Raw genomic sequence first — 72,089 nt, forward strand, 5'->3', positions numbered from 1 at the left:
TGTGCTGAATTGTAATTCCTTGTGTCGAAACAGGTTTCTCGAGAGAATCAAGGAAGTGTCGAATCATCTAGTGTCTTGAGTCGTACTAGTGTGTCGAAGTTTCAAAGCATGTTGTTTCACACATGATTTCGACTTAGGTATATTTTCAGTAGTGTTAACTATTTTGGGCTTGTATAGTTTTGGGCTTTTGGTTTGAGGTGCAAGCTAACCTAAATCTATAAATAGATGAAGTAACCCTTATTCTTGTAATAGAGTATTCATAACATAGTATTCACAGAATTTTGCAGTTGCAAAATGAATAAGAAGTTTTTTCACATGTTATGGGCAGAGAGAAATTCTATAGAATATTCTTCTTTTCCTTCATAGTTTTTTTTTTATTTCTTTCTTCACTGTTCTTCTCCTTTTGTTGTTATTGTGTGAGTGATAACAATCTTATTCATCAAGATTGATTGAAATTCTCTATAGATTGTGGTGAATTTCCAACAAAAAGAATCCTGAAATTAAGATTCATGACTAAAATAAATATTACACCTAAATATAAATAAAAGATAAGTAATCTTAAAGTCGTATGAATTTATGTTAAAAAACTTATAAATAAAAAGTTTGTGTTGAAAAAATAATAAAAATAATAATTATAATTCATAATAAAAGAGTTGTATAGTTTTAATTTTTTTTATATTTAGTTATTAACCAATATTTTAATCCAAAAATAAATATTAGAAAAAAAAAACAGAAAAAATAAAATAAAATGTAATAACATCCCGATCGTGTTCCACAGAGATAACCGCAATAGCGTTCAATTCCATTTTTCTCATTATGTCTTAAAAAAGACAAAGACCAAAGTGAAAGAAAAAGTGGGAAAAAGAGGCGCAACTATTCTGCTACTACATTAGGCGTTACCATCGATCCGCGTTTCTTCTCAAGAGAACCTTACTCCTTAAGTCTTATACAAACCAAAAACCTCGCCAATCTAAACCTTTCTTCTCACCGTGTTCGTGAAAACCACGCGCGTCCAGGGCTTCGATTTGCTGCGAAGCCATGGTCAGGCCTCGCGATAACTGGGAGAAGCTTGTTCGAGCGACGCTGAAAAGGGAGCAGCTGAGAAATGCCGGCCAAGGCCATGCCAGACACCCGAGTGGAATCGCCGGCGCTGTTCCACCTTCTCTCGCTCAAACAACCAACGTTGATTTGATTTTACAAGCTGCCGATGACATTCAACCGGAGGACCCTAACGTCGCCAGGATCTGTAAGCTTTAAGATTAGAATTCGTTTCTGAAATTTAACTTCATGTGATAATTGTAGTACTAGACGCTGTTTATGAACATTAGATCTAGATAGGAGCATGCTTTTCTTTCAGTGTTCTGGTGGAGGCATAGTTGAGAGTAGATAGTGTCACAGTCATACGAGTTTGGAATTTTTATTTGATTTTTAGTTTTTTTCTTTCAAATTGCTATATGCGGTACTGCTATAATGGAAATTTGAATTTAGTGGGGACTACAATGGAGTATATATAGAAGGCAGTGTCATGTTGAGATGTGTGACTTATTCTGGGAGTATATGAAGCTCAGATAGGCAGACCACACATGCTAGGGATGTATTTTAATACCAACCTTTAAATTCTAAACCATGTGCTATGACTTCATTCTGTTAACATTGTTAGACTGAGATGGATGGAAGGGACCGAGTCATTGGTTCTGTTATAAAATGTGACATGGTTCCATGGGCTATGGTATCATCATCATACAGCGTTGTAGGTTTTGCATGGCAGGCCTTGGGGGCTGCCATTCTTGTGATGGCTTTGATAGTAAGGGGGCGGCTGTAACTTTAAGTCAAAAGGTGAGCGTACTAGAATTTACTCTCACGGGCTACCAGGTGATTGCTCCCATTGTAACCAACAAGAGTAAATTCTTATACACTCACCTTTTGGCTCTTCTGTCCTCATTATCGATCACAACATCAAACTAAATCTCCATCTAATCTTTTCAGCCTCAACCTCTCATCTCCAGCAAACTGATCCGGTGGGCTTCTCCAGTGACCACCCTCCAATGTTCCTTTTCCATGAATACATATTTGCTTTCTGTTTTTCATGTTTGCCGTTCTCTTTTCTGCCAACATCTTCTTGCTTTTGCCATGACATGCAATGGTTTCTGTCATTTTTTAAGTGGAGTTTTGGTTTTCCGCAAGGAACCACAATCAACCATCAATTACTCTGTCTTTCCTCAAGTTTTGTAAAATTTAAGCTGATCTGATGTACACATCCTTGTCTTGTAAAATCTTAAGATATCACAATTCATTGTATGCTTATAATATAGTAGATGGAACATGTGTCAACTGTGAATGGGTTCATAGTGTTTTTTTTTGGTATGAATATGACCTTTTACTTTCAACCTTCAGTGTGTGAGCAGGCATATAGTATGGCTCAAAATCTCGATCCGAACAGTAATGGAAGAGGAGTTCTTCAGTTCAAGACTGGTTTAATGTCCGTTATTAAGGTAATTGTAGTGAGTTTTTGTGAATACATTGGGAAAGTAGCCTTTTTTGTCATTTATTTCTTTTCATTTTCATGTGACTTTTAATGGCTTAACAGCTCACCTGCTAATGATTTTCATTTGATTATATTGTATAGCAAAAACTTGCCAAAGAGGGAGGGGTTCAAACTGACCGCAATCATGACATTGAAAACCTGTGGGAGTTTTATCAACGCTACAAGCAACAACATAGAGTGGATGATATCCAACGAGAAGAACAAAGATTGCAAGAGTCTGGAACTTTTAGCTCTACACTAGGAGAGTATGTCCAAGTCATGAATTTTTACCTAATTAAATTTTCTATAATGTAGTTTATTTCTTCAGTGAATTAGAAGGTTGTTGTGATCCTACAAAAGAAATGGCCTAAAAAAGAGCTTATAAAACGTAGATAATCCTCACAATTCAAGCCAGTTTGTTGGGGATGAGTTAGACTCAACCTAGAATGACACTAGAATTTAGAACCTATAGTAAATGTGTATTTTGCCCACCGGTAATTATACACACTAAATATGTTGCTTCCTAGGCATGCCGAGGTGTTGTTACTGGTCGACTAACATCACATTTGTCCATAGTCCTGAATTCTTGAATTCTTGTTTGGGATGTGAGGGGTGTGTCGAGATCCTTATAGACTAGTGATATGACTGAAGTAGTATTTATTAGTCTCTAGCAGACCTCACCTTTTAAGCTAGCTATTGTATTTTTGTTAGGCCTAAACCCAAATTTTAAGAAAGGTTATTTATTCTTTTGTCCTTGACTAAAATGTTAATGCATATTTTCAAGTGCGGCTCTGAATTATTTTTCTCCATGGTTAAAATTATCTACTTTTTTCATAGGATATACTTTTTTATGTCCTTGAAAATTCAATGTTTGGTCGTTTTATTTTAATCCAAATTTACCACAAATTGAAAATATATATGAAAGCCTTTTCTTGATAGTGCCCTTTTTAGCAAGTTCTTGAAATAGTACTCTTTTGCCTCCTCGGCTGCCAAAGTTGATTTGAGGTCAGCTTTTAGCCTTTCATTTTTTTGCATGGGTAATAACAACGTAGTGTAAGTTTCTCATGACTAAGAAATCATTCTGTTGAAGGTGCAAAACATAAAAATATATTAATATGCAAAATAATAAGCTAATAGAGCACTGAAACTGGAAGATGAATTATCCATTTAATTTTCGTACGATACATATGTTAATATGCTGTCATAATGTGCAAGGTAGTGAAATCATTGTTTGTTGTCTTAAAAATGAATAAAGACTGTCCCATTTACATTTTCCATTTTATTTTGATTAAAGCCACTAGAATATTTTATCTAGATTATGCTTTACTCTGGTATAATTTTTTTGTTTATTGATTTGTTCTTCTAGGTTGGAACTTAGATCGTCAGAAATGAAAAAGATAATTTCCACTCTCCGTGCCTTAGTGGAGGTCTTGGAGGCACTTAGCAAGGATGCAGACCCCAATGGAGTTGGTGGCCTCATAATGGAGGAGGTACTCCTTAAAATAGTTTGAAGATGTTTATTATGAAGCAAATTAATTTTGCTGATTATGCATAGTCTGCAGTCTGATTTCAATTGTTCAAGACAGTGTTTAAAGTTTTAACAATTAATTTTATTATTATGAATTGGGCTGTGTTTTGAAATTGTTATCCACTTTCAGTTTTTTTGGGTTAGTAGTTGACATTGGCAAATTTTTTTCTTCTGACTATCTGCTGTTGTCATTTGGACTCTTAAATGTTTTATTATATGAAATTGTTAAACTTCTAATAATACTTTAACTAATTGACTGTATAAATAACTTGCCATCTTTGTCTCGCATGTTTTCTTAGTTGAAAAAACTAAAAAAGTCAAGCGCGACTTTATCCGGAGAGTTGACGCCTTACAATATTGTTCCTCTAGAAGCGCCATCATTAATCAATCCTATCAGAATTTTCCCAGAAGTAAGTTGAATCCTTCAAAATACCTGTGGTATCTCCTCGACCCACTCTCTCTTTTAGTGACCTGTCTTTGACATGTTTCTGTTTTTGATAATCACTTTAAAGATGAAGTTACAAACATTGAAACACCCATATATGTTTGTCTGTACAAATTCTGTGATGTCATCGTGAATTTATGGGCTCTGCATGATAGTTTCGATGACTTATGAGGTTGGATTCTTAATCTCAGGTTAGAGGGGCAATTTCTTCAATCAGATATACTGAACAATTCCCTAGACTTCCTGCTGGTTTTAAAGTATCTGGAAAACGGGATGCAGACATGTTTGATCTTTTGGAATTCGTGTTTGGTTTCCAGGTTTGTGATGACTGTACAACTTTTTTGTTGCTGTATATCAAGGCTAATCCTGCAGTAACTAAACCTATATTCATAGTTCCTGCCGGGTTCATCTCTAATTTTTAGTACCAATATTGAATAGTGGTTCCAAATATTAACAGTACCATTTACTACTAACAAAAAACAATGCAAGGGTATTTTTTATCATGTTACAACAACTTCCACCTATTGCAATAATGTGAAACTCTTCTCCACTAATAAAGAGCATCTATTTTAAGAATCATATTTCTAGTTTTCACAATTTTCTGATTTTTAGGAATGGACATAATCTCCTGTTTATGTTTATTTGTACAGCTGGGAGTATATTTTAGGTCCACCTGTTTTTAAGTATCCTCTGTAGTTCTTATTGTAATTTCCTTGTACCATTATGCTGGAGATTGTCTCCCCTTTTTTCTAGGCCTAATATGTGCACGGCTGTTGCCCTAGTTCCCCTAATTCTACTTCAATCTTTTGTCCTGTAATCACAATCAAATCAAGGAAGGTTCTTGGTTTGTTGTTTCGTACGAAAAACTTATCTTATTGCCTAGGGTTCTGTTATATTTAAAGCTTGAGAGAGCTTCGGTATGACTACAGTTACCTCTGTCGAAACTAAAACCGTGAAGACAATTTCTCATTCAGATCCAAAATCTCCTCTATCTCTCTCTTCTATGTGGTATTAAGAACTTCTGATTGATCCATGCTCATGGCCTGGCCTAATCCTAAATTTTTCCCAAGTCAAACACTGTTTTGTTGCTATCGAAGTATCAAACTAAGTTCTGGTCACTCTGAACCAGCCGCATTCCTTTCTGAAGGCCACTATCACAGTTTCAATACCGACAGACCCAGAGTTTGGATCAAGTCTAGATCCTACAAGTCTCTAGGTGAAGACAGTTTTTTTTTCCTGCTGATTCCGTGGTTTACCTGCTGTCATTGATTTTATTTTTATTTTTATGGTACACTATATTTTATTGTGGAAGTTGTAGTTATGATGAAATGAATAAATAAGATTACCCTTAGTCTAGATCATACAAGTCTCCAGGTGAAGTAAGACAGTTATTTTGTCTCTGTTGATTAAGTGGTTTACCTGCCGTCATTTATTTGTTTTATGGAACACTAGATTTTATCGTGGACATTTCATAGTTATGATTAAATGAATAAATAAGAGTATCCTTGAAGTATGGGTCTCTTATAGAAGTAGATAATTTGGCTCTAACCATGTTTAATATTTGCATTGTTAATCTTAATTTTGCAGAAAGATAATGTAAGGAACCAGCGTGAAAATGTTGTTTTGATGATAGCAAATGCGCAGTCACGACTTGACATACCTGCTGAATCTGATCCGGTGAGTCTTTTTTTATGTTTCTAATTTAGTGAAGTTTCATGATCTACAATTTATTTTTGAAGTTTGTAAGCATACAATTTTGCTTGATTTCCGTCTTAACAGACTATACAATTATTTTGAATGTATGTTAATATTATACTTTCAGGTTTTCTGTGAGGGTTATAAAACTTATGCGTGGATTTATTTAAGAGTTCAATACCATTTTTTGTTTGAGTAGTGATCTAGAAATTGGCTTTCTAAGGATACAATTTTGTTCTTCACTGCTGTACATCTTAATAGATTTGCAGTTTTTATGCATCTTTGTATTCTTTTACTCCTTTGATTGTTTGTGTATGGATTTGATTTTCAATATATGGGCTAGACTGCAAGACTAAATTTGTTGGTAGGATCAGAGAGAGCTTCATACATTTAACTCGTTTGTTTTTTGATGCATAAAAGCGTTTTAATTTTACTCTGAATTTGGAAATGACTAAAAGGTGTTGAAATTTGTCGCCCATTTGGTAGTCTTAGAATTTATGGGTTGGGCCTAACTCTTCCCTACAAAGCCGGCTTGTAAGGTGTGGATTGCCTCCACTTATAAACACAACACATGCTGTATCTCTAAGCAATATGGGACTAAATCCACCCTTTAAAACCCAACACAACGAAGGTGTTGGAGGTTGCAATGAAGGCAAGTCAAATGCCAACATTTAGGCGACTAAGGACGGACCGCAATGAAGGCGGAAATTCCAACACACCCCTTCACGTTCGGGTTTCAATGAGGCCGAAGCGCGGAAGATGCAGGAAGCCCAACAAGTAATCTATGATAGACTTTGGTACCATCTTAGAATTTGTGGGTTAGACCTAATTCTTCCCTACAAAACCGGCTTGTAAGGTGAGGATTGTCCCCACATATAAACACAGCACAAGCCATATCTTTAAGCAATTTGAGACTAAATACACCCCTTCAAACCCAACACAATGAAGGTGTTGGAGGCTGCAATGAAAGCAAGCCAAATGCCACAATTTAGGCGACTAGAGGCGGACCACAATGATGGCATAAATTCCAACATGTAGGTTATGGTTTTTTATCTGCAAGAGGTTTGTTTACCCTTTGAGCTCTTCATTAAAGGCCCATTTTTGTATGTGATGAGAGTGAAAATGGGTTTGTAGAGTGGGTTTTTAACACTGCTAATCTAACTATATATGATCAGTACATGAATGCAGTGACTTAAATATTATTTTTCGTACGGAAGAATGATAGGAACCTCCTTTTCTCCAGCAGAAAATGGGAATTTAACCTACAAAAGATAGAAAGTGAAATGTTATAGAAAAGGAAAAATTGGACAACGACTGCCAGTAAGCTAGATCTTCAAAGAGCTAACTAACTTCCTCTCAAAATTTCCAGAACTGGATTAATATTGCATCCTTTTCTTTGTATCTTCTTTTTATCCTGATTGCCCTCTGTGCCCTACCCTGCTTGTGACCAAGTTGTTACTTTTTAGTGTTACACAATGTTGACCCACATATTTCGTATCACACTTCTGTCTCCCTCATTTCCTACACAAGGCCTAATCCAGCTGACATTCTCCATGTTAACATATTGTGCATGTCTGTTTGCAGTATGGTGCCTTGATGTATATGTATGGGAATGTTTTGGGGTCTTTCGAACTTATTTTTGAACTCTTCATCCATTATTTTATGTTTGTTGAAAGAAAATTATTTTTTTGCTTTTCTCATATTGCTTCTCTCATATGTCTGCTGGAACATACAGAAAATAGACGAGAAAACAATCAATGAAGTTTTCTTGAAGGTGCTAGATAACTATATCAAGTGGTGCCGATACTTGCGAATCCGTCTTGCATGGAATAGGTCATTACTTGAACTGTCTCTTACTTTGAACTAGTTATCTCTGAGTTTGCTTGATAGTTTTTTTGTTCCCTGCAGTTTAGAGGCAATTAACCGTGATAGGAAGCTTATTTTGGTTTCTCTGTATTTTCTTATTTGGGGTGAAGCTGCAAATGTCCGGTTTCTCCCCGAGTGCATTTGCTATATATTCCACCACGTAAGTATTTTATTGTGCTCTTTCACTTTTGGGTTATCTCTACCTATGTTAGGTTTCCTCAAATAATTGAGATTGACTTTTTTACCTAATTATTCATTGTACACGCTGTACCATTTTACAGGGATTCAATACTTTTTTTGTTGTGTTTTTAATTTTTATTTTGTGGTGTGGTAGAGGCATTGTGTATTTGGATTACCCAATTTTTCTTTCAAAAATGCTATAAATCAAAATGCTCCAGACTCCATAGGTACACATTTTTTTCCATTCATATAATGGATATTTTGCCTTCAATATACAGAGGTTACTCCCATGCCCTCTGTTTTGATAGGTTTGAAATAGTCTTGGTGATTATTTGCTGATATTTAGTCACTTGTGTCATTCAATTGGAAAAATAAAATAAAATAACTATCTGTTTGTATATTTCACGCGAGCATTGGATATGGAAAAATATTAGCTTTCAATTGCTTAGGGTACCAGTACTCACAAAAAGGAAGGTATAAATTAAAACCTGCCTGTTTTGAAGATTAACTGAATCTTAATGTTTGATCTGGTATGATATGATTGTTTTTTAATTTTAAATACATTTTGATGGCATCTTATAGCTGTCTGTATAGTTTGAATTAGAAAGGTTAGACACAGAAATTGTAATTGGATGTTTTTTATCTTTATTTTTTCAGTAAAACATTTCCTACTTTCTTTTTTAGTTGAAAGAACAAAGGAAAGTGCTGTCTGTTTTTGTGCTTGAATGTTACTTAGGTTATGCCCCTTTTTCATAATGTTAAATATTTGGCGTGTCTGCAGCCTTTAGTCTGGGATGGATCCAGTTATAGTATTATGAATAGAGTCTTGTAAACATTAAGTCACTATTTATATATTTTTTCATTGAAATATTGAGGGAGAGTGGCTCTAGCCACCGCTTGGATCCAACCGAGTTAGTTGTTTCAATCTATGAAGCATGAACACTTCTAGGAGTAGACGTGTCGACGGTGTCCGACACTTGAATGACACTTGTACAACACGTGTCGAAAAAGTCAGACAAGTATCGAAAAAGTCATATAAGTATCCTAAAAAAATGGGGTTTTTCTTTACTTCGATGTTCTTTGAATTGATGTCGGACAATTCAGACAAGTGTTTTAAAAAAATTGTTTTTTTTCCCTTCAACACACCTTATACATTTTTTGGACAAAACTCATACAAAGCTAACAAGGTTAAACATGTATTGAAGAAATGCTATCAATGAAGAATTAAAGACATTAATTTTAACTAAAATATTTGTAACTCTTTTAATTATAGATAGATAAATGATGCTCAAATACTATCATGTATGTAGAAGGATCAGTGTCCTATGTTTTCTATATTATTGGTGTCGGAGTGTCCATGTTGTGACCTGGTGTCTATGTCTGTGTTGGAGTCCTGCTTCATAGGGTTCAAGTCACTTTTAAAGAATGCTAACATTTCTCCTCATATTGGGTTATTTAGATGGCAAAAGAATTGGATGCTATTTTGGATCATGGAGAAGCTGAAGCTGCAGTCAGCTGCGTAACTGATGATGGTTCTGCGAAGTTCCTTGAGAAAATCATTTGTCCTATATATGAAACGCTAGCTGATGTAAGTTGTTTTGTTGGTTTTCAGTACAATGCAGCAACATGTACGCGCGCGTGTGTGTGTTGTTTTTGTTATGCTGAGTATTCTTTTAAATTTGTTCACATTTGTTTGTTGGAATGAGTGCGAATTGATTTGTTGCTGAAAGCAGTCATATTATCATCCACCTTTTGTGCATGCTTCTGTTGATGGATAAAATGCCACACCCTGAAGGAGGGCCTAGCTAAGTTAGGGGCTATTACAGACTTTGATTACTGGATCTAGTGTCTGTGAAAATCTTAGGTTTAAGAGTCTAATCATAGTTTTAGTAGATTGATGCGATTGTGTTTTTAGTAGTTATACTATAAATTAATAGTACTTTACCCTCCCATCCTGATTAGTAGTATAAATAGGTGCTGCTACTAGTGCACTGTATTGTAAGTCACAGCAATCCATATTCTATATACTAAATTTAACTTGAGTTTTGGTGAATGTGATAATGACTTCAATTTAATTATATTATTAATAATATTGGTAAAGTTGGTTAACTAATCCATTTAGTGGCATTGTAACAACTATGAGAAGGGAAAACCCTTAATAGAGGATACCGCCTTTTTTTTCTTTGTTTTGACACAATAGAAGATACAACCTAGACTGCATATTCTCATACAAGAAAGCTTGTATTTGACATGGGATAGACAACTTTATGATTTTTTTTTGTCTGGAAAACAGACATTCCAAAATTATAAGATACCACATGGTTATGGGATGATACAATATAGAATAACTTGACTAGCCTGTCGATCACTTGCATCTCCTGTCCAATCAACACTTGAATACCCAGTAGAAACTAACCCTTTTTCAGGCGACCCTTTGTATCAACATATGAATTCAAAACATCTGCATTCCAATGGCTATTACAAGGAGAGTCGAGGAGCTGATTTACCACACTGAATGGAAAAATGTGTTTGGTTCAGTCATCGTGAGATAATTCCATTTTCTGACAAGTATTCTGTATCTGTTCGGATTAGGCTAGAACTCCCTTGATTAGGAAGAAGCTTTACGTTAAGATCCATAGGAGTGTTGATTCCTTTGCAAATCTCTTAGGTCTTTCTCTTCCAAAATATCAAAAGCATACTTCCTTTGAGAGATAACATTACCTGCCTTTGATTGGGCTACTTCAATCCCAAGTCCTTAGTCAAAAATTCTGAAATATGTCCTGTTTTAATGCCTCAAATTGATACCCTGATAGTCATCTCAATGTTGTCAACATAAACCACCAAGTAGGTATATTTATTTAATGTGACACAGTTAGAAAAAATGAAGTGATCTTCCTCCATCGAATCATTTCGAATTGCTACAAAACTTTGCTAAATCTTCTGAAACATGCCCGAGGTGATTGTTTCACGCCATACAAACATCTATGCTCCATATAAGTATCCTCCAAGTCACCATGTTGGTGAATACATATCACTATAACCACGACCATGGGCTCAAGTATATACTTCTTTGCTACAGGATGAGCTTTCAATTGATCTACCTATCCATTAGGGTCCACCTCAGCTTTAAAAACCTATTTGTAACCAACAACAAAATTTTCTGAAGGAAGTGGAACAAGCTCCCAAGGATAGTTAGGAATTCTGTTCATGTTATCTAACGGACTAACAAGACATGCCTTTCTTTTGAAAGGAAACTTAACAAGGAAAGTCCAGCAAACAAGGGATAGGGAGAATCTTAAGTTGACATCTCATCAATTATTGCCCGCCTTCACCTTGGATGAGATAAAGCTTCATGAATAATCTCGAATGAATACAAACATGAAACTGCATAGACAAATGATGGTTTGACAAGAAATTATAAATAGGATAAATGTTAAGAGTTGAGTGCTTACCTTTGCGAAATGCAATGGCAAATCAGCAGACGAAGGGGAAGTGATATGATGGGTGGAAACACTTGGAACGGGAGCTAAAGCATGTGGTAAAAACTGTCACTCAGGGTGATGCAAAACTGGTTCAAAAACGGTGGAGACTTGAGTGATGATGAAGATGCATATAATACTTCTAAAGGAACAAGTGATAAAAGATTGGGCTCTAGCCAAATTTGGTTGGGTCTAAATCAGTCCTACGTTGGACTCTAACACCCCCCTCATTTCCAGGGTTAGACATTTGGAGCATGACCCTAGTGGTCCGATAGTGGGTGATCCAATGGATCTTGACTAAACTCTAATACCATCTTGAGACTGCAATCTTGTCTGCATTATGAATGAGAACATAGACACACACATGAGACTCCTAATCAATCTCAAGAATTAGGAAAGTAATTATCTAAGAAATGAAAGCTGAATCAATATAGGCAAGACAAAACCAGTCAATATCCTTATGGATTCTATTAACAATCTCTCAATAGCTCTTTTGTATTACTATAAATATCTTTGGTTTTCTTTTGTTGTACACAGACTCATGTGCTGCCCTCACCCCTAAAAAAATGCAGGAGGCTCATTACAAAAATGGAAAAGCTGCACATTCAGCATGGAGAAATTATGACGACTTCAATGAATACTTTTGGTTAGCAGCTTTCATGACATGAAGCATTTTTTTACTAGTAGTGAATTTTCAATTCTAATTTTCATTCATGTGTAGGTCGCCTGCTTGTTTTGAAATAGGCTGGCCAATGAGGAGTGGTTCACCGTTCTTCCTTAAGCCGAAAAAATCGAAAAGGGTTAGTTTTGTTGCTTTCTTTCTCATTCTTTGATATTTTAAGTTGTTGTTTTGACATTTTTTCTTCAGTTATTATGTTCGTATAGTAAGTTGTAATCTATAATTTTGCTGTAGCTGTTTTCCTCCCAAAAACGGGTGTTTTTTAATGGACCATTTTGAACTATTTTTATTCATGTATTCAAGATTGTAAGTTTAAAATTTATTTTAATTTCCCTTTCTGTTTGAATCATACCACATGATCATACGGAATGATTCATACCCCTTCCTGAAATTTTCACATTTATTATATCAAGTATCAACTCCCATTTTCTAAGAAAGGGTCATAGTTTTTTCTTATTCAGGCGGGATTAGTTATGTAGATCAAACAGGGAATGCATTCCTCTTCAGTTACTGGACTATTGCAGTTGGAGAGAGAACAACTAATGAAACAAAATGTTATTTTAAAATATCATTGAATTTCATTTTAATAACCAGTCTATCTCCTACTAAAAATGTGAGTTACTAGAGAGGGGATCTACACCCACAAATAGGATCACTGTGTTTTGACCCCATTTTTACTAAAATTTATTTTGTACGACGGACCTCTAATTTGTGGCATGAGATGATCTCCAACTTTCACCTCTAAGTTAAAAATTCTTCTCCTTTTTCTAAATCTACATTCTATATGCTCTGTCTTATTTTTGCTCAGGAGGAAATTATATGCTTCTAATGTTCGTCTCTAAGTCTCCAACTTCTCAATTAATTATTCTCTCGATTCTCTAAGTAGGACAATATCATTTGCAAAAAGCATACATCTTGGTGCTAGCTATTTAATGTGTTATGTAAATACATCCAAAACTATCGTTAAAAGGTAATGGTTTATGGTTGAACTTTGGTGTAATCATATTGTTATGGAAAAATTGTCTGAATCTCCACCCGTTATCCGCACACTAAATGATAGCCCCTCATACATATCCTGGGTAACTCAAGTATAGCTAATCCTAACCCCTTTCTTCTCTAGAGCTTTCCACAACCTCTTTGCAATCTATCCCTTGCCTTCTCCAAATCAATGAAACCTAAGTGTCAGTCTTGTTGATCCATCCAATGCAACTCCTTCACACGTCATAGTAAATAAATCGCTTCTATGGTCGACCTCCTAGACATAAAATCAAATTGATTTTCAATAACTTGAGTCTCTTTTCTTATTCTCCGTTCAATTACTCTTTTCCATAACTTCATGGTAACACCTGTTGCTCATTTGACTCTGTAATCGAGCTATAGACGCATTGCTTTTGGGCATTGACCTATCATTTACATTATTATTTTTATTGTTAAGAGTCTCACATCGGACAATATATGGCCTGGACATGTGCTTATAGATGGGGGCAATCCTCACCTTATAAGCCGGTTTTGTAGGGATGAGTTAGGCCCATCCACATTTGTTAACATGGTATTAGAGGCCCGTTTAAGATCCGGTGGACCACCTGCTATCAGGTTTCCACTATCAGGCCACCCTCTATTTATTTCCACGCTCCAGATGTCCAGTTCTGGGCGTGAGGTGGTGTGTTAAGAGTTACACATCGGATAATATATGGTCTGAACATGTGCTTATAAGTGGGGGCAATCCCCATCTTACAAGCCGCCGGATAATATGTTTTATTTTAATTTGATGTTTGGCTTGTTGATGGATTGATGGTAATATTGTATTTTGAGTCTGAGTAGTTTGATTGATGGTAGTATATGGGTTGAGGTTATGATTACTTTTTTTTTATTCTTAATCACAATTATTATTTGATTATTGTTTCTTGCTTGTATGTTGAACACATGATTGGCAGACTGGTAAAAGCAGTTTTGTTGAACATAGAACGTTTCTTCACTTATATCGAAGTTTCCACCGTCTCTGGATCTTTTTGGCATTAATGTTTCAGGTTCCTTTTTCCAACCATCAATTTACTCTGAAGTCTGAACTATGATTAGTAATAAATTCTAGCTTAAAGTATGTGTACTCCTTTACCTCACAGGCTTTGACAATTATTGCTTTCAATCATGGACATATCAACCTGAATACTTTTAAAACAGTACTTAGCATCGGGCCATCATTTGCAATCATGAATTTCATTAAGAGTAAGATGATTTCTCTGTTTTTGCTCTATTGAGTTGCAAGTAATTCTCAAAATACTAATTTTATGGTGAATAGGTTGCTTGGATGTGTTACTCACATTTGGGTCATACAAAACTGCAAGGGGCATGGCTGTTTCAAGGCTAGTAATAAGGTTTTTTTGGGGTGGCTTGACTTCTGCATTTGTAACATATGTTTACCTGTGAGTTTCTGATTTTCCCTTAGATATTTTGTCTGCTAATTAGTAGTGTTGTCATGAATTAAATGTGGGTTGAAGTGGCCCTCATCAAATTGATGTGTTAAAGTGACACATTCACACAAGGAAGGTGATGCAGATGTTTTATAAATAACTTACTGATTCCTAATTTGACATAATAACCAATCACAACTATAAATGGATTAAATACATGCCATAACAGTTCTTTGAGAGTAAATCAGATTGGCAATCCTAAGAGCGTAGTTTCATAGATAATAAATATATAACAGCCCAACTGAGATACACGATGAGAAATGGTAGAAAATAAAGTCATAATGGGAAAATCAGTAACTTAAGTCTGGATTATATGGCATAAAATATAACCTGTAGCTTCTAGACCTGCAAATTATGCTTGGCAGTCGAATTCAGATTGTATTTTCAGGGTTTCTTCTTTTTTGTCTGGTTATTAAGTTAAAGAGGTATAATGGGTTGAAAATGCACATTAAATCAATACCGGTTGGCACTGAGCATTTTTAATAAGTTGGCGAAAAGTGAACAATGTGACCGCTGAATACAGGAGCCACATCACCCTGATGTGGCCGAGGGTCAAAATTACTTTGGGTCATTGAGGCTGTTTTGATGCCCTGCCTCAGTTCCTAGGTTGGCAAATCTGCCAATTTTGACAAGACTGCATCTCAACTCCCTGAGTTTTTACAGCATTTAGGCTTCAATTGCAGGAAGGTTTTACAGGAGAGGCAAAGTAATAACTCTGACAATTCATTCTATTTCCGGATATACCTGCTTGTACTCGGCGTTTATGCAGCTATACGCCTATTCTTTGCATTGCTGCTCAAAATTCCAGCCTGTCATGCACTTTCTGAGATGTCTGATCAACCATTCTTTCAGTTTTTCAAGTGGATATATCAAGTGAGTTATTTTTACCAAGTATACTTGACAAGGCCATTTTCATGTTATTTCGGTATGTTATGACTTAGTTTCTTTTTCAATGAAATAATTCAGGAACGGTACTATGTTGGACGAGGTCTTTATGAGAAAATGAGTGACTACTGCAGGTGGGTTGAGTGCTGAAAAAGCAAGTCTTTCATTTGCATATAGGATGAGACACCTATTTACTTAATTTATTTTTCTGGATTTAGCTTCAATCCATTTATAGAGCCTAAGGTATTTTGCACATAGTCACATTCAAGTTTAATATCGTTTCAGTTTTCTCTGAACTTTAGTATTTGTGATAATAAGCCTTTATGTTTATTCAGAGCTAAGTCACTATTGGGATTTGGGAAACAGATCCTAATATTTTATTTTTATATAGTTTACACCATTGGTTCATGTTTTTAAATTTAAAATTAACATTATTGATTTTGTTTCTTTCGGTACAAAAGAAAACCCACAAACTTAAAACTGTCTCAGGCCGTCTTTTTTATTTCATTTACTTAATCTTTTTAGTTTAACAAGTTTTAAAATTATATTATATAGTTTTCAAAATAAAATATGTATAAATTGGTAGATTTAATATGGAGAAAAATGTTAGGATTAATTCATTTTTATTGAGGGCCCCCCCATGTTAACAGTAATATCGGTTGTTATAATAACTAGAATTTGGGGTGACTAAACAGTTAGGATATTTTCTCTCTAATGATGATTTTGCAAGATAATAGCCTTTTTATAAAAAAGACTGGAGTCCAATGACTGACTAGATTAGTGACCGATTGAATGAAGTTAAAGTTCAAAAGAGTAACAAGGCTTTATACAATATTCCCAAAAGGAGAAACTTTTGAATTGTCATCGCCGTTTCACTTTGTTTATCTGCAAGAAAAAGAATAAATTACTGGCAATGTTTATTTCAACTTGCAAATTACCGTCCGTGAGGCATGTCAAGGGTCCATGGTTCAATTGTCACAATTTGCAATTTCCATGATCTGCCCAGGGTTGTTTCTGTATTGGTTATACCTGCCTTGTCAGCAGTGCTACTTGGTGAAATGGATTTTTAACTTTTTATTTTTGCATTTTTGTTGTTCTTTTCTGCAGGTATGTGGTCTATTGGTTGATCGTACTTGCTTGCAAATTTACTTTTGCATACTTTCTCCAGGCAAGTAGTTGTTTTTTATCTCTTTCTCTATGTCTGCGTAAATTTGTCCATCTATAGTACAAATGTACAATAGATACAGTATGTAAAGATTTTTGAAATCACCGATTTCTCTTTCTATTTTGTTCCTAATTCCTGACTTCTAATGCTGCAGATAAAACCTCTTGTTAAACCTACCAATATCATTGCGGATCTTCCATCTTTGACTTACTCTTGGCATGATTTTATCTCAAAGAGTGAGCACATACAGTTACCACTCTGTCTCATTAAAAGTATCTTATTTGGATTGAGCGCGGTTCTTAAAAAAATATTAGCTGTGTTGATTTAAATAAGATAAATATCATTTACTAAAATACTGTTATTAATTGTAGTTAGTGGCGTGAAAGTCAATAAATAAGGGTATAGTAATGGAAAAAATAAAATAAGTACTCCATTGATATTTTAAAGAGACAATTATTTGAAGGTAGAAAAAAGTGCAAATGAGACATAATTTTATTTAATATTTTTTTGATGGTTCAATTTTTAAGACCCAGGTTTTTTCTACCATTTTGCCCGATATCATGTCAAACAGTAAAGGAAAGAATGAAAATGGGAATGAATTCCATTTATTTAAACTACATGGTGGAATTATATTTTGTATGTTGAAAAGAAATGCTGTTAGCTTAATCACCATAATTACTGGATACTATGACACATCGTTACCCTATTACATTTTATCAAAGGAAACTAGGAAATGTGGAAAACAATGCTCATTAACCTGTAAGATACTTTTCATCTTTCCAATAATTCGCTAATATCTTTCTAAACATGTATCTAGTACGGAACTTGGTTTAGAATTGAAAATCACCGTGTGACGGTATGGGAATTATTAATCACTCATAATCAAGCAGTAGTCTTTTGGAATTTCCCTAAATTATATATTTATCTTTTGAGTAAAGTGTAATTTTTCTTTTTCACTATAATAAATTATGCGGTTCTTATGAATTTGATGTTTTTATGTCTCAGACTATTATTTTTCATTTTCGATGCTTGATGTTTTGTCCGTCTCTCTCTCTCTCTCTCTCAATATTAAGTTGTGTTTGTTGCTGATATTTGCATTTGTGTTTCACAGATAATAACAATGCCTTGACTATAGTTAGCTTGTGGGCTCCTGTTGTGGCTGTGAGTATTCTAGAATTCCACTTTTTTCCCCATAAATCTTAAAACTGTTGTTTGATCACACATTTATGCAAGTTATTTTGGTTATGTTCCCTGAGGAGTACACTGAACCAAAGACTATATTGTCAATACCAGAGTAGATATTAGCAGCTAATATTGGCACTATCTCGCTATGAGAAGAGCCTTAGCGGTGCAGAACATTATAGCAGCCGCTATAGGGTAAATAGCGGGATAGCGGAGTAGAGCGGTTTCCGGCCCAGAGCGGTTTCTGGCCCGCTATCCTTTTCCCCCTAAAAAAGCGAAATTACTCCTTAATTTTACAATGCTTTAAGGATAATTTTGGATTTTCCAATCAAAATTGAGTTGAGAACCTTCCTTCATAGTCGTTTATGCACTTCTAAGATTCATGTGTGCTTTGATTTATGAATATTTTATGAGTTGAGTTATTTATTTAAATTTACACTTAAATATATTTTTATAATTATTATATGTTATTTGTCCAAAAAATGATCAAATAAAGTGGTCATCATCGCGCTATACGCTATTCCATTTTTGGGGTCGGCTGCTCTGCTCCGCTATCTGGGAATGACTACTCTGGTCAATAGTACCGCAGTAGTGGAAAAGCGTCACAGTGATAGGTTTCGGTGCGAACTGTGACATCATCTTCTTGCAAGCTGCCTTTATGGCAGCCATGAATTATGAGAAAATTGCGGACAGGTTGCGGCCTGAACTTGGAATTACGCCAGCTATTAGGGTTTCAGAGCGAAATTCCTCAAATGCCTTTTTTATTTAGTACATTATCTTTTTTTAGGGTATAAACTACTTAAAAACACTTTTTTATTTATTACATCATCTTTTTTTAGGGTGTAAACTAGTTAAAAACACGGTAAAATCATTTATATCTAAATGAACAACAACTATTTTTAACAAGTCAATTCGAACCCTTCAAGGGACCTAATATATTAATTCAATTCCCACATTTCTTTTTATCTACCCGCCATTCTCTTCTGTCTCTCATCTGCCTGTGTTTTTTTTTTGCATCGTTTGCTTCTTCATTGTGCTTAGGCATGACAATTGTACCCATACCCATTGTGTAGCCTAAAAAAGTACTAATATCAATGACAGGTAGGGTAAAAAGGTAAAAACCCGCATAATAGGTACCGGCGCACGGGCACGGACAATTACCCTTTAAAATAAATGTGTATGAGTGCGGATACGAGTACCTTAGTATCCACCCCGCCCCATACCCGCATAATGTATATATATTTTATTTTATATCATAAAATGTATGTCTATCTCTTTAAAAAATCATCACAATTAAACTATTACACAATTAAATATAAATGTTAGTTTATTTCATAATTAAAAAGTAAAATGTTTGAATTTCCCTAAAACTTTTAAACGATATGATATTATTCAATTGAAGGATTTATTTTACTAGAATTGCGGGTAACGGGTACGGGTAAGGGTACTTAGGTATCCATAGGATATGGATACGGGTATAAAGGTTGGTACCCACATGGGTATGGGCTCTGATACGAATATTTTTTCCAGCTGCGGGTATGGGGACGAGTATTATAGTACCCTATCCAAACCCTACCCGTTGTGCATGTTCTTATTTTCTTGCTTTGTTTTGTTCTTATTATTGCTTTTCTGCTCTAATTTGTTCTTCATTATCGCTTCTCTTTTATGTTCTGCACTTCCTTATGTTCAGTTCTTGCTCACAAACAATGGTTTTGTTCTTATACCTTTAAGTTCAGCTCTGTTTGCACTTGAAGTTTTATCTCTCACAAACAATCGTTCAGTTCTGTGCTCTGCTTAAGTTTGCTCTGCATTGTTCTTGTTGCTCAATTCTGTTTGATTTTCTGTAGACGGGGGAATGACAAAGTTGATTATAATTATTAAGTATAGCCGCCCCTTTAATTGTGTATTTTTTACTTGAGTATTTGTATATTTGTTGGAATTTATGTTTACTTTTGTAAATTGTTTTTTAGTGTTCACAATAGCGACTATCTTGCTATAATCACAATAATGATTTGGGGTTCAGCGTGCTGTTATCTGAGCATAGCTAGTAAAAACTAGCAAGTGGTAATCAACATTTGTCTGCAGTTTGCACTTTGCATTTGAAAGTAAATATTACTAGAGATATAAAAAGTGTAGAGAAAAATTAGAAGAGTTAGTTACAAAATGACCCCATAATGATTGTCACAAGTTAAGTCTAATGATAGTTCATCACCATATTTCCCTCCTTAAACTTCATTCCTCTAACTTTTGGATTATACTCTGTTGGTAATTCCTTCTTTACTGCGGTCCGCCCCTAGCCGCCTCAATGAAATGTGAAACTAAATCCACATTTCACACCCAACTCAACGAAGGTGTTGGAGGCTTCAACGAAAGAACCCAAATGCCGCAATATGGTCTGTGTAGTGTTTATAAAGTTTAGGCAACCCTCATATTACAAGTTTCAAGTTGGTATCTTTGTTGGGACTTCCTGTGGAGCCTACAACCCTGGTATAGATTATAACATTGGACTAAGAGCAGCCATACAATTGGTGAGCTTGGTCACCAAATCTTCAATCCAAAATTTGAATCTTAAGAATCTTAAGGCATTAGGTATATATGTCACCTCTTTTATATATATATATATATATATATATATATATATATATATATATATATATATATATATATATATATATATATATATATATATATATATATATATATATATATCAAGCAATTTATCCATTCATAATTGATGTGGAGCTTAACCACTATAATGTTGTTAAATAGCTGCTATAATGGCACTACACCGTATAGCGTAGTAGAATTTGGACACACCAGTATTGTTCTATTTGCTATTTAGTACAAAATGTTGTCAAATAGCCGCCAGTGTAAATAGGTGCTATATGCTATTTAGTGAAATTTAGACAGATCACTATTGTTGTAAGAAAAAAAGAAACTAAGTTCATCTCTCCTTAGCACCAACTTGGTCGTGACATTGTGAAACTAAATCCACATTTCAACACCCTCCAACTTAGTCATTATAGTCCGAAGATACATGCAGTGTACATGTTGAAATCCAAAAAAATCAATAATTTGGAGAATAAGACATGGAGCCTTCCGTATCTCTAACAAATCCAATAGAAGTCGAAGTACTATCTGTGTGATGCCCATCATATAGCATGTGAATTTGCATTTTAATATAATATGTTAGGTTCTGGAAAAAGAAACAGTTGCTGTCTTGAGTTAAACATCATTCGTACTTATGCTAAATGCATGTGATATAATTTTACATATATTTTATACCTCGCTTTAATTGTACATATATTTAAAACAAACACTTCACAATTCTAAAATACAATACACTCACCACACTGCTAGCAGCTATGGTTACTTCTTGTTTTTAGTGATACTTGACAATCTTTGCAATGCCTGGACATTCTACAGATTTATCTCATGGATCTTCACATTTGGTACACTGTCATGTCAGCAATCGTAGGTGGTGTAATTGGTGCAAGGGCTCGGTTAGGCGAGGTATTTTGGTTTGAGTGTGGTAACCTTTTGGTCTTTGTTCTCTGTTTTCTTCATTTATTTCAGATGTTAATCAAAAGTAAAGATTTTTGAATTTGCAAAGTCCTAAGTTATAAGGACAGGCTTAAATGGGAAAATAGCTTATTGAATACGGTAAAGAGGAGAGGGTGGTAAGAGAGTGGACATAATTATTATGCAAGACAAAAATGGTTTGAGTAATCAAATTTTGGGTCCTTGTGCTGTCCTTCCTTGAGCATCATTATTTAAAAAAGAGGGCTCAAAATTTTTTCCTTGGACCAAAATCATGCATTATTTATGATAGGACTAAAATTTAAACTAAGGCCTTCTTTAGGGAGCTGGCCTGCATTTATTTATTGAAGAAATCCATGTCATTGTGGCTGATCAGTTTTTCCATTTCTTGCATGGATTGTTTTTTGTTAATAATTTCCAACAGATACGTTCAATTGAAATGGTGCATAAACGTTTTGAGAGTTTCCCGGGGGCATTTGTAAAAAATCTGGTTTCTCCTCGAGCAAAAAGGTGGGTTGTTTAATATATAACTCTTTTAACTGATATGTTTCTATATGGCAAGCTTTACTTATTTTTAGGTTTCTGTAAATTCTTAATTTTTAATGCTAATTGAGTTGGTGGGGCATCGTTCTAGTTGGTGAAAAATAGATATGATATATTTTTAGTGCTGTCCGGGGGCTAGATATTTCTAGCCAAACTTTTTTTTTTGTTGCTATTTTACTATGTTTGGTAAATTCTCCATTTATTTCTAAATGATCGTGATTTTAGAAAAAATTTAAATTAATTAAATTGACTGTAATTTTGTGTTTTCAAGAAACAATTAAATTTTTTCTTTCTAATTCTCCGCCCCATCCCCCTCCACACCCCAAATTATTTCTCATTACTTCAATTCATTAGACTGTGCTATGCATTTACAAAACTGATTAAAACCCAATGCTGATAGAGTTTTTATAAATTTTTTCGCCCATTTATTATTAATTATTTAGGTTAATATATCTAGAAAACCTTTAACAACAACTAGTTAGAAATGGAGGAAGTACTAAATTTGTGTGGAGAGCTGTCATGTTATTTTTGAGCTATTTGATATGGGAAGCTTCTTTAGTGGTGTTTCATGTGTGTTTTTGTTTGGACATAAAATTACTCAAGGACGAAGTCAAGTCTCCACATTTGTGCGGTGGAGATATGTCTCCGTTGTTTATTTTTGATGGCATGGTATATCGGGTTACAACTGTTACAAACTGTCACACAAATACAAAAACTCACATAAATAACCACTCCTCTAGGAATTAGAGAGCATAGTCTCTCCCAAACCATACCAAATGACAACAGGATATTCCTTATTTGTTATCCTTATTATATTTAAAATAATACATGCTACTAATTACAATTGAGCCTAATTTAATTTGGGCTTGCGTCTGACATATACATGTCTAATTGGTGGCCTACTAACAATACTCCCACCAAAACTTTTTCACCTTGTCCTAAGGTGAAATTGAGGAAATTGCTGATCAATAGAATCATGACTCTGAAGAAGTTTCAAAATCTGGTAATTCCTTCCAATGGATCAACACACTAACATTGCCGGCAGGATACCAAAATACAAATTAATAGTAGAAACTTGACTTTTATTTATGGTGGAACTAGAATATGTTTGCAACAAACACATAATTACAAACACTATAGAGAATACATAATACACACATAATCTAATCCAAGAAATTTGAGAATCTTGGTCTCCCCCTCCAAGAATTAGCTTGGTCTCTCCCACCCAAAACCATTCAATAACTTTACCTTAATTTGTTTCTCTTTTCCTTTGTCTATTTATTCTAAAACAGAAACACACATAACCCATAACTTCCACACATAACTGACATCAATAAAAGTAACTACCAATATCTGCTCATCAATAAAAATTACTATCCATATTAAGAAGTCTATCATTCTCTTCATCGATCATATCAGACATTTTCAATTGGAAAGTAATTAAATCAGATGAAGCTGCCGAATCTTGCGGCAGAGGACGTGAGTTCAACTGTGTCACATTTAACAGTGGTGGTGACGAAGGAGGAGGATTTTCACAGGCCATGGTTCAAACCTGAGCTCAATGATACCATATTAGAAAGGCAAAGGTTTGGAGAAAATTGCAATCTCAATCTCGTGTATACTGAAGAGTTCGGTTTACATAGTTTTTACACTTACTAAACCCACACATAAGTTGAATTTGTCCTACATGTAGTGTAACTGCCAGTGCCAGCTAGCAGATCCCTCTAACTAACTGATGCCAATCTGGCTGCAGGGAGACTATCAACAAAGGCTTGCCAGGCAAGGCTAAACACACACAAACATAAACAAACATAATAGAAAACAATTCTATTCTCGGAAAAAAAGAATGACAAAGTGTCAAAGTATGAATCTAATCTTTCCAATGGTAGATTATATCCCATAAATCCCAGTGGCATGTTTTTTTAAATATCAATACACCCAATAAAGTCAATATTTTTGCTTGTGTCTTTCAATATATTTTTCTTCTCCTGTAATTTTTTAGTTATCCAAAGTTTTTTTTTGTGCTTGTCACCATATATAACAAGTTGTGTTATTGTTTGATTTATTCGAAATGCATTTTTTTTTCATGCTAAATTTGTTTTCGTTTGTGCTTTTTCAGGATTCCCATCAATGGACCATCAACTCAGGTGATCATCATTATTATCATTTATGATTGTTGTTATTACTGGTACTGTGAGGGCGGGTTATATTCTGGGGTAGACTCACATGTGGATCTGTGACTGTGAGGCACATGCACTGATGCGGCCTCTGTTTTTGTTTTGTTTGTATTTTTACCCTCAACGTATCAAATTTTGCACCCATTGTGACAAAAGCATAGCAGCTACTAAGGCAATTGTGGCAGTTAGTAGCTTTTGCTAGTCTAATTACTTTTTTGTCTCTTAACTCAACAGGATTGACTGTAGAATAAAGCTTTAGAATTGTGGGTTGATAATTCAAGGTCATACATAATTAGTGGCGTATGAAGTTATCCATTTCCATTGGGATATTGATATGATTAGGATCCAGCAATGAATATTAAGTTGTGCATTTTAGAAATTCTATAATAATAGAATAACATAAATGATATTTTGACAACCAAAACTGACATGTTAGTATTCTGTTGTTTGTTACAAGGGTGTATGTTAACCCCTTGTTGAGTGTAGGATAGTAAATCCTATTTAAACTCTTGGAACTTTTTTGTTACAATCAATGAAAACATATTACAGTTGCATATTTTGAGATGAATAATTCTCTCTTTCATCATTTCTAAATGGTATCCTAGAGCCACAGTTCTGATCATGGCTAAATCGTCTTAGTCTCCTCCTCCACCACCTCTGCTGCCACTACCACCTTTGCAATCATCCTCCAAAACAGATCTCGTAACGTTTTAGCTGCAGATCTCAAAGAAACTTGATGAAACGAACTTTATCGTTTGGCTTCAACAAATTGAACCAGTCACTAATGCTCATAATCTTCAAGACTTGTTCTCTACTGCGAAGTTCCAGAACCTCTCTCCAGTGGTGCGGTCACTGGTGTGCTCATTGAAAATCCTCGTTTCGAGCCTGGACACAGCAAGGTCAATGGCTTTTTCATGGCTTCAATCAACTATTTCCAGTTCAGTGATGACTCGTATTCTTGGATGCGTTCCGCATAGCAACTCTTGTCTCGCATTCATGACCATTTCTAGAATTTACTCGTGCTCGTGCACGGCAGTTACTTTCAGAATTGCACGTTACTACCTTCTATGACGCAATATCACTGAATATCTCTCACGAATCAAACTTTTTGTTGATTCTCTAGCCTCAGTTGGGGATCCCATTCCAACTCGACAACATATTGATATTATTCTTGATGGCCTTTCACAGGACTATGGATTAACCATCTCTGTCATAGAGTGCAAATTTGAGATGATTCAACTTGAAGAAATTGAAACTCGTTTAATTGCGCATGACATGCACCTTTCGATGTTTAACAAGAAAGTGCTACTTGATGTAGTCTCTATCGATCTCACATTGTCTAAGCCACAAGTTGATATTCCCTCCTCCTCCGACGATCCTTCTCATTCCATTGTCACTGCTGCTATCTCTGATGGATCTACGTTGCCTTTTCAAACCCTTTTGGAGAGGCTTCTCTCGTGGTAGAGGAGGAAGAGGGGGTCGAGGACGTGGCAAGGGACGCTTCAACAATGTTCAGTGTCAATTTTGTTATGTATTTGCTCACACTTCAATTTGTTATCATCGTTTTAATTAGCAACTTCAGGCTCCTGCTCCTGCTCATTATGAAGGCTACAATCATGATTTTTCACAAGGCAATCAAGGCTATTTTTCTCAAGCAAATGCTCCTCCTCAAGGTTATGCCCTTATTGGAATCATTCTCAATCCTTCCCTACCTACAGACCGACCTACCAATCGCGCTCAACCCAATGCCATGCCTACCAATACTACCAATACACCTCATACCAATTCTACCTATAGTTTCCTGACTCTGGAGCAAGCTATCATGTCACAAACAACTCCCAATTCAACAATGTGTTCCTGATCAAATCTTTATAGGAAATGGACAAGGTTTACCTATTTGTTCCTCTTGCTCAACTACTTTCCTATCTTCTTTAGCACCCAATACTAGAGTTGTTTTGCATAATTTACTGCATGTGCCCTCTAATACAAATAATTTAATAAGTGTTGGTCGTTTTGCTAAAGGCAACTCTGTATTCTTTGAATTTCATCTTGATTACTTTGTTGTTAAATCTCAGGATACTAAGGATTTTCTTCTTCAAGGAAGTGTGGTTAGTGATGGCCTAAATGAATTCCCTAATCTTAATTTTTTGTCTCAAGGTCATCAGTCCAAGTCCTCATCAACTGCAGTTTGTCTTGTTAGTTAATCCAGTTCTTCTGTTCCCAGTATTAGTTTACTTACCCCTGGCACTTCCCATGTAACAAGTCCTATACCTAATAATGCTCAGTTTTCCTGGCATCTTAGGTTAGGGTATCCCAATTCCCATACTTTACAAATTTTGTCTCACAATGTAGTATTCCTTGTCTATTCAAATGATACCATTTTTTGCACAGCTTGTTGTATAGGAAAATTTCACAGATTGCATTGTCACCCTCACAGACTTCACACACTATTAATTTTATTTTTAGTGACCTATGGGGACCTTCACCTGACACATCCACCAATCAATTCAAATATTATATATCCGGGTAAAGCACGGTGAAAGGTTGCCTCTCAATAGGCTCTAGATACCATGTTGAAATACGAGAGAAAGTGAGATATTTAGGTAAACCGTGTGTTTGAATAACACTGCTGAAGTTCTATTATATAGGGATTTACACAACTAATTGTATTAATTACATGAGGAATATACTACGATATATTTATGGAATATTCTATTCTAAATATATACAAATATCAATAAAGGTAATTAATTTTCACCTACTAAACAAGGTCCTAGAAATGCCACTGAGTAAGTTTTAGTAGTTGAACATATTTTGGTTTTTATTCCTGATTGTTTTAGTTGGTTCAGATTCTGTAGGTCTGTGCAATTCTCCATAATGATAATAATTTCTTCACAATTTATCGTTTTTGTTGAGCAAGGTGATAGGCATAAAGGAGGCTGAGTTTGAGTTTAAGAAATCTTGACTAAGGGTATTCGTTGTCAGTACTGTGAAACATACACGCAATGTGTTTGTATGATGAAACTGACAATTCAATATCAAATATTCTTTGAGTAATACTCTCTCTGGTCCTATTTATAAGAAAAAATTTGCTTTTTAGATTCATTGAATAAACAATGTATTTGGACAAAGTATAGGCGGAATACATTAGTTATTGAATGAATCTAAAAAAACAAACTTTTTCTTATAAATAAGACCAGAGGTAGTATGTAGTTGATTGACCTGATTTCAAAGTTTGGAGAATTTCACATTTGAAGGGAGTAATGTGTTTACTGAATTTAAAGTTTGGATATCAGTTAGATTTTAATTTTTACGTTAGTGATTCCGTGTGTATGTCAATTTTCATTTCTGGTGTTAGCAGAAATTGACTCTTTGCTTGTGTACACATCAAAGTTATGCGATTGATAATAGGACATTTGACGTGTTTTTTCTACTTAACCGAGGGGAAATATGCTGCTTGCCATTGTTGTCATCTTATTCATGCACCATCTTTTGCGTAGAATATATAGTATGCTGTATGGGTAAATGAATGTGGTCTGTTTGTTACAGGGTTCTCAGGATATGAACAAATCATATGCTGCCATGTTTGCTCCATTTTGGAATGAGATAATCAAAAGCCTGCGTGAGGAAGATTATATTAGCAATAGGTTAGTCGAAGTAAACTTGCTACTTGACTATGTTTCAAAAATCTTGTGCACTGAAACTGAAAAGCTTTGCAATATTCAACCTATTCCTTTTCTGTTTGTTTTCTTCTGTTGTGATGGAGTCAAAGAAACTTATGGTGTGTAACAAAAACTTATGCAAAGTAAATGGGTGGATTATTTTGCATTTTGATCTCTTAAATTTCCCTCCCCTTCATTTACTAAATGTTGAAGGATAATTGATCTATTACTATACATTTCCTTTTCTGTCTGTTAATATTTCTTTGCTCTAAGGAAATTTGAGAAACATGATTTGTTGTCTTTTTGGGTTTTATAGTCCTGTGTTGCCGCTCATAGCTTTTGATCTGTTGCTATTTGTTTATTTTTTACTGTTCCAGGGAAATGGACCTACTTTCTATTCCTAGCAATGCAGGAACTCTGAGATTAGTTCAATGGCCTTTGTTTCTGCTAAGCAGTAAGGTGGAACTACTATGTAATATGAATAATTTGGAAAGGATTTTGAAGAGACTTCTCTAGTTTTCATAGATTCCATATGCACTCTGGTGTAATATCTTTCTTTTTTCAGATCCTGTTGGCGGTAGATTTGGCTGTGGACTGCAAAGATACACAGGCAGATCTGTGGAGCAGGATCTCTAGGGATGAATATATGGCATATGCAGTTAAGGAGTGCTATTGCAGTATTGAAAAAATATTATATTCCTTAGTTGATAATGAAGGAAGACTTTGGTATGAACTCTACTGCCATATCTTACTGCATATACTTTTGTGTTGGATATTCTTGGTTAGAGAAGGCATACATATTAAATCCATCTACAAAGATAATGAGAGTCGAGGGCTATATTTATGGGAGTTTCTAAAGCTATTGAGAGTTGTTAGAAAAAAAAAATATCTCATAATATCTTGACCTTATCTATTGAGAGTTGTTATTATAATGTTCTGTTTCCTTATTTTATTCCCTTCTCTTTTTTCCTTGCATAAAGTTTTACAAATCCAATGTATTGTCAGAGCAGTACCAACAACATACCTTCCGCGTTTCACTGCAAATTCGCCTAAGTTTGGTGCTCTGACAATAATGGCATTCACTCCCTAGTTCTATCTCCTTAGTCTTCTTTATTTTAGTGTTTTTTTGTGTTGTCATGACATGAGTGCCAATACCATATTTCTCTCTGGTTTTAACTCGGATAAGTGTGTTGCTGTTTTGAAAGCTGTAGTGGACTAAAGTTAGGTTTAAGGTTTCGTATAGGCTGCATTAGGGATCTTTTGTACAATTGTAATTAACAATGTATTTTGAAGAACATTAACCATTCATATTGTTGTTGGATTTTGTGTCAAAATGACACCTCTAATTTAATGATGCGATCTAATCCTATTTATTAGTTTATTTACTTTTACATTTGTAGCATATGGATTATCTAGTGGAAATTTAATTATCCGACTTAGAATTTGGGTCAGGCTTAACTCAATCTTTACATAACCGTCTTGTAAGTTGGTGATTCTCCACACTTATCAAGTTATGTGTTGGCTTTATATAATCTAATGTAAGACTCTTAACACACTCCGTCACACCCCGAGTGGTCCGATAGCCGATGAACCATTGGATATTGGATAGACTTTGATTCCAACATAGAGTTTGAGTTGAGCCTAACTCAACCCTTACAAAATCAGCTTGTTTAGGTCTTGTCTTATCCAATGTATGACTCTTAAGAATCTGTTGTAATTTCTTTTGAATGTTAAATTAACGTTCTTCTCATTTCATTGGTTAGTACATTAATTTTTGATGAGCGTCAGATACGTTCTTGATGAAAGATTGTAAATATTCTCCTTTACAGGGTGGAAAGAATTTTTCGTGAGATCAATAGCAGTATATCAGAGGAGTCACTTGTTATAACCTTGACCCTCAAGAAGCTTCCGCTTGTTATGTCTAGACTTACGGCATTGACTGGACTTCTGGTAATTCTTTGGTTGGCTATTTTTAATCCTTATCTTATTTTTCTGGGTAGTTTGTTCTATCTTATAATCAAGCATTAGAAATACTCCACTATTAACAGAAATAACTTAATAATGTAGAAAATCATCAATATTTGGTACAAATGATATAGTAACTATACCCCCTCCTTATTTGTCAGACTCGAAATGATCCCGCACTTGCAAAAGGTGCTGCAAAAGCTGTTTATGAGCTGTATGATGTTGTTACTCATGACCTTGTGTCCTCCGATTTAAGGTACATGGTTGCATAAGTGAAATTACTTAACTTTTTTATAGATTATTTTTTTCTTCTTAATATTTGTCACTAATTTTTTTATTTCCAGAGAGAATCTTGATACATGGAACATTTTAGCAAGGGCTAGGGATGAGGGCCGCCTTTTTTCTAGGATACAGTGGCCTAATGATCCTGAAATTGTAAGTGCCTTGTATTTTCATTCAAGTTGTCATTGTTTTCACTGTTTATACATATCAAGTAATTTTTAAGGTTTGTTGTAGAAAGAGCTTGTGAAGCGGTTGCATCTTCTGCTTACTGTAAAGGACTCTGCTGCTAATGTTCCAAAAAATCTAGAAGCTAGGAGAAGACTGGAGTTTTTTGCAAATTCATTATTTATGGATATGCCATCAGCAAAACCTGTTAGTGAAACATTGCCATTCAGGTATATGAGTGTGCTTATGCAAATACTTTATTGTGTTTCTCTCTATCTTTCTCAACATTAACATTTGATGCTTGTGTTTTGTTTGTTATAGCGTTTTCACTCCATACTATAGTGAAACTGTGCTTTATAGTACATCTGAATTACAAAAGGAGAATGAAGATGGAATATCTATTCTATTCTATCTTCAAAAGATATTTCCAGGTAATGTTTCTATTCTCTTTGATTCCCCTTTGTGAAGAATAAAAGCGTTAATGTTTAAAGTTCTTAGAGTTCTCAGTACTCAATGTATCCAAGTATATTCATGAATCATGATGTAAAATTGAAAGCTTACCTAACTTTTTCTGAAAGAACACTAATGCAATATTATGTTTCTAAAATGTTGACTGACTGAACCCTTGTAAGAGCTGTATTTACTTTTCACACTTGCAATTTTTATCCATTAATTGTTGTCTTGAAACTTCATTAATACCCTATTGTGTTCCCCTTCCCCAATCTTATCCAATTTTAGAGCAGAAGATAAAACAAAATAAAAGTAAGAGGGGAAGTAAATTTATCATGCTAATTTATCTGTCAAGAAAGAACTGTATGAAAAGCTATATCTGTTTGCGGATAGGAGTAAAACACGGAATGGTTTTTGTTATGATGAACTTTGCTAGTTTGGGATTGAAATTAACTGTTTTATATTGCAGATGAATGGGACAACTTTCTTGAAAGAATTGGTCGAGTTTCATCTACTGAGGATGCAGAACTTCAAGAAAGTTCTAGTGACACTTTGGAACTTCGTTTTTGGGCATCTTATCGAGGGCAGACTCTGGCAAGAACAGGTTATAAATTCTTGGCAATTCCTATTTGTCTGAGTTTATGTTTCTATTTGACATGAGTTGATGGGTAAATAGTGTATTTCCCAAAATTTTGGTCTCTTCCCTGAACAGTGCGCTGATGTTTCTTCAATCCCTTCCTCTTCGAATTTTCAGTACGTGGAATGATGTATTACAGGAGAGCTTTGGTGCTGCAGAGCTATCTAGAGAGCAGATCACTGGGAGGTAGTTAAATAAAAATATTTCGTGTTGCACTGTCATTTTCTGTTTTTTATTGTTCTAATTAAGCTTGACATGTATATTTGTTGACATTTGCTGTATCTATAGTGGACAATTATTCTCAGAACAATTTCATTACAAGTCAAGGTTTTGAATCATCCCGAGAATCACGTGCACAGGCAGATTTGAAGTTTACATATGTTGTATCATGCCAAATTTATGGTCAACAAAAGCAGCGAAAGGCACCAGAAGCTGCTGATATTGCTTTGTTGTTGCAGAGGTATCAAAATCGCGTGCTTGCATTTTACCAAGCACTCTTAGTGTCAAGACTGGCAGTATGATTATATATTTTATATCGGCATCTGGAATTTGAGATTTGAGAGTATCTATATTTTTGTGTGTGTATTTGTTAGTGTATTGCATGTTTTGCTCTATCTTTTCTGTTGATATTTTTGCAAGTGCCATAATAGTTGCAGAGTTGTCAAAAATCGTTGGATAGTCAGTTACAGTTCTATTGGGAAAGGGCTAACAGGGAATTATTATAAATTCTAGAACCTCAGAAGATTCAATAACTTATCTTAGTGGGAATCATTTTTTCTTACTCCTCCATCTCATACTAAGTGCCTTATTTGAGCTATGCGCGGTTTTTAAGAAAATGATTAGATATGTTGATTTTAATGATATAATTAGTTTCATTTACTAAAATGTCCTTATTAATTATAGTTGGTGGAAATAGAGTGAAAGTTAAAAAATAAGGGTATAATATTGGAAAAATAAATAAACGTTATGTTGTTATTGTAAAGAGACATTTATATTTAGACATAGAAAAAGTGCAACTGAAACACTTTTTATGAGATGGAGGGAGTAGTATCTTTCCTGTGGCATTCACCTGTGGCATTCACAGGAAGCATTGTGGTTATTAATTTGTTTATTTTAAGTTCTTTGTGATGTAAATGTTGTAATAGTAGGGGAGGATGTTGATGAATGCCATCTCATTCATGCCTTGATGCTGGTAGATAATTTTAGTCAAGCCGCCGTTGCTGATTTTTCACAATTAAAGTATAATTTCTGTTATTTTTTTTCAAATACTTTAACTTACATCAAATCTGTCTTTAATCAGGAATGAGGGTCTCCGAGTTGCTTTTATTCATGTTGACGAAAGTACAACTGACGAAAACACCCCACGAGTGTTTTACTCAAAGCTTGTCAAAGCCGATATAAATGGAAAGGATCAGGTGGAAAAAAGCTTTTACTAATGCCATTTTTACGCATTATTATTTCCCATTAACTTGCTACTGGTGTTTCTGCTTATGTTTTTGATGTTATATGTTTGTGTGAAGGTTTGTGCTTTGAAATATTTGGATTTGTGCAATTCCACATTTGGCTTGGGTGATTGTTTTTATGCCTAAAATGTGATGAATTCGTCTGCGTTGCTGTTTATTGTTTTTATCTGTGACGAAAGAGAGAAAATCAGAAATACATACGGTGAGACTGTCTAAACTATAAAACGGGGTCACATTTGTATAGGATCTAGGAAATATACAAAATAAATACAAATACAAATCCTATACAAATAATACATTGATCGGTAATAAATTTTCAGCATCCCCCCTCAGGCTGGAGCATTTAAATCATATGCACCAAACTTGTTACATACATAACCGATTCGAGGACCTCTCCAAGATTTAGGAAAGACATCTGCCAATTATGAGATCATTTTCAGTTTTGTTTTGACTTTTGATTTACAAAATTGCAACCTTATTTTCATCATGTTTTCTGTTTCTATACATTTGAACAAGGAAACGGTGAATGTAGTTATATTAGAGAAATTATTGTTTTTTTGTTTATAACCTCTCTTTGGTGCAATGTACATGATTATTTCTAGGGCTTTTGTCTTGCCTCTAGTTACTTTGTTTAGTAGATAAGTTATCTTTGTCCACTGGTATTATATTTGTGAATAAACTTTTTTTATTCAAAGAGATTTATTGTTAATTGTTTGCTTACCTTATACACAGGGCCTTGATGGATACTTTTTATTTTCAGTTTCCTAAATTTATCCGTTTCTCTTCCTTTTTATTTTCAGTTTCAATGCTGTTTTTTGTTCTTGGATTGAATACTTTGTCAATCATTATTGAAATAGAAATCATGGTGCTATTTTGGGACTTTATTTGCTCCGTGGATTACTAAGTTGTTAATAAAATATGGTTGATCAAATACAGTTATCTCCCTTTGTGTTCTTTTATTGACGGGTTCTTTATGCTCTTTTTGCACAAAGGAAATATATTCTATCAAACTTCCTGGGGATCCAAAGCTCGGTGAAGGAAAGCCTGAGAACCAAAACCATGCAATAGTATTCACTCGTGGTGATGCACTTCAAACTATTGATATGAATCAGGTAAGGACATTTTCTCATGATAATTATCACTTTCTGTCTCTTCAACAATTATGCTTGATACTTGTACTTTTTTTATATATCGTATTATATCTCGCAGTCTCACTGTTTAGCAAATTTTATCCTATAGTACTTCACCCCGATTCTATATATTTGCTTTTATTTGCAAAATATTGTTTCTCCCATTTTACATTCTTAGAATATTGGTGAGTCCTACTTCAATCCAAAAAGTTATCGGAAGAGATGAGAATTTTTTAAGCCTTATAAAGACTACTTTCGTCATATCTCGCATCAATGTTACATCTCAAAACACACTCTTCATGTTGTGCGTTTGAATCTGAAACATGGACAAATACGGGTGGCCAACAGATCTAGGGTAGTCTTCGTTATCTTCGAATTTGGGCTAGGCCTAATTCAATCCAAAAAGCAAGATCATGAAATGAGAATTTTACAATCCTCTCGAGGACTACTTGGCCATATATGTAGTTAATGCGGTTTCTCAAACATTTACTTATTGTTCTTGGATCATTATTTGGTTCACTAGCCGATGTTAGCTGTTGTAAATAATGTATTTTTATATTTATCAGTAGTAGTAATCTGTATTCGGCCTAGTAGTCCATTAGTCATGCTTTTATGTTAGAATTGCCTATATAAACAGATTAGTGCTTGTAAATTATTCTTTAACTTGAAATACATATTCAGTTTTACTAGGTGTTCGGGAGGGACTAGCAATATTTAGTGGAGAAATATCTTGTATCCCGTTAAATATATGCTGTAAATGGTAAAGTAACTTCATCAGTTTTTCCAGACATATTTATTGGATACATTTTGTTTTCTAGGACAATTATCTTGAGGAGGCGATGAAAATGAGAAATCTTCTTGAGGAGTTTCATGCGAATCACGGCCGTCGCCCTCCAACGATTCTCGGAGTGAGGGAACATGTTTTTACGGGAAGGTATAACATTCACCTTTAAGAAATTCATTAAATGAAGTTACACTATTGGGCTTTAGTTCCTCCATATTTGCTTACATATTGCTTGCTGATGCTTCTGCAGTGTTTCATCGTTGGCTTGGTTCATGTCGAATCAAGAAACTAGCTTTGTAACCTTAGCTCAACGTGTTTTAGCAAATCCTCTCAAGTAAGTTGTGTTTATTGCTGTTGATATACATTTCAAAACATGTTTATGGTTTGATATGTGTCGTTTGATCTTTGTGGCTGATTCCACTTGGTGGGACAAAGCTATGGTAGTAGTGGTGGTTGTTTTTCATTCTCTAAGAATGATACTCCTAAGTTTTCTTTCTTTTAGCTTGTGAACAATCGCTGACTCGTTGTCGTGTTTGATTTATGTTAAGACTATTGGCTTTTGATGATTGCATCTACCATGAATAGCATTAGTGTTTAGATCTGTCTCTGGCAGCGTTCTATATCGGCAAGCCTCAGATACTTTCAATATTTGTTGTTTTTTTCTTTCCAGAAGTCCAATTTATGTTTTACTATTCAATGCCAGCATAATGATTTAATACTGTAAAGGTAACATTTTGATACCTACAAGGATATGGGGTCTAGCGGACGGGGTTAGACTTCCACAATGTGGAGAATAAGAATTTGAACTCTTACTGACACGCCTTGAATAAGATTATCTTCAGTGGAGGGTTGTCCCAATGTTGTGAGTGTAATTCTGGTTTGCCCATCAAATTTGAGTACCTCTTCAACCCAAACTGTCCTCCATCCATCGTTTCTGCACTTCGTTTCTTTCTTCTGCAGTTCCAGCTTACAAACCACACGTAACATTTCCCTCCTCTCTGGATTTCGTTCTTCAACCGCAGCAGCCGTTTAGTTCCTCCTTTCTTCGTTCTGCATCTGTGGTCGTTTCTCCCTCTGCTCTTTGTTTTGCTTCCATCATATCTTTTTTCTTCTGGTGGTTTTTTTCTTCTTCTTACTTTCTTTCTTTTATTAACATTTTCTTCAGGTGGTTTTTTTCTTCTTCTTACTTTCTTTCTTTTATTAACATTTTCTTCAGGTTTGTTCTTTCATTTTCTTCTCCGTTACTTTCTTTGCATCCATTGTTCCTCTGGTTTTCTTTTTCTTCTCCGTTACTTTCTTTGCATCCATTGTTCCTCTGGTTTTCTTTTTCTTCTCTGTTTTTCTTCCATTCACATTGTTCCTCTGATTTTCTTTTTCTTCTCTGTTTTTCTTACATTCACATTGTTCCTCCTTTTCTTCTTTGCAGCCTTGTGCTTTGATTTATGAACCTTTTATGAGTTTCAAGTTATTTGTTTAATTTTACATTAAATATATGTTTATAGTTTATTCATGTAATTTGTCCAAAATATGATCAAATAGGGGTCATCCCGCTATAGTCTATTCCGCTATCTTGTTTTTGGGGTCAGCCGCTCCACACGTTATCCGAGATTGGCTACTTTGGGGAATTTATGGGAAACCAAAAACAAAACATTATGATGACTTTCAAATCCTTGTTGATGTTTCTGCACTTATGTATCAATTTTGTATTACAAAGATTTTAGAGCTTTAGACCGATTATTTTAAATGGAGTCGTTAAGAGTCTCACATTGGATGAGATTTGGTCCAAACATATGTTTATAAGGGGGGACAACTTCATTATGATGACTTTCAAATCCTGGTTGATGTTACATATATTTGTAAGATTGAGTTAGACCTTGTCCAAATTTAATATGGGAACAAAGCCTATCTAAGATCTGTTGGACCACCTTTTATAAGATTTCCGCTATTTGGCCATCTATCAATTATATCCACGCACCAAGCCCGATAGTGTTGGGTGTGAAAGTGTGTGTTAAGAGTCCCATATCAGATGAGATATGGCCTGAACATATGTTTATAATTGGGGACAAGCCTAACTGTACATGCCGGTTTTGTAAGGTTGAGTTAGGTCATATCACAATTCTAAGAGGAGTCTTTAGCTTCCTATCAACTATAGCTTTGGTACATATATGGATCTAGATGCTCTACATGATACTTGAAGATATTTATAGACACCCAGTGAAAAAGAGAATACAGTTTGGTTAAGGTGTTCAAACAAACACAGACAGGGTGTGTTAATCCTGTCACGGGGCATTTTATCATAGTACTTTAGGTATATCAGAATTATTAATAACACACAAGAGGTTCCGTTTTAATTCTTTGACAATTGCCCCTTTGAATTTTTACACTATTTACACTATTATTGTGGTAATTATATCCTCTATTTTTTTTTCTAGTTGTTGTTCCGGAAGAAAATTGGCATAACTATTTATTTTGTGCTTAAGAAACTTAAGACAACATTAATTAATATTTTGTCGATTACACCCTTATCTTCACGTGAATAAACACACATAGTATCTAGAGAGTTGTTAATAGATAAATGAAATAAGGATTTTAATTGAATTTTTTGATCTGAAGGTAATTAACCCAAGTGGCATTCATTTATTAACTTTATCTTGAATTTAATCGTGTGCTGCTTAATTTTGAAACTCAATCCAGTTAAGTGTATACTCTCCCAAATAATGCTAGTTAGAGCTTTTATTAATTTAGATTTACTTACAATTTTTTTTGTTGGGAAAAAATCTTGCAGAGTCCGCATGCACTATGGGCACCCAGATGTATTTGACAGAATATTTCACATAACCCGAGGAGGGATTAGTAAAGCTTCACGTGTTATTAATATTAGTGAAGATATATATGCTGGTGAGTAAAGAATCGTTTCTGTAATGCATGTTTGCTTTTGTGGTGAGCAGTGTGTACGGCTGGATAAATACTGTAACTAAGAGTATTATCTATGAGTGCTTGGCTGGCAGCAGATAGTGCAGCTGTCAAATAATTCTTAGTTAAGCATTTCTGACAATAATGTGGTGAAAGATAGACAATGACTGGTCATTATACTATTTTCAGGAGATGCATTTTATAAACCAGGTGCATTTAAGAATTAATAGTAATACTTATAAAACACTAGGATTGGGACTTGTCTATTCTTGCCATATGTCTAGGACCATCCATGACTGTGCAAGTTTTTAATGATCTCTTTTTATTATTTCCTTCTATATGCTTTTGTTCTATATGATTAATCTGGTGAAGTGAGAAATAAATATGCTGTGCAGGTTTCAACTCTACGCTGCGACTTGGAAATGTCACACACCATGAATACATCCAGGTTGAATATACAAGTACACTGTGGATACTTTCTGGTTTTAGCTTCATGTAACTTTTCTATTTGCTAATTGCTCTTACCTTCTTTTTCTTTAGGTTGGAAAAGGAAGGGATGTTGGTTTGAACCAGATTGCCCTCTTTGAAGGGAAAGTAGCAGGTGGTAATGGAGAGCAAGTGCTTAGCAGGGATATTTACAGGCTCGGGCAACTGTTTGATTTCTTCAGAATGCTTTCTTTCTACTTCACAACTGTTGGTTATTATGTTTGTACCATGGTATAGCTCTTAAGCTCTCATTATGTCTTGGAAAATATGGTGATGTTGACTGTTTTTGTTTGTCCATTGACTTTATCTGATTTCGTATTATGCAGATGACAGTGCTCACAGTATATGTATTTCTGTATGGAAGAGCATACCTGGTAAACCGTTAAGTTTTGTTCAAGTATCTGCTATGTTTAACTGCTTTTGTCTCACTCTGGGTGGACTATTTTATCTTATTGTACCTTATTTACAAAGGATATAGTATCTTCCTGGTTATTGTAGTTGCTCTGTCCTTTCTAACAAATAATGTTCCACGCTCAATTAGAACTTTTAGCAAGATGAGTAATACTCAAATCACGTTTAACATGACGGACTGGCTTGTAGGGTAGGAGACTTATTGCAAATGTGGGACATTTCTCATTTAGTCACATTTTTAGTCGCATGAAACCTAATAGTTTAGTGAATAGATTTTGAATTAGGGTTTTTACATGTTATGTTATATCTTGAGTTGAGCTGCAGGCATGATTTTTGAAGGAAAAGTGTTTTTGTTTAAAAATTCAATTATTTCGTAATCCTTACTGTTTGTGACTTTATTGAAGTTGATATTGTTTCTTGATGATGTTTTTGCTCTCAGGCATTTTCTGGTCTCGATGAAGCTGTCTCAGAGAAGGCAAAGCTGCTGGGTAACACGGCACTTGATGCAGCTTTGAATGCTCAGTTTTTGGTGCAGATTGGTGTTTTTACTGCAGTACCAATGATAATGGGTTTTATACTTGAATTAGGATTACTGAAGGTTAGTCTATGTTTTCAGAATATCATTCTTGATTGTTTTCTCATTTTAATTGGTTTAGTTTTATCAGTATTAATATAAAACTAAGAATATTAAATATTAAGGTATTGTAAAACATTATCACCTAGGAAGCTCATATTTGAAAATGCGTAAGTGTCCATACTTGGTCCGTATTTGATACTATAAGAAAAGAATTTGACCTAACTCATCCCTACAAAACTGTAAAGTGAGGGGTTCATTCTATATAAATTTTTTTCAGACTCTATGTTTAACTGTTCTAAGATTTGAGATTTTCTCAATACACTCTCTCACGCCCATCACACTAATGGGTTTGGTGTGTGGATATAAACAGTGAGTGGTCCATGATCCGATCAATAGTATCTGATACAATATTAGAGTTAGAGCTTGACCTAACTCAACCTTGCAAAACCGACTTGTAAGAAGAAGGGTGCACTATATAAATCTTTTTTAGACTCTGTGTCTAACAAACATGTGACTTGAGATTTTCAAAATAGATACAAATATGTATATGAAATGATCAAATATGTATCCTATAAGTACTCATTATTATTATTTATTTATTTATTGTTTTTTCAGAAAGAATATCAGATAGAATCTTGACACGGCTTTACTATTAGTAAATAAATATGTTTGGATATGGCTAGAATACCAGCCAAACATCAAAACGATAACACAGTAAGCACAACATCAATAAATAAAACATGACAAAAAAGATGGTGAGAGAACAAGAAGAATGCTGTTCTATGGGAAAGAAGAGAACACACAGAAGAATAAATGAAAACATAATAAAAAGGAAGATGCTGGAAGTCCTAAACGCAACCAGGAGGAAGAAATTGACACATGTGGCAGCTAGTTTTTTTTATGCATTGATAATATTGTTTTAGGGGGACTTAGGGTTCTGATTGTCTAATAAGCTGGGTTGTGGGCATGTTTAATATGCCCATTTATATATTTTTTCCAGATCAATAACAATTTAAACATCTAAAAATTGCAAGTAGTAAGATCAGTTGCAGATTAGAACTAAGTCTCGTGGAGTAAAATGGAAATACAGTACCACTGCGCTACAAAGGATCTTGTGCTGGATGGGATTACTTTTATTGTTACAACAAAAAATCCATTCATTATCCATACTAAAAAACTCAATTCTGGATCTACATATGTTTGTTTAGATATTCTATTTTGATGAATATATATACACTGCTCTCATATCCTAAGTTTAAATTGTCCTGTTTCTCGAATTTGCGTCGTACTGTACTTGTATTAAATGAATCAATTATATTCAATTTCCTACTTTCATCCGTCCTTCGTCGTTTCCTAATCCTATATTGAACTCGTATTACATATATCAGTTATATTCAGTTTTCAGATATTATAAATAACAATCTAGATATTCTGTTCTTTCTGGCCTTAAAGATTGTCTATATCTCTTGAAAATGTTTGCAGGCTATTTTTAGTTTCATCACAATGCAACTTCAGTTGTGTTCTGTCTTCTTCACATTCTCTTTGGGAACTAAAACTCATTATTTTGGGCGTACAGTTCTCCATGGAGGTGCTAAAGTATGTCTTATTATTATTATTATTATTATTATTATTATTATTATTTTTAATAATAATAATATTATTATTATTATTACTATTATTATTGTTATTATTATTATTATTATTATTATTATTATTATTATTATTATTATCATCATTGGAACACTCATAATTCATAAGTTGAATGTGTTTGACCTTTCACCATAGTACCGAGCAACTGGTAGAGGGTTCGTTGTCCGCCACATAAAGTTTGCTGAAAATTACAGACTATATTCTCGAAGCCACTTTGTCAAAGCGTGAGTAGAACTCATAGTTAACTAATAATTTTGTTTTGTTTTGGTTAATGTTGATGGAAATTGAGTTACATTGATGTTATTATATCTGTGCAATGCGACAGGCTTGAAGTAGCGCTACTACTTATAGTTTACATTGCATATGGATATGCAGAGGGAGGTGCTGTTACATATGTTTTGCTAACTCTTAGCAGTTGGTTCCTCGTTATTTCTTGGCTCTTCGCTCCTTACATTTTCAACCCTTCCGGTTTTGAATGGCAGAAGTAAGTTGATTGGAGTTTTAATTACTTGGTGCTTTAAATAATGTAAATATGGTAGATATATTTGTTCGGTATCATGGAAATATACTTAATTTGTTGTCAGAAGGCTGAATTACCAATTAGATATCAAAAGTTGACAATGAAATGCCAGTTTGATGCTTTAATTATTGAAGGAATTAAGAGGTGTCAATTTTGCATATTTAGAGGACCATATTGAAAGTTCCTGATTTTAATTTGGATGCTTTTATATTTCTAAATAGATCATTTTTCATTGTTTGGAGAGATGATGAATTTGTTAAATCTTATTTTATGTGAGCAAAGGTGTAGTTTACAAATATGATTGGCTGGTACACAGGACTGTGGAAGATTTTGATGATTGGACAAGTTGGCTCCTTTACAAAGGAGGAGTAGGAGTGAAGGGAGAAAATAGTTGGGAGTCTTGGTGGCTGGAAGAACAGGTAACATTAATTTGTTTCACTTGATTGTTTGTATAATTATCTGGTCAAGATAAAGCATTGCTCTACTTTTATAAAGTAAAGAAATCACTTTTTCAACCTAAATTGTGTGTAAAATGCATTTTTTACAATTCAGTTTTTGCATAAATGCACTAGTGTTGAGTTTGTGTAAAAGTGACTCAAATATTTACATTGAAAGTCTTTAGAATCAATATAGTGTAGCTCCCTAAAAGCCATTTATATTCTAAACTAGAATATGATGATCCCAAAACCGAGATTGAACAAAACCCTTTAATTAGGGTTGTAAGTAGTTGTAATTATTGTAATCAGCCCATTAGCCCTATCCGTTGGGTATAACATAGTCTTTATGAGTAAATTAGTGATCTAATTACTTTTGAAACAACATAAAGAATATTTTTCGATAATAACTATAATTAATATCAAATTGAAAGAGCTTATTTAAACTTGGGAAATACTTAGGTACAGTCCATAACTTCAATCAATAGTATTCAATTGATAATAACAATAATCAATATCAAATTGAAAGAGCTTATATTAAAAAAATATATAAAAGTATCATTAATTAGAGTCAAAGATATATTTGCTTATTCCCCTATTTATTTAGGATTATGAGTCTTGTATCCCTATTAATAAATAAATAAATAAGTAAATAGATATTAGTGTTATTTAGAATTATGGTTGGACTTAGTTCAACCATACAATACAGCTTGTAAAGTGAGGGCTGCCTATAGCATGGAGAATGCGAGGGGCCCAATAACAGATCTAGGATAGGATCTGATACCATCTTAGAATTGTGGTTAAATTTAACTTCCAAAACCAACTTGTAAGGTGAGGGCAACTCAAACATTATAAACACTACACAAGCCATGTCTCTAAGTAATGTGGGACTAAATTCACCCCTTCACACCCAATACAATGAAGGTGTTGGAGGCTGCAATGAACTACACAAGTCATGTGTCTAAGCATTGTGGGATTAAATCCATCCCTTCTCGCCTAACACAATGAAAGTGTTCGACCCAAATGCCGCAATTAGGTGACTAGGGGTAGACCATAATCAAAGAGAAATTTCCAACTGTGTTTAATATTTTGAATCAAGTTAGTATCAAGTCCATTATCAAGCTACTATCAAGTTATTATCAATCAATAGTATTCAAGCTAAAAAACCCATAACTTCAACAACTCGGATTAGTTTAGTTTTGACTTTTGATAACTATAGGTGTACACCTACGATATACTAGCTCATGTTTTTTATATATGTTTCGGAGGTGCTTACCAAACATATCCAAGAAATGGTGCCACGGTGCATGCTTTTTGTGATGGATATAGTCAAAATTTAACATTAAACAATTAACAAAAACTAAATACTAATAATCCGATCAACATCTATATAGTCGTCATATTGATGCTTTCTGTATTGATTTCTAATGACAGTTTCTCTTTCTGTAGATGCATATCCAAACTTTGAGGGGTCGTATCTTGGAGACAATTTTGAGTGCAAGGTTCTTCTTGTTTCAATATGGTGTTGTGTATAAGCTACATCTTACTGGAAAGGATACATCACTTGCGGTAAACATTTAATCTTCCTCTATGTATTTGATACTTATCATGTACATAGAGTCCTAACAAAAAACATTATACAAAATTACTGCTTTTGCTCTGTAAATTGTACGTTATACTCATGTGAGATGGTCTGGGGCTTTTAATATTTCATTAACATAAAGCAAATACTCAATTCTTATTTATAGGTGCTGACTCTTTTCTATTTTGTAGATATATGGATTCTCATGGGCTGTATTGGTTGGATTTGTCTTGATATTTAAGGTTTGAACTTATCCTGATAATTTTACTCCCTCCGTCCCAAATTATATGCAGTTTTGGACATTTCACGCAAATTAAGAAATGTAATTAATGCTCTATGGAAAAGAGAAATTATGCATGACTTAATACTTGTCCTTCATTTATTTTAGATCAAAGAGAAATTTAAAGAATTTGAAGAAAAAAGTAATAAATGATAGAGGGGATATTGAAAAAAATCACATTAATGTGCATTGAAATTGTAAAGTGACTTATAATTTGGGATAATACATTTTTCTATTTTGTCTTTTCATGTAGAGCATTTTTTCCATTTGTTTATTTCCGTCACCGGCTATCTTAATTATCTTCCCCTTTTTAGCTTCATAACACGACCATTTCCTTAGGTTGATGATATTTCCTTGCTTTGCAGATCTTTACTTACAGCCCAAAAAAATCGGCCGATTTTCAGCTTGTATTGAGATTCTTACAGGGAGTTGTATCTATAGGCCTTGTTGCAGCTGTGTGTCTAGTTGTTGCTTTTACTCCGCTTTCAATACCCGACCTTTTCGCGAGTATCCTTGCTTTTATCCCCACCGGATGGGGAATATTATCTGTAAGTTTTAGATTTGGTTTATTTTTGTATAACTTTTCTTGATTGAATCAACTGGAGCTCATGTTGGATAACTGTTAGCACACAGCAAATAATCATTAGCAAACAAGTTTCCTAGTTTTTTTGGCATCCCTGAATCACAAACTATTGAGAATTATCAAGAAAAATAAGTTTGAACCTTAGAAGTTTCCTTCAGCAATACATTATCTGTAGAGCCTTATTGAAATCAATAGCCACTCCTAACATCTTGTATAATTTTCTACTCTTTTGTAGTTGGCAATTACATGGAAGGGTTTAATGAAAAGTGTTGGCTTGTGGGACTCTGTTCGCGAGTTTGCTAGAATGTATGATGCTGGAATGGGTATGATTATTTTTTCACCAATAGCATTTTTATCATGGTTTCCATTCATTTCCACTTTCCAGTCCCGCCTTCTATTTAATCAAGCCTTCAGCCGTGGTCTTGAAATCTCCCTCATCCTTTCCGGAAATAAAGCTAACGTCGAGGCTTAACACCCCCTCTTGTATATTTGAGATGTATATTTTTTGTAGTATAGTGTTGACTTGCTTGTACATTTCATGTAAAAGAGAAAGGAAGATGTATTTTTGAATGGGTCTGTGTTGGTTTTTCACGGATCAGCGGTTCAGTTCCTTCATCTTGTATTTTGTCTTAATCATTTTTTGGCCATGGTTATGTATATCTTACTATACATGAGAGCCATATCTCAATTCAATACAAAGCTGAACTTATTTAATACAAATTTTTAATGTTTATCTATATTGGACATAACTTTCATATTGAATCTCCATTTTTTATGACGAGTCCAAAGTCAAGTTTGGAATAATCTTGTACATTGCATGTAAATGGCCTAATAGTTTAGTTTTTGAACTATTTTCTTGGGACCTAATGTTTGATATGTTTGTCTGAGTGCAGTTAATTTTCATGAATATGACTGATGAAACAATCTGACCTTTTAGAATTTTATGATGATGCATGAATGTCAAATGACTTTGATGAAACTATTTTCTTGTATAGGTTTAAAGATGATGCATAAATTTTAAGAATTTTATAAACTGTAATACTATAATTCTCCTAATTAAGAATTTTTAAAAGAAAAATCATTAAGATCATTCTTAACAGATGTTCTTACACGAATAGACCATTTAATCCTGAAATGGTTTAAGTCTTTCTATTGTCATTACTTGTTCTCTTGATTCACTTTGCATTTCAACCTTTGCCATGTTTGTTACTTTGTATTTCTTGATATTAGAACATCTAAACAATAGACCTTTTAAACCAATTTGGTTAAAAGGTTTAAATGTAAGTTAACTTAGCTTCTTGTTGTTTATTACTTGAAATAAGAACATTAAGGCCTTAGACCTATAAGATGAACTAGCTTAAAAGTTGTAATTGGAAGCTCTTATAAGTTGTAATTGTAAGATCATAAGCACCCTCAAAGTGTCACTTTATACCCACATACTTTGTATAAAAAGACCATATTGCTCTTTTATTAAAAATAACAGGGTAATGTTAAAATATTTTTTTTTTGAACTTTTTGAAACTTTTGCACTTTAAGCCTTCTTTTTGTGTGTTACTTCGGTTTAGGCCTGATATTGTCTATGTAGACTAGTAGCAAAAGGATTTAGACAAAAGGAAGGTGTCGATTATTTTGACACATGCACCGGTAGCAAAAACTATGACAATTAGAATCCTGTTTGCACTAGCTTCCTTGAATAACCTTATTGTTTATCAAATGGATGTTAAAACAACATTCCTAAACGGAGATCTCGATGAGGAGATCTACATGGAGCAACCAGAAGGCTCTATGCTTCCTAGAAATGAACAAAAGGTACGCAAACTTGTTAAGTCTTTATATGGTTTAAAACAGGCACCAAAACAATGGCATCAAAAATTTGACACCGCCATAATTTCAAATGGGTTTGTTCCAAACTCTTGTGACAAATGCTTGTACACAAAGGTGCGGGGAAGTGTTGTGATATTTCTATGTCTATATGTTGATGACATGTTGATTATCAGCAATGAAATGAATGGAATATTAGAAACAAAGAAATTTTTGACTTCCACATTCAAGATGAAAGATCTTGGACTAGTTGACACTATACTAGGGATTAAAGTAAAACGAAATAATGGGGGTTATGAACTTAATCAAACACATTATATTGAGAAAATGTTGGAAAAGTTCAAACACCTAAACTTTAAGTAAGTCAACACTCCTTTCGATCCTAGTGTCAAACTTCAAAAGAACAATGGGAGAACCGTGACACAACTAGAATACGCAAGTGCAATTGGATGTCTAATGTACTTAATGCAATGCACCAGACCTGACATAGCTTTTGCAGTTAGTTAGATGAGTAGATTTACTAGCAATCCAAATGATGAACATTGGAAGGCCATAACTAGGATTTTCGGATATTTGTTAAAGATCAAAAATCTTGGCCTTCATTATGGTAAGTTTCCTGCCATACTAGAAGGATATACCGACACAAGTTGGATATCAAGTGTTGGAGATTATAAATCTACAACTGGGTGGATATTCACATTAGTTGGAGGTGTGATTTCTTGGAAAAGCAAGAAACAAACATGCATTACTCTCTCAACCATGGAATTAGAGTTTGTGGCTCTTGCGTCTGCTGGACAAGAAGTAGAATGGTTGAGAGACCTCTTATTGGAGGTTCCATTAGCTAAAGACAATGTTTTAAAAGTATTGATACATTGTGATAGTCAAGCCACCCTGACTAGAGCGTTCAGTGAAGTGTACAATGGAAAGTCTAGACACATAGGTCTTAGACACTCTCTCGTGAAAAAAATGATAAAGGATGAGATCATTTCACTAACATATATACAAACAAGCTATAATTTGGCTGATCCATTTACTAAACAACTGGCCAGAGATTTAGTAAAGACTACCTCGAAAGGTATGGGATTAAAACTCCTTGAATAAGGGTTCCGACAATGATAGCAACCCAATTTGAAGTTAACACATCTTAACCTAAGATTCAATGGGTAACAACAAGTCGTTGATTCAGAAGGTTATGCAACATTCCGCGATAATGTTGACGATTACAAACTGAGGGTTGAGTTTTCAAAGAAACTCTTAATGAAGTTCTATATCAAGGAGGATACGTATCTCAAGAAATAGATACGAATTGAACTTCACCTATATGAACTTCAAGATGGTGTCGTCTTAAGGTGAGAGTTTGAGTTTCTCTCATGAAAAATTCATGAAAATAGGAAAAGCACATGACCATAAATAGTGCTAGGCGAGATATGTAGGCGAAGAACCTCTAAAAGTGTGTGTATAACAACGCCGGTCTGATCACATGGGATAATGGTTCAAAGCATAGTTACCTAACGTTCCAATTAGGCTTTGTGTTGTCTTTACTAAGGTTAAGTTCAAATCGAAAGATACCTAATTGTATTAACACTTTTTGCTTTCTATATTCTGGAATTGGATTTGTCATTATTAGAACAAGTGGGGGATTGTTGTAATTTATTAAACACAAGTGTGTTCCAAAATGACAAATGGTGGAAGTGAGTTAATACTAATAAATGCATGAGATAAAGTCCCACATTGGAAGATTTATTCACTTTGTAAGTCCTTATAAAGAGTTAATATCATGGGTTAAATACACTTTTCCCCCCTGTAATGTTAGCGAGTTTAGGATTACCCCCCTGTAAAAATATTTTTTGTAAACCCCCCCTTATGTTATGTAGATTCCTTCATAGAACCCCCTAATATCCAGGTGGCATGGAATCTAATAAGAGGTCCTACACCTGGCATATTTTTAATTTTGTTAAAGTGATTATGTGTCATTTTACACTTTGCCATTTCAAATTCCCCCTTAGAAAATTAGGGTTCTGAACATAGAGGAAGATGACCTCAGGGAAGACGAAGATGAAGACGAAGATGAAGATGACCGCAGTGAAGACGAAGATGAAGATGAAGACGACCGCAGTGAAGACGAAGATGAAGACAACCTCAGCGAATACGAAGAAGCGATCTAGCTCAGTGAAGACGAGCTCAGTGAAGTGTCCAAAGTCCGAGGTTAGTAAAAATTTGAAGTTCATCAATATCGTAGGGTAAAATCTTGAAATCAACAATCTTTGACATGTGGGTATAATATATTGACAGGATTCACAACACTTTAGTGTTACACTCCATCATGGGGGTGAATTTTACAGGGTTTCTGAAGAAGAAATTATATACAGAGGGGGTACGGATACGACAGTTAATGGGATACATGTTTCAAATTGGAACATGGATAACATTGAGAAGTTGTTGAGTAGGTTAGGGTATAAGGCTGATTGTGTTAGGGTATGGACAAAAGTTTTAGAAATTCAAGATGGTTTTTTTCTGATTAGGAAAGATGATGATGCTGTTGATGATGTTGCTCTATACTTAAGTGTTATGAATGTGAAAGGAGATTTGTATGTTGAACATAGTACTGGGAACATGGACCCTGCTGATAGGGAACCTAAATGTGTGAATGATGATGACCACCCCCCTGATAATGGAATTGTTCGGTTAGATGAGGAGAAGGTAGAGGGGTTAGATGACAGTGAAGATGAAAGAGCTACTGCTTACTTTGATGGTTTTGAAGGAATAGACGTTACTAAGCCTATTAGGGAGGAGTTTGATGGTTTTGAAGGAATAGATGTTACTAAGCCTATTAGGGAGGAGTTTGATGGTTTTGAAGGAATAGATGTTACTAAGCCTATTAGGGAGGAGTTTGATGGTTTTGAAGGAATAGATGTTACTAAGCCTATTAGGAAGGAGCCCAATAACAGTAAGGAGGAGCCCAATAACAGTAAGGAGGAGCCCAATAACAGTAAGGAGGAGCCCAATAAGAGTATGGATTCAGATGATGTATACTATAGTGATGAGTTGAATAGTTCTGACCCAGATGATTCTTGTGATGAAGAAAGGCCCAAGTATGCTAGGTTTAGGAAAGAGCATCTAAACAAAGACTTTATATTCAAGTGGGGTATGGAATTCAACACACTTGATGACTTTAGGGCAGCTATCCGTGAGTGGTCAGTGCTTAATGGGAGGGAAATTTCTTTTGTGAAAAATGAGGGAGATAGGGTAAGGGTGGTGTGTAAGCATAAATGTGGGTTTTTAGTCTTATGCTCTAAGGTGGGCCACAAGGAGACTTTTGCTATAAAAACACTTGTACAAAAGCACACATGTGCTAGGGTTTTGAACAACAAGTCTGCTAGCTCAAAGTGGGTGGCCAAGCATGTGGTAAAGAGGATGCAAACTTCTGATACAGTCAGGATAAGAGACATCATCCAAGATATGAGGCAAACATATTCTGTGGGTATTACTGTTGCAAAAGCATGGAGGGCTAAGCTAATTGCCAAAAAGATAATTGAAGGTGATGCTGACAATCAGTATGCTTCCATATGGAGGTATGCAGAAGAACTAAGAAGGGTAAACCATGGCAACACTGTGAAGATAAATGTAGAAAGACCTAGTCCATCCATACAACCAAGGTTTCGGTCATTTTATTTCTGTTTTGATGGCTGTAAGAAAGGCTTTATTCATGGATGCAGACCATTTGTGGGGGTTGATGGATGTCACTTAAAGACCAAGTATGGTGGACAGTTACTTATTGCTGTAGGCAGGGATGCTAATGATCAATACTTCCCTTTGGCATTTGGTGTGGTTGAAAATGAAACAAAGGAGAGTTGGAGATGGTTTATACAACTACTAATGGAGGACATTGGTCAGGATAGAAGATATGTATTTATCTCTGATCAACAGAAGGTATGTATTTAACTCTATCTTTCTGTTGCAAATTATTCTATTCTCTAAATGTTGAAAAAATTTCTATTTTGTATCAGGGACTTGTGGCTGTATTTGAAGAATTATCTGATACTATTGAGCATAGATTATGTCTTAGGCACTTGTATGCTAATTTCAAGAAAAGGTTTGGTGGAGGAGCCCTTATTAGAGATTTAATGATGGGAGCTGCTAAAGCCACATACTATCAGGCATGGGTCCAAAAGATGAATGAATTGAAGAATGCAGATCCCAATGCTTGGACTTGGTTGATGGCTGTTCCTACCAAAAGCTGGTGTAAGCATGCCTTTTCTTTTTACCCTAAATGTGATACATTGATGAATAATATCTCAGAGTCTTTTAATGCTACCATTCTAGCTGCTAGGGACAAACCTATACTCACAATGTGTGAGTGGATAAGAAAATATCTGATGAATAGGTTATCCACCTCTGCAAGTAAACTAGAAAATTGGCCACATAAGGTGATGCCAATACCTAGGAGAAGGTTAGATAATGAGGTGTTGAATAGTGGTCATTGGTTGCCAACATGGTCAATTGCTGAGACTTTTCAGGTTACACATAGTTACAACACACATGAATTTATTGTTGACATTGCTAAAAGGTCATGTAGTTGTAATTTTTGGGAATTAGTAGGAATTCCATGTAGGCATGCTGTAGCTGCTCTGAGTTATAGAAAGCAAAACCCTGATGAATTGGTTGATGCTTGTTACACAAGAGAAAAGTTTGCACTATGTTATGGATTTTCAGTAAGTCCAATCAATGGTCAAGATATGTGGCCAGAAGTTGAGATGGAACCACCTCTACCACCTGCATATAAAAATGGTCCTGGTAGACCTAAGAAGATTAGGATAAGAGAAAGTGGAGAGGATGGTGCAAGGAAGAGAAGATCTGGTGTTGCATATAAGTGCACCAAATGTGATAATTTTGGTCACAATGCTATGACTTGTAAGGCTACCACTCAGGATCCCAATGCACTTAAAAGAAAGGTAATTCATTGTGATATACATTTTGTCTTACATTCTACATTCTGTCTTACATTCTTCATTGTGATATGCATTGTGATGACAACCATACATTGTGTCTTACATTGTAGAGAAAACCTAAAAAAGGACATGTGCCAACTGCAACTGATATGCCAACTGCAAATGATATGCCTGCCCCAACTGCAACTGATATGCCTGCCCCAACTGCAACTGATATGACTGCAACTGATATGCCAACTGCATCTGATATGCCTGCCCCAACTGCAACTGATATGCCTGCCCCAACTGCAACTGATATGACTGTTCCAACAAATGTGCCTGTTCCAACTGATCCACAGCCTCCAACTGATATGCCTGTTCCAACTATTATGAGTCAAACAGGATCTAGTGTGGCTGCCTCAATCACAAAACAATCCAGAAAAAGGGTTGAAAAAAAACCTATCATCAAAAGAAGGCAAAGTGAGAGGATCAAGTTGAGTTGGTTTAAAAGACCCATAACAGGTGAAGGAATATCTAGTGACAAACCAATTACCCTACCAGAAAATGAAGACATGTAATCCTTTTGGAAAACTCTTTTGTAATGCCAACTGATCTTTGAAGACATGTATTTTGTAATCCTTTTGTAACAAACATATGCACTTACTGCTTGGTGGCTGGATTCATACATTAGAAATTTGTTTGATTAGAAATATGGTTAATATTTTTGAATGCTCTCTCTTATTTTCCTTCTTTTTCAAACCATTAAATCCTTGAACTCTGCACTGTCTCTTTCATACAAATACAAACCATAGAGGGAAATATCTTGCTGTGTTCATAGTTTTTGTACTCTGATTTGAACTCTGCTACCACTCATCTTTTGTTAATTTTAGTCAACATATTGCAGAACCCTTGCAGTTTTTTAAAGCAAGAAAAACTCTTAAAATTTTGACTCTAAATTGGCCATACACCATTAAATAACCCTTTATTGCCCAATAACAGAAAAACTGTCTCTAATTCAAGTACCACTGCCAACTTGCCAATTAAAGTAGTTCTCTAAAAATCAAATAGATAGTTTTATATATTCTGATAACGAGTAATGCTACATAAACAAGTAATGACACAATTTACTACATATTTGCTTTAACAACAACCATTATTTCCATGTTACAAAATCTAACTAAAATAGTCCTCCTACAGCATTTGCAGAAATTTCAATTGCACTGTGATTTTGCACCTAGATTAGATCACAGTTAATCCAAACATGTACTTAGAAGCAGAACAGAACAACTTGTTTTCCCTTGACAGAACATTATACTTCACTGGAGCTACTTATCTACAACAATACTATGTCAAAATCTAACTTGTTTTCATTGATGAACACATTATAAGTTCAACATTACATTGCTGAAAAACACTAATGACATAACAATTACATGACAGACTCATTAGACTAACTTAACCATAGCTGCTATCAACATCCATGACAGACCAATTACAAACATTAACCAAAAATTTTTCCTCTTTTCCATTGCAATCTTTTTCTTCAGTTTTTCTAACTTGTTAAGCTTTCCGACTCTGCAATCTATCTCCTCAACAATCTCTTTAGCAAATTCAATCAAATAAGCCTTGTTGACTTCACATTGGCGGCATCCGGACGGATTGGTTTCTTTCACTGCAAACTCACTGACCAAATCATCCCACAAAAATAAATCGCACCCATTCTGCAATTTGAGACAAACACCACCAACAATTAATTTCGAAATCAAACTCAAAATAATAAAATGCTTCAAAATTGCTCACCATATAATTCCTGCATTTCCAAAATTTGCGACCGGGGTTTTCAATTGACTTGGAGACGAACAACTTCATGGTTTCATTGCATCCACATCTTGGTAAGCCGTTTCCAACTTCACTCGTGGAAGATGCCTTGCTGCCACCCATAACCCAGATGAAGGGGACACGGACGAAGATGAAGAGAGGGATGGATTTGGGGTAGGGATTTGGGATTTCACGAAGACAGAGAGGGGGATGGATTTGGGAAGGGAACCCTAATTTCTAATTTATGCCATGCTGGAGATTCACATGTGAAAATAAAAAAATTAAAAAGCCACGTCTGAAATAAAAAACCAAGATTCCATGCCACCTGGATATTAAGGGGGTTCTATGAAGGAATCTACATAACATAAGGGGGGTATTGAAAAAATAACTTTACCAGGGGGGTAATCCTAAACTCGCTAACATTACAGGGGGGTAAAGTGTATTTAACCCCAATATCATTAACTCAACAAAAGGACAAAGGAGGATAAAGTGCCACATGAACACATATGGTGGTCCCAAACATTATGCCACTTGTCCCAACCTTACAACCACTCGCCGGTGTCGCCACCTGCGACACCGGCTCCGGGACCGGGTCCGTGGGCAATCGGGTTATTCGCGGGGTTAATGAGGCGGCGCTGCTCCGGCGGCCGGCCGACCGCTATTTTCGTTGTTCCCTTTTGGTCAGTCCCTACGATTCGAATTTATGAGGCGGCGCTGCTCCGCCGGCCGGCCGCTATTATCGTTGTTCCCTTTTGGTCAGTGCCTACAATTTGAATTTTGAATTCGAGGATTGCAACTCTTCATGAGATGTTGCAAAGGCGAAACCATGCAACTGTTGGTGAAACATGTTGTAGGCCAACCATTATGATTATTGGAAAAAGACATTGCTTCACCAAGGGTCGCTACCTTGTGAAACAATATCAACATGGCCTATAAAAGCATAAATCCGGATTCAGAATACAACACACAAAAAATCCGAAAAATCCTCTAAATAATTCCAGAACGCTCTTCGCTGCATTCAAGTTTTCGCCGGTCTTGCGCAAACTCGATAAGGCTGAATTATCTTGGATATTTTTGCATCAAAACTCTAAGACAATCGAGAGTGTTTGAAATACTATAAAAAAGTGTTGCGTTCACGATTCAAGCCTGGATCCCTTTAATCTTTCCAAAATTTCTAACATTTTCTCACTATTCACAACCAAAATTAATTTGCCGCGTTTGTCAATCATCCAATTAATTATATCAGAGTAAATAGTAGTTACAATAATAATGTGATGCTGACCAATCCTTTGTGCCTATTATAATACTTCTATAGGTTATAATATAAAAAAAAATTAATAACGAACTATTTTAAAATGTTAAATAAGCATAGATAAAAGGTTAATAAAACATATTTCTGTAATGGTGAAAACAAGTTTAAAATTTTTTAATTCTCCATCCATTTCATCTTCATCCATTTAATCTTCATCCATTTAAGACAATTGAAATAAAAGGCAAAAGGAATTGATCTTCCGAGTTTTACAAGGGTATCATAAAAATTCGGTACATAGGACGTTATATAAATTCGGTCTAGAAAAGAGATGCATTCGATTTTCTAAAAAAGTTGCTTAAACACGTACCAAAGATGTCTTTTACTCCAACAATTTGATTATTTTTCAAAAGTTTCGCTAAAATAATGTTCAGATTTTCAACAAATTTTTTCAACAATTATCAAATATTTTTTCATTTTTTACTAATTCATGGAGAATAATTTTTTCAACTTTATGAAAGATAAATTATAAGAAAGTTCCCGTTGCTATGCTTAAAATATGTGTGGGTGTCACTTATTAAGTAAATTAAGCCTATGTTTGGTATTAGTCAAAATCGTATGTTTGTCAGAAGCTATCATTAATTGCTTCAATTAAACACGGCGAATATAGATAAACGCATATTAGACATCACATACTTAGTTTCCAAACATACACTAAAGTTATTAAACATCGTATGATCTTGACTATTTGGGTTCATGATATTTTTAGGGATTGCTTAGTGCATCTTAAGTATTGTTTTTCCGTTTTAGAGAAAAATGAAAATTATCTTTAAAATTTAGAAATATATTTTCGGATGAATTTCATTCACACACAATTCTTTTATTTTTGAGTCACATTGCAGTTATATGACTAAATTTAATTTAATCTGAAAATGCATATCCTTGTATTTTACGAAGAAGTAACCGTGTACTTAGAAGTAATTCTGGATCTTAATGAACCCAAAATAGAAACTCAACATATGAAAACCAAAGATAAATTAACATTGATAATTTTATGACTTGTATTAAAAATGAAATATTACATATATAATTGTTCATATAAATCAAACAATAAATTTCATCATCAAGTGGGATGTTTCAACATCTTCAAAAATATTTTCGGTGGATCTCGCAATTTTCGCATCCAGCTCAATCGAATCTTTTATTTTAAAACAGTGAAATATACTTCACATAACCCTTAAGTTTTCACTCGTCTTCAAATCAAACTTGTTGAACTTAATGTTTTCTTTGTTGTCAATCGAGATTGAGCGGTACTTGAGTTTGGAAACTTTTTGATTGTTTGAGTATTCTAGGAGTATCTCCTATATGAATTTCCGATCTACAGGAGATGTGTACTCAGTGACCTTAAATTCAAGTGAGGCATACACACCATCGAAGTAGACAAATGCGATATGTCAATATATGTTCATTCTAGTGTAATGTGAGTTTGTTAAAAATACGAGAAGAGAGGCCCATATTTATACAAGTGTTAGGCCAATATGGACCTTAGAAATTCAATCTTGTCCTAGGGAAAATTTTGCAAATGTACTTCCGGATACACCCTACTTCGTTGTGTGAAATTTGTGAAAATATAGTGCATCCAGAAATACATTTCCGGATAACCCTTGTTAGTTTTTTATAAATATTTGGGGTGAATCCAAAAATGAATTTCCAGAGGCACCCAACATTGTTCACACATAAGCAATTTCAGTATCAGAGCCTATTTTACAATAGAAAATAGATATATATTTTGGAAACTGAAATAGAGATTAAAATTTCTGAAAATGTATATATTTGACATCATTAATATTAACACAATAATATTTTCAAAACATGTCTAATCAAATAAATACAATGTTGAATAAACTCTAAAATGAATCGAAACACGTGTCACCGTCTAAGTTTATATGTATGAGTGGTTACACATTTAACTTTTGTTTACTTGTTTCTTTTTCGATGTCGCTCAACTTGGTGAATTCTTACATCTTATCCAGAAAATGATTTGGCCAAGTTTTAGCTTCCCTTGTTGAATGAGTTTCCACTCTGTTGATTTTAGTGGTATAGAGCATCCTAGTTTAAAATACACTTGAACAAAGTGCCACGGTTTTAAAAGCCACACAATACACATAATACGATAGGTTGGATTTTGAGGTGGGGAAATGTGCAGCGGAACATTTTTTATGAGAAACCGAATCTTCTCAGATGCATACACACTTTATTATACACATTTTCTATAAGATGATCCATTTTAGGAAACCGCATCCATTTTTCGCCCGATGCTGATCCGCTAACGTAATGAATAAGAGATTCATGAACTGCAGTTACCATCACCCTCAATATTGATTATACATTTAATGTATTTGTGCATAAATTTGGCATTTCGTCGATGACTTGGATTTTTGGTAAAGGTGGTGAAAGAGGTGGTTTGCTAATTCAAGCTCCTTTGAAAATACTTTTTTTGAGATTTTGAAGTTGGGGAATTCAGATTTTTTTTGTCAACATGTTCAAAATACGAAGGAGATTACATCATTGAATTGTCACTCGGTGTTGGTTTGGCCTTCTTAGAAGAACCTTTTGTTTTTACCGGTTGAGACATTAGTTTCAAATATATGGTTTCTGGATACACAACCTTCCTCAATTTCTCTTTGATGTGGAGTTTCATATTGTCATCAGCTTTCAAAAATGTCTCTTGTATCACTTCCCACTCAGTTAAGATAGAGATATTCGATTTACCGTCCTTCATTGTACCATCATCATCAAACTTGATCTTTTTCCAATGAGTACAAACCGCATCCATTTGTATTAGGCTATCATGTTTCACCTTATTTGAAATTAGATAAGCATATGGGAGATCATACATTTTCTTAAGTGTGATACCATACTTTGAGCTATTGAATTCTACATTCTGAGCTAGTTTGGCTTCGTGAAAAATAAAATTTAATCCTGCTTGAGATATGTTGACGATCAACTGTGAAGGTGATTGTTGTCTTTGAAATTGTGTTCCAAAATTATGATGTTGCCACCAAATGATGTTTGTATCTTGTTATGATAATTTTGGATCATTTGATTCGCATAGTCTCAATCTCTACACAAACCATCCTTACTATTTACCAATCAATTCTTCAATGTAGCATGGACAAAATCAACTTGATTAGTTATTGTATTTCTAAGGTGTCTAACCTGATCGGTCCAAGCACAAATAATTTTCTCCTTCACTTGATCCAAAATTGTACTTTCAATATATTTCAGCAAATCTGAATATTTCTCACACACCTTCCTGAAAAGTATAACAACATCGACATATAATTCTTCCATAGAAGAATTTATTATAACATTTCAGGCATCCATTATTATTTCCACTATCACACTAGCTTTGACCATTTTTTCCATCTTCACCCTTTATTTTTTTGGTTCCTATCGCAGGTTTAACTCGACTTCCCACATTCTTTTTGATGTGATACCTACAAAGTAATGCATATGAAGTAGGAAACACCTTTGCAACCAAATTCGTCAATGTGGTATTGCGATCGGTGACAATGACCTTTAACATGTTTTCTTTGTCCTTGAACATTGTCTGACATAATTTTAAAGCCCAAGTAATGCATTCCTTTTTTGGCTCTCCAAAAATGCAAAACCACCATAATAAGTATTATCGGTAGAGGTAACAACAATAATTTCCAATAGCGGAAGTCTGTACTTGTTGGTCTTATATGTTGAATCAATGATGAGTACAGTGGGAAACATGTTGAACAACTTCATGGAATTAGGGTGAGTCTAAAATATATATCGAATGATTGCTCCATCCTCACGTGCTCGATACCTAGATACATAATTTTTATCATCCAGAAGTTTTAACAGTTATTAAATTTCAGTTCTACCCTCCTATAATGCCTTGTTGTTAAGAACATGAATATTGTATACTTGCTTGATATTTGAGACATTTCCGGGTCTTTTAAGTTTCAAAGTGGCAAGTATGTTCTTGGGTTGCACCATATTCAATGTCATGTCCAAAACGATTACCTTCTTTTCAGGTATAAGGCGACGTGCAATGTGATGGTTAACTAAATTGTCACACATGTCATGGTTATGTAAGATAATAATCACATTAAATATCCATTTATTATTTTCCAAAAGATAACCAACTAACTTAAAGTAAGTCTCAGATTTCCTCGAACTAGAGTCATCTAGTTTGAAGTTCTGGAGAGGAGTTATGTCATTTCCACTTCTTTCGCATCTTAGTGTAACAAATGCAAGTCTTCTATCTGAACCGTTATCAAACCTTATAATTACAACATCAAACCCTAATTTGGATGCCTCAGTGCTAATCCATTGGAGCATACGACCACGAACATGAAACTCTTGTCTATTTGTAAATTGGTTTCCAACATCTACCTCTTTGACATCAACATGTTTGGAATTCGTAGACACAATATGTATGGGGATAACATCAGGGTGAACTATATCTAAGATAAACAATAATAGAAAATAATCAAAAATCAGTCTGAAATGAACCCTGAACAATTTCGGAAATGCATTTCTGTAGGAACTCACCTAGAATCCAGATATGCATTTCCGGATGCAATGTAACCTTTTCAGCTCAAAAACCAGATTAATGTGAGCAATGAGGATGAAATACATGAAATTTACCTTAAATTCCAGCTTCTTTTAATCCCTTTGATATGATGAAATACAAGAATAAGTTTTGGGGTTCAAAAGTTGATTGAGAATAGAATAACTTTTTAAGGATTTTGAGAGAAAATTGAAGTTTGATCATGAAGAAGAAGAACATGCATGGTGTTGTTTTATTAAATTTTCCTCTTGAAATTATGAAATGCATCTCCGAATATCATTAACATGCAAAGGTAGCTTATTTCAAATTCCCGTTTCACAAATTCGGAAGTGAATCTTTGGATTTATCACTAGTTGATAATTTTGAAAAATCCTTCATGGGGTGAGTATGAAGATGCATCTCCAAACTAAATTTTTAGAAAAATATTAGGTGAGACTTAGTTAGGATGTGTTTTAGTTTGATTAGAGTTTGAAGAAGATATTCATCGTTCATCTTAGCTTAGTTTTTATGAAGCAAAATCTTATCATTGAAGAAAGATCAAAGAAGAAGAATATTGGATTCAATTATCAAGATTGCATAAGATTTGAAAATCAAAAGATTAGATGATTGGTAAAGGTATTTTAATGGCTATTCATATGTTTCTATAATCTTTAGATGCTCAAGAAACTTCATTTCATATTCCTCTAAATATTTCCCAATCATTCCTATTGCATGCTCATTCAAATCTTGACATTTCAAAAGGAAAAATTCAATATTTTCAAAAGTGCAATAGTTTGACATAATAAGGCAACCGACTGCATTTTACTTCTAATTCGATTTTTTTGAAGTTTTTGAAAGTGTAATCAATTAACATATTTGTGCAACCGGTTACACATGTGATTTTTATCAAAAATTTTAAACATTAGACATAATGTAACCGATTGACATAATTATGCATCTGATTACACTTGTACCTTTTTGGAAAAATTCTGAAACTTTTCCATACCTCTTCATTACATTGATTCATCATACCTTTTCAATACTAAAATCCCTAAAACTTCTATGGTCGTTCAATAAAACTCGGTTGAAATGGTTGAAAACTTCTCTATCAACACTGATGACTCATTCAGAAGATGCTAGCAACAAGAGAATCATTATCAAAAGTAATGAGAAAATGATTAGTTATTATTGTTCAAAAATCATTACAGATCTAGAAACATTACAAGAAAACAAAAGCATAACAAGAAATTATAACTCTCAAACAACGTCTGTAGGCCAACCACCCATTCTATGAAAGGCTCTGAAGTCCTCACCAGTCTCTGATCCACTATCTTCACTTGACTTCTTTTTCTTTGTGAGGTTCTTCATCTTTGAAACTGAAGTCCTTCCTACCACAAAAGCTTCAACAGATTAACTAGCTTGTGGTCATCCACCTTCAGAGGCCTTAAGCTTATCATCTTTGTGCTTCTTCTCCTCAACATCTTTGAGCTTCCAAGCGACCTTGCTGATTTCATTGGAGGGATCATTCTTAGAATTCTCAATTGATTTGTTCATATTATCATTTATGAGAATAACTAGATGGAAAAGAAAGGATTATGATCTTACATACAATGCAATATCCTTTATATAAAGAGTTTTTGGATTAAGCAAAATTTTCTTTACTTAATGTGCTCCAATGGACAAAGACAAGATTTTTTTTTGTCTTCTAATCACATCTTCCCAAGTCTGACTGCTACTGGAATGGAACCATTCTTAGAATTCTCAGTTGATTTGTTCATATTATCATTTATGAGAAGAGCTATATGGAAAAGAAAGGATTATGATCTTACTTACAACGTAGTATCCTTTATATAGAGAGTTTTTGGATTAAGCAAAATTTTCTTTACTTAATGTGCTTAACGGGCAAAGGAAATAGATTTTTTTTGTGATCTTCAAATCACATCTTCCCAAGTTTGACTGCTACTGGATTGCACCAACTCGATAATTGAAGAGATGTTATTGACCATTCTAGCAAAATTACCTATATTTTTCTTACAAAATTACCCAAGTTCAAGCTCTTCCTGAGTGGTTCCTAGCCATAAAAACTAAGTATAAATCACTTATCAAGAATGACATTTGAACTCTTACAACATTACCATAACATAGAAAGTCCATTGGATGTAATTAGGTTTTTAAATTCAAAGAAAACTCATATGGGAGCACCAATGATTACAAGCCATAAATGGTAGCAAAGTGATTCCGCCAACAACATGGCTTTAAATTTCATGATACATTTTCACGTGTAGTTACACTAAATACAATTTGAATTATCCTGACTCTAAAAATAAACTACAAGTGGGAAGTGCAACAAATATACATTAACAATATATTCTTTAATGGAGATCTTCAGGAGAAGGTGTATATACAACAAGCATTGTGGTTTCTTAACACATACTCCATCGTGTTATGTAAACTAAAGAAAGCCATTTGTGGCTTGAAACATGCAACACAAGCATGGTATGAAAAGCCTCATTAGGCACTGATCCAATTGGGTTTCATCTCAAGTAAATGTGATCATTCATTTTTCATCTACAACCATCAAAGTGTCATAATGTATGTGCTTGTGTATGTTGATGACATACTTCTCACAGGGTCATCTTTTACCTTGCTTCATAAGCTTATTACCAAGTTATATGAGAAGCTTTATCTTAAGAATCTAGGCATTCGTCAATATTTTCTAGGCATTGAAGTTCATTACCAAGGAGATGAATCCATGGTTCTAACACAAACAAAGTACAACAAGGATTTATTGTCCAAGGTCAATATGATTGAAGAAAATGGTGTGAGCACTCCTATGTTCAATTCCTGCAAACTAAGCAAGCATGATGATGACAAAATATTAAATCATTTTCTTTACAAGTCCACAGTGGGAGCCCTACAGTATGTAACTCTCATACACCCAAATATTGCATTTTGTATCTGTTAAGAATATGTTATCAATCAATTAGTATTGATTGATATTCAATTAGTCATAACTGTAATTGATATTATTTCCTATTGTATATTCCCTATTTGCATATAAATATACACCATGTGTGATCATATTAGACACACAGAGATACAATTACAATATGGTATCTAGAGCTGGTTGACCTACTGTCTTCCACAAAATAAAAAAAATATTTTTTTTTCTTTTTTCCGGCCACCCACAGCGCCGCCGCCGTCTCCGCCGCTCCTGTCGACTTTTTCGGCGAGATTCCTATACGCCAGAATCGTCTCCTACAGATCGGCTAGATTCACTGCCTTCCGCCGCTGCACGCATCCGCACACGTCTCTCCTTCATTGCACGTGAATCTCACGCGCCGGACAATCAGCCGCGCATCCGCTGCCCCCAGCCGTCGCCATTTTTCCAGATCTGCTCTCGGTTTTTCGTTCCGAGTCATCAAATATCATGGGAGATACCGATTCCATCATGTTCACTAAAATTCCACTTATTCCGTGTGAGAAACTGACTGGAACAGCCCATCAACAATCATCATCTGCCGTTGCTGCTCAGTCGGGTAATCCTGTAGCTTTTGTCTCTACATCTTCACTTGGTCCTTGGGTCCTTGACTCTGGTGCATCTGATCATATGACTGGTAATAAATCTCTTTTATCTCATTTGTCTTATTCTGATTCTTTGCCTTCTGTCACTGTGGCGGATGGTTCTAAAGCCAAAGTTCAAGGCCTTGGTTAGGCACATCCACTTCCAAACTTGTCTTTAGAGTCTGTCCTTTACATTCCTGGTTGTCCCTTTAATATAATATCTGTTCACAAGCTTATTCGTACTCTTGATTGTTCAGTTCTTTTTAATGCTAATTCTGTTCATATCCAGGATCGACGTACAGGACGGACGATTGGAGCAGGGAGTGAAGCTGGAGGATTATATCATCTTTCTCCACCGGTGGCATGTGCTTCTATTGCTTCTCAAGAACTCACACATCAATGTTTGGGTCACCCTAGTCAAAATAAAATGCGTCTTTTAGTTCCTAGTCTTTCTAAGCTTTCTTCTTTTGAGTGTCAGTCCTGTCAATTAGGCAAACATACTCGTAGTACTTATTGTCAACGAGTAAATAAAAGTGTTGCATCACCTTTTGCTTTAGTTCACTCTGATATTTGGGGTCCTAGTCGTGTGAAGTCTACTTTAGGATACTATTACTTTGTAACGTTCATCGACGATTACTCACGATGCACTTGGTTATTTCTAATGAAAAATCGTTCAGAGGTTTTCCGTATATTCCAAGAGTTTTATGCTGAAATTAAAAACTAGTTTAATACTACCATTAAAATTTTACGCACAGATAATGCTCGTGAATATATGTCATCCCAGTTTCAATCTTTTTTAACATTACAGGGAGTTATTCACCAATCATCATGTGCTCATACACCACAACAGAACGGTGTTGCTGAACGGAAGAATCATCATTTAGTTGAAACTGCACGGTCTTCTTCTTCACCACAATGTACCCTCTCGTTTTTGGGGTGATGCTCTCCTCACCGCATGTCACCTTATCAACCGAATGCCTTCCTCGGTCCTTCAAGATCAGATTCCATACTCTATCTTGAATCCGGAACACGATCTCTACCCCATTCCCCTTCGTGTGTTTGGTTGCACATGCTTTGTTCATGATCTTAATCCAGGTAAAGACAAACTTTCCGCTAAATCTCTCAAATGTATTTTTCTAGGCTACTCACGTATACAAAAGGGATATCGTTGTTTTTGTCCTCAACTTCAACGGTACATTGTCTCTTCTGATGTAACATTTTTTGAAGGTTCTCCTTTTTTCTCTACCTCTTCGTCCTCCCAGGAGGTTTGTAATTTAGATGATCAAGACATCCCTTCTGTCATCCCCACACCCATTAAACCTCCTTTACAGGTATATCAGCGATACACAACGCGTCCATCGGCAGTTAGAGATGATATTGATCCACCAACACCATCTCCTACTCCAATTGTTCCTCCAGCTACGTCACCTGAACTTGACCTTCCAATAGCATTACGAAAAGGTATTCGATCTCATAATCCAAATCCTAAATATGTTTGTGCTTTAAATTATGACCGTCTATCTACTTCCTATGTTTCTTTTATGTCTGCTTTGGATTCTGTGTCTATCCCTAAGTCTACAGGTGAAGCTATGACTGATCCCAATTGGCGTCAGGCGATGGTGGAAGAAATGACTGCATTGAATTCAAATAACACTTGGGACATTGTTCCTTTACCTCCAGACAAAACTACAGTGGGCTGTCGATGGGTTTATACAGTGAAAATTGGACCAGATGGTCAGATTGATTATTTTAAAGCTCGTTTGGTAGCCAAGGGATACACACAAATATTTGGCCTTGATTATGGCGACACCTTTTCTCCAGTGGCCAAGATTAGTTCAGTCCGTCTCTTCCTTGCATTGGTTGCTATTAATCATTGGTCGCTTCATCAGTTGGATATTAAAAATGCATTCTTACACGGAGAATTGGAGGAGGAAGTGTATATGGATCAACCTCCAGGTTTTACTATTCCTGGTAATTCAAGATTTGTTTGTCGGCTCAATCGATCTCTTTATGGGCTAAAAAAATCTCCACGTGCTTGGTTTGGTTGCTTCAGCTCTGCCTTGATACAGTTTGGTATGACTAGATGTGAAGCAGATCATTCTGTTTTCTTCCTTCACTCTTCCAACGGACAACACATCTTTCTTGTGGTTTATGTTGATGACATTGTTATCACTGGAGACGATACAGACGGTATTCAGCGACTCAAAACTCATCTTTTCAAAAACTTTCAGACAAAAGATTTGGGTCCACTCAGATGCTTCTTAGGTATTGAGGTTGCACAGTCCTCATCAGGCATTGCAATTAACCAACGTAAGTATGCATTAGACATCCTAACTGAAACTGGTATGCTTGATTGTCGTCCGATTGATACTCCTATGGATCCCAATGTCAAGCTTCTTCCGGGTCAGGGGGAGTTGTTGAAAGACCCGGGAAGATATCGACGTCTAGTGGGTAGACTCAATTATCTTACCGTCACCAGACCGGATATTACTTTTGCAGTGAGTATTGTGAGTCAATTCCTTAATGCTCCTTGTGATACTCATTGGAATGCCGTTATTCGGATTCTCAGATATATAAAGAATGCACCAGGAAAAGGCCTATTATATGAAGATAAGGGTGATGCTAAAATCACTTGTTACTCAGATACAGATTGGGCAGGATCACCGTTGGATAGGAGATCCACTTATGGATATTGTGTTCTTATTGGAGGAAATATGATCTCATGGAGAAGCAAGAAACAAAACACAGTTGCATTATCTAGTGCTGAAGCTGAATATCGGGCTATGGCAGCAGCCTCAAAAGAACTTGCTTGGCTTAAGAATTTGCTCTCAGAACTTAGGTTCGGTGACCTTTAGAGCACAAAACTCATATGCGACAATCAAGCGGCACTCCACATTGCGTCCAATCCGGTTTTCCATGAACGAACCAAACACATAGAAATAGATTGTCACTATGTAAGAGACAGGGTACTGTCGGGAGAAATAACCACGGAATTTGTCAAATCTGAAGATCAATTGGCTGATATGTTTACCAAGTCTCTCAAGGGTTCTCGAGTGAATTATATTTGTAACAAGCTCGGATCATACAATATATACGATCCGACTTGAGGGGGAGTGTTAAGAATATGTTATCAATCAATTAGTATTGATTGATATTCAATTAGTCATAACTGTAATTGATATTATTTCCTATTGTATATTCCCTATTTGCATATAAATATACACCATGTGTGATCATATTAGACACACAGAGATACAATTACAATAGTATCAACCAAGCATGCCAATACATGGTTGATTCTCTAAAGTCACATTAGAGTGTGGTAAAACCTATGTTGTGGTACTTAAGCGACATTATAACTTATGGACTTATATTAACACCAACTAACTATATGCAAAGATTTTCATTACGAGCTTATAGTGATTCGAATTGGGGGTTAATGGTTTGAAAGATATACGATCTGCTTCAGGCTCATGTGTATACTTTGGACCAAATCTCGACACATGGAGCTTCAAGAAGCAGTCACTTGTAACGCGTTCTAGCATAGAGGTTAAACACCTCTCTACAACATCTAAAGTATTATGGATCAAATATGTGTTGAATGAGTTACACATTTAGTACTTACCCCCACGCTTCTCTGCGACAATCTCAGTGCAATGATGTTGTCTCACAATCTAATCTTGCATGCTCGCACAAAACATATCGAATTGAACATCCATTTTGTTCGTGAGAGAGTTGTTGCAAAAAAGATTCAGATAAAACATGTTTTGGTCCTTGCACAAATAGATGACATACTTACAAAACCTCATTTTACCAATATCTTTGTTATTTTTTGAGACAAACTCAAAGTTGCTTCCTTTAAACCACCACGAACTTGAATGAAGTATTGAAGATTAGTTATGGTAGTTTAGGGTTAGTTATGTTAGTTGTAGTTTTGTTACTAACTTTAAGGTAATTAAACCAACATTGTATATAAGTGAGAGCAATAGCTTCACTACATTCTCTCTCTTCTCCTCACCATGAATGTTGATTTTCATCTCATCATGCATTCATATTCATCAAACACGTGTCAAAGCACTCTTATATATTCTTGAGTCAGATGTTGTTCCTTCCCATTCAACCAAGACATAAGTAAATTTTAAGTCAAATGAGAATGAAACCAATACATTTTGTATAGGATAATCTTCTCTCCCATGATATCTAGGTTCGAGTTCTATTTACACTTTAACATGCACATGTGTACATATAATTGCTCCAATATAGTCATGACACTTAATTTATATATTAAAAGTGTATAACAAAACTAATCAATATCTGGATAAGACTTAAATTTTGTTTATCTTAAATTACGGGTATAACCTATGATTGTTAATACCGCAGAGGTGTTTGTGTTCCATCTTGTAATAGGACGCACAAGTTTAAAAAACTTTGGAACTCATACAAATGATAACATAACATCGCTCACTTCCTACGATATGTTTCATAAGTTCATTTCTAACTTTATTTATGCTATGTGATTCTACATGGTATTTGGAATATTGTTTTTTAACGAATATATTAGAACAATAATAATAGATAATCAAATGCTTATCATTTGAACCAATTTCATATATTCGACTCTTATGTCTTCTTTTTTCATTTATAATAAATTAAATAATAAAATCAACTTTAGTTATAGATTCATAAGAAATAAATCAAATTAAAAAAAAAATTATAACAAATCAAATTCACTATATCTAAATAAGAATAAATGAATTTTGAATTTTTATAACAAATCAACCCTATCATATCAAAATCAGAATTTACCAATTATGGATTTTTACAATAAATCAAACACATCATATCAAAATTAGAATAAATCAATTACAAATTTTTATAACAACTCAAATATTTTAAAGAAACAGTTTATGCAGAAAAGTATATAATTGTTTTGGTACATAATTATCACGTCACAGATATTGGCTTTGATCCCAACACACAAAAAAAGAAGAAGAGTGAAATGCAAGGGGACGTACCCACATGCACCACAATAGTGCGGAGAAAACTGTGTTGAATCTAATAAGACCACTAGTCTTATTATTACAATGGCTCTATTCAAAGGATGGTTTCTTTCACAACTAGATGTCTAATGTTTTTATAAATTTCCATTTTGACGAAATTGTGTATATGGTTCAGTCTCCTTCCAATTTTGAATACTCAAATAAAGGGAATTTTTTAATGCATGATACATGTTTTAGGCAAAAAACAAACAAACTAAAATGTTCCTAAATTTCAGAGATTCATCTTCGGACGCACCAAATTCTCAGTTAACGTTAAAATATTTTGAATGTGCATCTTCAAACTTATTTCGGAGATGCATCTCCGGAATGTTTTGGAGCTTAAATCGCGCTAGAACCTTTCTCCTTCCTCATTTATGATATTTCTCAAAACCTCTTCAAACTCTCTCAAATTTTTTTCTCATCACCAAGTCAAAAATCAAACAACCAAGTTCAAATGATCTTCAATCAACATCAAAAACATCACCCAACACTAAAGCAAAGTGAAAAATTGTAAGTTTTTTTATATTTTGAAAAGTTTGAGTTTTTTTTTTTGTAAATGAGTAGAAATTGCATGAATGATAGTTTAGACATAATGTAAAACATGTGTGTTGGCTGAAAAATGATCAAAACGATATTTTTTGTGTTTGCATGTGTCCATTGGCATCATTGACACATTTGTTGACTTGTAAAAAATTCTAGAGATCCATCTCCGAAATTTTTCAATGTTTAAGTTTTTCAGTAATCAAAGATGCATCTCCAGAATTTTCTCAGTCTTTTTTTTTCTTTCTTGTAGCGATACTTGCTTGCCTTAAATGTCTGGTTTACTTTAACTTACAGTCATTATAGTTGATAAACACGATAGGTTGAGGCACGTGAGGGTTGCACAACATGCCTCAGTGCGGAGGGAGAAGAGTCAGGTTTCAGAGGCTCATGTTCCTTATGGCCATGCGAAGACATCTACTTATGGGACTCATGCTTCTCCATCATCTTCTTCCCGTAGGAGACAGGTTTCACCTATCGACGCATCAGTCCCTTCATCCTCCTGCAGGCGTCAGGTTTCACCTATTAAGGAGCCAAAGATACCTAAGTCACCGGAGGTTCCTCATACTGCTGATAATGTAGATGCTTATGAGCTAGTGTCACCTCCTACTACTGATGTTGTTGAGCTTGTGCCACCTTCTACTGTTGAGGATGCTGAGCAAGAGGCATTTGGATGAGGCCCTGTAGAGTTGTCACTATTACCTCTATATCCAAACCATAATGCCAAACATATCTGGGATAGAGAGGTATAATTAGTTGGATTCATTCATTTTAATATACGTTTGTTTTAATTGGCAAATTTATGACAATGATTTTTATTTTCTATAGGACCGTGATTCGCTGAAGTTTATTAATCACATGCGAAAGATTACTAGCTTGCCTCAGCCGAATGAGGATTGATTTCAGGCAACTTTGTTCCTTCTGGGATGAATGACTTGTGCAGGACCGGTTATATTACGGTAAACCAAGAGATTCGTGGAGAGATGACACTCAGAGACCTTATCATTTCACCTCCTGCTTGGTGAGATGTCTATCACACTTGACGATATGTCGTGTTTGCTACATTTTCCGATCAGGGGGAAACTTCTAAATCATAGGAGGATTACCAAAGACGAGACACTCAAGATGATGGTAGACTTTTTTGAGATTGACCTATGGGAGGAGAATGAGGAGTTAGATAGAACCAGAGGGAACATGCTAGATTTGAATACCTAAAAAAGGTATATACATATGAGCTCCAGATAACACATCATGCTACAGGTGATGACGAGCAAGTTGAGCTCCACAGAGCGCATGCTATGAGAGCATACATGTTATATTTAGTTGGCACTGTCATTTTTGTGGACAAGAATGCCATTTATACAGATGTCATCTACCTACGGTACTTCTAGGATTTCGAGCGGATCCATATGTGCAACTGGGAGGCCTCTTGTTTGGTCTACTTGTACTAGAAGTTACCAGAGGGTTGTGGGTGGAAGAAGAAGCAGGTCACAGGCACATCACATTACTGACAGTAATATTTATTGGTCTTTTAATCTTTTTGTGTCATTTTCATTTCATTTTTACAACGTCATTACTTATGATTTGTGTGTTCCAAACTTTTCAGGCTTGGATCCTTCAGCCCTTCCCACGCATCTCTGGATGGACGAGTGTACTGACTTACATTGAGGAAATGTTGCGTGTTATTGCATTTTCCCATCTCAGAGAGAACCAGGCGACTGAGCCGTTAATAGTGTATCTTGACCGCTTGGTTGTCGAGGACATGCACTTCAACAACTATATTGACTACCGTGAGACACAGCCATTTAACGAGATAATGTTATACTCTGGATGGTTGGCCTGCAGATCACCTTTCACTGCTCCTTATCTGTCTGAGTGCGTCATGTGGCAGTTCGGCTACATTCAAACCATTCCCATACACCCTGTTGTCTCTACTTGTCCTGCTTTGACACGTAGACAAATGGATGCCATGTTTGATGATTATGAGAGTCATCTGGTATTAGAGGAGGCATATAGTACCATAGCTGTGAGAGACTGGAGTTACGTCGACGGGTAAATCAGGTGGGTTTTCAGGTTGCCACCTTCGTATATGGTGCAGGTTTTTCCAGGAGATCCACTACGTTCAGCTCATCAGGAGATACAAGAGAATGAGCATACACATTTAGATCATGCTGAGGATGTCTTTCCAATATGTCTTTGCATAGTGGAGATTGTGCAGGAAGGCATTGACAGAGGTATCTTCTTTGATGGGTCTGATGTGAGGCATGTCCTAGATGCCATCATGACAGAGGCACGAGGGACATTGATTTATCAGAGACAGCGCAAGAGGGCGGGGGGATTGATGGCTGAGGAGACAGAGGAGGCAAATGAGATGTAGTCCGACATACACAGTAATGCAGTAGTATATAGTAGTTGCATTATGTATTGTATTTTATTTTCAGCTCATGCTACTTTATTGTTGTATTCGACTCTATTTATATATGACATTTAGACCATCTGATTTTAGATACGTCATTTTTTACATATGGATTGTATGGTTTATATGGGTTGTATGTTTTATATACTTCATATGTATACACGTAAGCAAAACATAAAATGTACAATTCTGTTATGATAGGTTACAGAGATACATCTCTAAAAAATAAACGGAGATGTATCTCCGGTATAATAATCTTGTAAAATGACTTCTGAGTGTGATGCGTATATGTTTTAAATTGTTACGGAAATGCATCTCCGGTTCATTTAATATTTCAAGGTGCATCCAAGATACATCTCCAAAATCTGAAGGCATTTTAGTATTTTTCACTCAGTGTCTAAGTAATATATAGGGTGCATTAAGAATTTCTTCAAATAAATAATTGGCTTTGTTTGAGAACCTTCAAGGTCAGCTACCCAACCCATATTTGGTTTTCAAACTAGCAAATTGTGATATGTCACTCTTCATTTACTATAAGCAAGATGCTCCACTCTACATGCTAGTCAATGTTCATGACATAATTATCATACGAATAATTTCATATTCATCCATCAACTTGTTACTCAACTAGATATTATTTAAGAAGTTAAGATCCTTACTTCTCACTCATGACAAATACATTAGGGATCTCTTAGTCAAGACTAACATGCAAGACGCAAAGCCTTTGTCCTCCCATGTGGTTGTTGGCTCCAAGCTATCTAGGGATGGCTTTGATATCTTTCCCAGTTCTATTCTTTATAGATCAATTTTGGGTGTTCTACACTATGTTATCATCATTATGCTTGATATTTGCTTGTCTATGAAACAAGTGTGCCAACTCATGTCACAAACTCTTGAATCACATTGGACCGTTGTCAAGAGAATCCTAAGATGTTTCAAAGGTACCATCACTTCGTGACTCCATCTTAGATACATTGTCAAGTCAACATTCTCTCTTTTGGCTTATTGTGATGCATGTTAGGATTTTGACCCTAATAAATAATGATAGAAGATACACATTTGGTGCTTGTGTCTTCCTAACACCCAATTTGATCTTATAGTGGACAAAGAAGCAACATGTTAACTCCGATACACAAGTTGAGTACAAAAATCTTGCTCTTGCTATCTTAGAAATCCTATGGGTTCAATCTCACCTCATTGAGTTGGAAATCCATTTTTCCACTCCTAGTATACTTTGTGACAACATGAGCACTTTCCCTTCATGCTTGTACTTTCCCTTCATGCTTGTACGAAAAATACAGAACTTGACATCTCTGTCAAAGAAAACGTGATCAATAAACATCTCCCGGTCACTCATTTGTCTGATCACTCGTGTTCTTGATCATTTTCGACGTACTAAAACCATGACCACGGTCCCAACTCCCTCTAGGGTTGAAGATCTTATAGCCAAGTTGATTGTGTGTGCCGTCTCTACTCACAACCACATAGAGGACTACTAAAAGAGTACTTCAGTTATACTAGCCCGGGCTCCATGAGAGCTTGATGTTGGCCTTCCCTCATACTAACATACCCTTGTAACTAACTGTCAAAGACGATTAGAACAATTGTAATTGTCAAAGTTGACTAAGTAACCTCTGCTAGCACAGATCATTAGAAAGTCTATAAATAAAGCAATCACAATTGTAATGATCACACAATTATCATAGCAGAAAATCTAATCAAAATTCCAAGACAATCAATCATGGAGCAATATTCTAAATTCTAACAAACACTAATCCAAGAGGTAGAAAATAAAC

The 72,089-nt window shown here is 35.0% G+C and overlaps 2 protein-coding genes across 2 annotated transcripts in view; one reads left to right on the top strand and one right to left on the bottom strand.

The window, feature by feature from the left end:
• The first annotated feature begins 781 nt into the window (after positions 1 to 781).
• LOC127084257 (callose synthase 10) lies at positions 782 to 45,065 on the top strand. The gene is made up of 51 exons (XM_051024681.1): positions 782 to 1,246; positions 2,395 to 2,492; positions 2,627 to 2,790; positions 3,891 to 4,014; positions 4,352 to 4,462; positions 4,689 to 4,814; positions 6,085 to 6,174; positions 7,928 to 8,025; positions 8,101 to 8,218; positions 9,698 to 9,826; positions 12,290 to 12,363; positions 12,439 to 12,517; positions 14,331 to 14,423; positions 14,517 to 14,619; positions 14,693 to 14,816; positions 15,548 to 15,737; positions 15,831 to 15,883; positions 16,857 to 16,917; positions 17,069 to 17,150; positions 18,026 to 18,075; positions 21,523 to 21,609; positions 22,061 to 22,146; positions 24,299 to 24,326; positions 27,906 to 28,003; positions 28,396 to 28,477; positions 28,584 to 28,744; positions 29,848 to 29,968; positions 30,145 to 30,239; positions 30,328 to 30,418; positions 30,500 to 30,660; positions 30,752 to 30,861; positions 31,350 to 31,484; positions 31,635 to 31,703; positions 31,806 to 31,977; positions 32,818 to 32,932; positions 33,973 to 34,092; positions 34,929 to 35,044; positions 35,145 to 35,228; positions 37,680 to 37,792; positions 38,203 to 38,255; positions 38,348 to 38,524; positions 38,620 to 38,667; positions 39,144 to 39,302; positions 40,764 to 40,877; positions 41,067 to 41,155; positions 41,257 to 41,415; positions 41,768 to 41,870; positions 43,335 to 43,454; positions 43,659 to 43,709; positions 44,113 to 44,295; positions 44,566 to 45,065. Exons 1-51 carry the CDS (start codon positions 1,039 to 1,041, stop codon positions 44,800 to 44,802), a joined length of 5,712 nt encoding a protein of 1,903 aa, XP_050880638.1. The 5' UTR covers positions 782 to 1,038; the 3' UTR covers positions 44,803 to 45,065.
• A 26,931-nt stretch (positions 45,066 to 71,996) lies between these two features.
• Positions 71,997 to 72,089, bottom strand: part of LOC127084259 (zinc finger CCCH domain-containing protein 67) — a 3,396-nt gene continuing 3,303 nt past the window's right edge. Inside the window, exon 6 of the mRNA XM_051024682.1 lies at positions 71,997 to 72,089. This exon is cut by the window's right edge and continues 381 nt beyond it. The gene's annotated coding sequence lies outside the window, so the exon portion shown is untranslated.

Source organism: Lathyrus oleraceus, chromosome 5, assembly GCF_024323335.1.
Source record: "Lathyrus oleraceus cultivar Zhongwan6 chromosome 5, CAAS_Psat_ZW6_1.0, whole genome shotgun sequence".
In the NCBI taxonomy this organism is placed as follows: domain Eukaryota; kingdom Viridiplantae; phylum Streptophyta; class Magnoliopsida; order Fabales; family Fabaceae; genus Lathyrus; species Lathyrus oleraceus.

Bases quoted from the DNA above. Each gene is read 5' to 3' on its own strand.
- LOC127084257 (XM_051024681.1), top strand. From the start codon at position 1,039: ATGGTCAGGCCTCGCGATAACTGGGAGAAGCTTGTTCGAGCGACGCTG. The intron at 2,791-3,890 runs GTATGTCCAAGT...TTGTTCTTCTAG, and splicing joins TTTAGCTCTACACTAGGAGA to GTTGGAACTTAGATCGTCAG. The intron at 44,296-44,565 runs GTAAGTTTTAGA...ACTCTTTTGTAG, and splicing joins CCGGATGGGGAATATTATCT to TTGGCAATTACATGGAAGGG.